Genomic DNA, 71,507 nt, shown 5'->3' on the forward strand with positions numbered 1-71,507 from the left:
GATTATTCTTAAAACACTGATCTCCCTTCTTCCATAAATATCTAATTCTCCTAATGACAGTTAGTAGTGGTATCTCTAGGTTTATTAAAATGTTGTCAAGCTGCCATGACTATATTCATCATTTCAATGCATTCCACTGCTTTCTTTCTTATAGGTTATCGTATTATTTAAGGAGTTATTAACGTCAACCTAAAAAACTCCCTGGTGCATCCCAGCAAATGGCAAACCCCCCTGGGTACACGAAGAGTGTTCATAGACGATCATATGCTAACAATGATAGTTTATCTAACTCATTAATTTTCAAATCTACTAATTCAGTTTTACTTTTCAACCAAATTCCTTTGATTTGAAAAGCAAAAAAAAAAGGGGTTTCATTTCCCTTTTACTTGCAACCAGAGCCTGAAGGATATTTAGTAGTTCTACTTCTACCATCAAGATCAGAAAGTTGCATGTTACCAAGATTAAAAGGAAAACTTTTAAATGAATTACAACAATAATACATCTAATTAGTCTCATATAGTGTCTGCATGAAAAACTGACTTCTCAGATGTTACGTACAAGTATCAAGAAACTACATAGATTTACTGATAAGACTGTACTACGCTTCCTAAAAACTCCTGGTATACACATATATGCTCTATCTCCTCAAAGTTTAGGAAGAGTAATTTGTAGGATTCCATCCCTGCACTCATAACAGCCACCATTTTCAGATAATTCATTACATAAATGAAAGCAAGTTTGTAAAATCTGGTTTCAGAAATCAATATGAATAATATCAGGGGGGAAATTGAAGTTTCAAATGTTCAGTATCTTGGATATATGAGGTAAATTCCAAAGCTTATATGCAAAAATTCAGGTTTGACAGTTTGAGCAAATTGATAATCACTTCATGGAAGCACAATCAGTCAAAGAACTTGGATCAAAAGTCACCTACTTGTTCACTTGGTCTGCCATATTTGCTGAAACTAATGGAAGAGATAAGTACTAAGTACTACCATAGCAGTTTAAAAACCAGGGGGGGGGGATCAGCGTAATAGAATAATCAACAACATGGAAAGGAAACGCATCAAGAAAAAGCATACAAAATTTATAAGAAGGAAAAGAAAAAGTATGGAACCATTGACTTACAGAAACACAGCTGAGACACCATCCTTGTTCACATTGTTTGGAAGCGGCCAAACTACCCGGTATGGCCCTTGTGAAATCCCCCTAATATGATTTGCCATGACCAAATCATCAGAACCACATGCAAATTGCCATTGTTGTGTTGAGTGTTGACCCATCACAACCAAGCTGTCAGAAAATAAGCATGGATAACAGTTAACCTCTATAACTAACAATGATGGAAGATATTTAATTTATTAGTTACTATTTACTACTTCATTAGGGAAAAAAACTCCTAACTTTATGATTTTCCAGCACAAAATAAGTTTAAATATCTATCTTCTTTAATAAAATAAATTCCCTTTATATATCTGTTTAGGTTAACATTCTCACAATATACATCTATATAAGGAAATGTTGTTATTTTAATAGAAACAAATGCAATTACTAACATCTTAAATAATTATTACTTGGAAGTATACCCAATGAAGACAAGTATATAATTATTAGTGTCATAAAAGGCTAAATTTACCTTACTGAAAATTCATTGTAAGAAGACCAAATATTTCAGGTTACTTAGAAGTTCAAACTCAAGGTTCAACATATGAAGCTAAGAGATCAACTAGACTAAACCTAGATTCAGTCCAGACCATGCATTGCCAAAATAGAGTAAACAGGAGACACCTCACTTAACTGGAACATATGCCTGGTATTAGAAAATTAGTATCACCCAAGATTTTAAAGGTTGCCTGATCTTGGTAAATAATTAGGTAGTAAACAGGCTAGGTTTACAAGTAAATCTTAGATTATATCTTACTTCTGGTTATCAACCTCCACTCTTATGTCGTTAATCTTAATGCCAGGAAGTTCTATTGTGACAACATGATTATGCCCAGCCTCTGAAACATGCATCTGCGGAATCCATTCAGTACCTGCATTTCATATTACACCAAAAGGAAAACAGGGTATATCATTAAATACCTCAAACTCAGTTCCATGCTTCCCCTCACCCTCCCCCCCACCCCCTCTCCCCCCTCCACCCAAAAAAAAAATTGAAAAATTATATTCTACCTTAACTAGATCTAATTCATCCCGTCATTCAAATGCAGTCTCAAATAAATTGTAAGAACTGCTAGTTACTGTAACAATCTTAACAGCACATTTGTCTTAAGAGCTTAATTCCTGATTTGACACGAATGGTATGCCAATCTAAAATGAAAGGAGAAAATAAAAAAATAAAAATGAATTTGGAAACCACAACATTATTGTTCATGTGTACAGAATCCCATACCCTTGGGTCTTGTAGCCTGCCTTATCTCCTTAAAGAAAACCTGCTTTTGTCCACTCAATCCTGCACTTGGGCAGGCAAATAGAGGAGTCTCAGTTGCAGATAGTTTGCAGTCTTGCTTCATGGGTTTGTGCTCTACAATATTTGTTAAGTTACTTTCCTTCCTAGCTGGTCTAGAGAATGTTGGTGCTTCAGATAAATAAGAAAAGTTCTGATTTACAGAACCAGGACAACTGAGACATGCACCACACTTAACCAAGCTACCCTGTCAAATATATAAATCAGAGCTATTAGTTCCCAGAATGATAAATAAAAATCAAATGCATTTGACAAAAAAAAAACATTTTGTCCACCTGTGGCGCTGAAACTGGTCTCATGAAACAAGCTTGAGATATGAACCCTTGTCGTGCGAAAAGCATTCTATTATCACATCTTCGGATCACAGAATTTATACTGCTAGAGCAGTTCTGATGCAAGAAAGAAGAATACATCAAAACTCGGTAATGCATGAGAAATACAAGAAAATTGAGCCCACATGCTTTAAAAGATAAGGTAACACTAAATACAAGAACACTGAATCAAATAGATAAGCTGCTAATCTAGTAATTCAAGACATATATCCGAGCTAGGTAAAAAATGAGCATAAAACTTCATTCAACAAAACTCTTTTTTTTTAATGAAAAGACAATTTCAATGATATCAAAAAGTATAATTTCTGCTTTTTCCCTTTTGTATGAGTTTTTAACCAACCAAGTTTATGGTAATATGGGTAGTAAGAATTCAATTCTAGACAGAATCATACAGTACAGTGAGGCAAAATGAAGAACTTAACCATCCCAGGAAACAAAAAACCTCCAGATGTTTCATTATAGCCCAACCTGATAGTTAATGAGTACATTCAACTTGTTTACTTAATAATTTGATACTTAAACTGATTTTGACCAATTTGACCTAACACAATTTATCAGCTGCACTACCAAGAAGTTTGAAACAAATAATATTTTGACATTCCAAAATTAGGAAGTTGGGTTTCTCATGTCAATTGTTTCTGTAAGATAAGTGGTTTAAGGAATTCAGAAGATTCAAAAGGGAAATAATCCATGAACTCAACTTCATATATGCTAGTTTTAGGTTCAAAAGGGCAAGAAACAAACCCATTAGTATGAGAAAGAAAACAGAATAGTCTAAAGCGAGAGCCGTACCGTGGGGAAGACATGGTTGGGTGATGAATTCTCGTTGCTGGCAAAGTGACCCATGATGAGGTTCACCCTCCTAACCACCGGATTCTCCATTTCTAACCAAACCCACAAAACCTTGCTTGATTTGGAAGGGCCGACGATAAATTTAGAGGACCTGCTCAAAAGAATTTTAAGTGAAAAGTGATGAATGTGAAGGTGATAAGAACACACAGATTACAGAAACTGGTGCCCAAAACTAGAGGAGTAAATAAATAGGTAGACGATCCCTCCAAATTATTTTGTGAGGATATTTTCAAGTTTTGATCATCTTTATAGGGGAGCGGGGAATCACCACTCCCCGGTACTAATGCCACGTGGCTGCTTAGATACGCTATGTTTAATTTCAAACTCATGTGCCTACAAAAAAAAAAATCTGAGACTACTACACAACACACATGGAATGAAAGGTTGGTGCCTTATTAAGTAGGGTGAAGGAGGCTCTAAGAGGTCATGGGTTTGACTCGTCTGGCTCTTAGCTTAGTTGAAGTGAATGTTAATTTGCATTTGTATATGATTAGGGGTATCTGTATTTAGGGAGAATGTTCTCTATGCCACAGCGCAGCCTACGCCTAAGCGCATGGACAGCCTGTGCCGGGGGTAGGGTGGTCATTGTGCCCACCCCCATGTGTCTGGGCGTAGGCTACGCTGCGGCACAGAAAAAAGTGCCCCCTGTATTTATTTCTGGATATCTGAATTTGAATGAAAGTTAAATAATTAATGATCTAGAAGGTTTTTGAAGATTTAACAGGTTTAACAGGTTCTCAAGGATGACGAAATGAAAATCATGAGACTAAGACAATTGAGAGACATGAATTGAGAGTGAATCGTATTTATCAGGGGGAGAAAAGTTTGAGTTATACAAGTCTAGGATGTATACGAATAATGAAAAATCTGAATTCGATTCGTTCGGACTGTTTACATCTCAAAATCCCATGAAACATGTTACATAAATAAACAAAAAATAAAAGTAACTATAGTTAAAATCCCAAAGTAATTGTGGTTAAAGGTGTCTTTAGCTGCGTAGGAGTTCTATAGAATATGGGTAGTTGAATGGGTTAATTCACTTGTTATGTCATCTCCTCTGAGGCCTTGTACTTAACTTTTTGTGATATGGTACAATCTCTTTCTGATTAAGGTTTTTTTCCCCTTAAGTATGGTTTAAGTAATTAGTAACCATATGGTCGATCTGTATTGGTATTGGCAAAGGCTGATATCAATAATTGATTGATTCCATAGCGGTATAATAGTACGGACTAGGGGTAAACCTGTTCAAAAAATTCACTACAAGTATGGTTTGGGTATCCTAGACTGTATGAGGATGAAGAGGTTTTGAGCCAAGGGCTAGGCTCTATGCACTAGCCTCAAGCCAGTGGAAAATTATCTACTCCAATTCTCTGTCCGGCCCAGTTCCCTCAGTGCCTGTAATAAAAGGGGGTGGATCCCACTTGAGCAGAGTATTCGGGCAAGGGTAAGATGGTTATTGCGTGCCGCCCTCCTTTTATTACAAGCGCTGGGGGAACTGGCTCGGACAGGGAATTGGCGGGGATAAAGATCCTAAGCCAGCTACACTATCAGCTGTCCTCGTGATGTTTTCAAACTTAAAAAAATTGTAGTTATTATTCCATATAATTATATAATTCCTTCGGGTTTTAAAAGAAAAAATAAAATTTACACCGATCATTATTAAATGGGAAAAAGATTGTCACGTTGTCACATTTTCCTTCTCATATGAATTTTTTATTATTTTTTTCACTTGTTTTGAAAATATGTGTTCCATATGGATGCTACCTTTTTCTCAAGATACACATTGATGCAATGTGTAGATTCCTACCTACAACACTTTGGTGAGCCCTCCCTTATTACATATAGTAAGAAATTTAAGTATTTTATACAATCTTATTGAGTAATGATATATAAAAAAAATTCTTTTTAAATTTAAAAAATATTTAACTCCTTTTCACTTCAATTTCCTTTGCAATCCAACGGAGCCGGACATGTTTAATATAAAACTAGTTCTATACTTAAGAATGTAGATTGATTTAAGCAGTCTTTGGTATACATTTTTGAACAATAAAAAACAATTATTTTTATCATTCGAAAATACAAAATCAATTTGAAATGCATACCAAACACTACCTTAAATTTTGTCATTTCTGATAGTGTTTCTGAGCTGGCGGGGTGGTAGGATAGTGTTTCTAAGCTGTTGATTCACACCTCTTCACATCATATTTTATTTATTTATTTTTCATTCTCTCCCAAAATAATTAAACAAAAAAAAGTGTGAGCGCGCCTGGGGCTATGCCGACCTCTACTCACTTATACACTTTTCCCTTGTCTTTTTTTTCTCTTTTATATAATCTAATGTCAAATCAAAAAAGAATAAAGAAAAAGATATTTATAATACCGCCAATGTGTGGGTGATCTTCCACATTGCACCAATAGCAACACGAAAATTGTATCATACACATAGGACTCATGAAAAAAAAAATTCTCTGCAATGCGATCATCTTGCACTGCCTTGCAGTTTGGGCACAAGAACTCAACACATGGAAGATGTGACATCCAACAGTGCTGAACTCGAAGAAGGAAAAAAAAAAAACTGGGTCAATCGAGCTCATACCGTTGGGTGAAGCATATTCCACAAATTGAGCTCTCAGACGCAAACTGCAAGGCTCCACAAGATACCCAAACTGTAGAGGATTTTAATCCAAGACTCATGATCAACAGAAACAGAACATAAAAGAGAAACACAAAAACAAGAAAATACTCATGCGAGAGGGCAATGGTACACAGGCAGCAGGAAAAACTTTTTCCCATATGTCATTAACAAGAATGGTAGTATGAAAACTAGAGTTTGTTACATAATTTGTACTCCTAGGGTGAAATGGGATAAATTGTGACTTTTTGAACAAAATCCCTAAAAACCTAAGAAAGCAAACAGCACTGCGTAAGCACATAGCAAACCTCAATTTTTCAGCCTTTTAAGCATAATCTTATAACTACGACTGGCCATAGCACTGAAATTCAGATAGAGAAGAGGATTATGGGCCTTTGGGGAGACGAAGAACAGAGACTGGATCCCTAAAATCCTGAGCCACTGCAACAACATGCTTGGATTCCAACCAGCAGTTGCCAAAACAAAACAAAACAAAACAAAAGAGGAGATTTCATGAGAGGCCAACAAGCAGAGTTACCAAGGCTCATCTAGAGACAAAATACAAGTCGATCGGAGCAAGGTGGTCTTCTGGGAGAGAACCGGTGCATCAGTGTTTTAACAAAACTAGGACAAGAGAAGAATTTGAAAGTGCAGTGCAAGCCTCAAATCTAGGGATTAAACTTCAAAATATCATGGGTAAGAAATGTGCTCTGCACGAGCGTAAGTGCTTCTAAGAACAAACTGAATGACCTCTCTAGGTCAGATTCAACGATAACTCGACCAAAGCCTGCCCCAAGCACCAACATGCCAAGACGAATTGCTCTGGCATCGAGAAAACCACCGATCCCATGTGAGGTTGGCTCGGTTATCACGAATACCCCAATTCCAACTGAGTACATAGTCACCACCCCGATTGCAGTTTTGCATTGTTGGGATGAAGCAGCTGCATCCATATTTTTGTTGAACCAACCTTGTGGAAAATGTTCTTGTTGTAATCATAGAAGGCAGAGACATCCCTGTGAATGAGGCCGCCTTCATTGAAGGTATGACCCAGATCTTGACATGCTGGCCCTGGTTGATCGTCTCAATGAGAAACCTGCTTAACCAAATTAATATGACCGATTGGGACCCAAGATTTAACAGGTGGTGAGTTCCGTTGCTTCTTCATACATCACACCCATTTGGACTAGCCACTTCAGCCCTCCACATGGCCAAATGAAGTGTGATACAGGTGACACAGAGAATTTAAACTTACGATTGCCCAGTTCTAGTGTAAGCTTATAGGTATTTCTGGGATCTTTTTCTTCTTTTTCCCTTTCCTGGGAGAAAAGTCATAAAGCCATTCGTTAGTTTAAAATGTATACCTTCTTCAAGGCGCAGCAAACAGAAGGATAAAAACTGCCTTAAGTTAAAACTAAAAACCACTCCACAACTTCGTCACCCCAACCCCCATCCCCCGGAAAGAAAAAAAAAAGAGACAGAGAGAGAAGAATAAACGCACAAAAATAGACGAAAAACACAATCACCCAATCAAGCATATGCCATTTTTTCACTCTAATTGAAAATGCTCTACAATTGTTAAATAATAATAAAGTTCAAAAAATTCCAGCCATGATTATGCCACAATCAAAGTATTGCCACCGTTGGATATCTCCATGCCTCTCCACTGTTGGGTGATTCTGATATTAAAGGCTCTGCAAAACAATCACAGTTCTAGCAACAAAGCAGTTCACGTTATTTCCAAGTTTTGCCAAACCATTAACTTGAGCCAGTGATAGTATGGATGTTAGAACAACTAAAAGGTTATCTGGAACACATTGACAATATTCACATATATGCTACATCACAAGCATGACTATATACACTTGCCTGCACAGCGCGAGGGCAAAAAGATCAAAATTCAATACCACTGTTCAACTGAACCGAGAAGGAAGGGTTTCCAATAGTTCCAAGAGGGGTTTCAACTCTAAGAACTATTCCGGAACTCCCGACATTGCCATTCCACTTAGACTTACCAACCTGTATTTATCCAGAAGAGAACATATCAGAAACCTCAAATAGAATATGAACTTCAACTAAAAATTACAGCCAGAGACTGAATAAATATCAAACTCTCAGCAAATGTTCTTAACAAGTACACCCTGACAAGCATTTGTAGAAATACAAATGGATGGATTTGTTAGAATAATACCATGTAGCTTAGATCTATTTCAGGGTTTCAAACAGAAAGGAAAGAGAATCTTTACCTGAATACCTTCTATTAACCAGTTTTTTGGAAATTCTCTTTCTGATAATTGCACACCATTATAAGTGCATTTACAATGAATTTGAATTAGGCAGGCATGTCTGTCCTCTACAATCATCACTGGCCTTGTAAGCACCTATTGTTTCTTTCGTCTTATATTTTTCTAGTTTCAGAGCTCTATGGCTTGATTTATATGTTAAATTGTTCTTCCTCTCTCAAAAAATTCATTGTTTATCAACAAAATGTATAGATGTCAAGTTTAATAGAGTTATGGGAGAGGGATAGGCACACCGCCCATGTGCGGTAAGCTAGTGGGTGGCACCAATGGGGGCGCAGGACAGTGCATCATACAGGAGGGCAGGGGGTCATTTTAAAGGGGGAAGCGAGAGAGAGAGCAGGCGATTGCTTGCGGCATGCAGACGGGGTGTGCCCAGCCTTTTCCCAAGAATTATATATAAGTATTTTATTAACAGTTTTTTTCAAATTAAGGGGTTAACCTTAGGAAATTCAGAAATCAACATCTTTCTCCTTCCTATTAAACCTCCTGGTCCACTGCAGCGAAGGACAGAATAAATTCAAAGGATTTCACAAAATAAAAGGTTCCCATCCCCCTCTATTTTAAATCCTATTTCATTCTTCTTTTATCTCCTTCCTCCCCTTTCTTTCTAGCCCTATTTCAATTTTTAATTTTCACATTCTTCTCCCTAGTGATTTCTTTCACGATAAATAAGAATTTACTGTTGACACTTCAACTACAAAGGATACATGCCACAACGGGTGTACAACAACAGAACAACAAGAAGAGCTAAGACCACAGTGTACATCTCACTAAGGGTTCCTGAACATATCTAGGACATGTGACCCCCTTCCCCCCCCCCCCCTCTCAAAAAAAAAGAAAGAAAAACACACACACACTTAGCCAACTCATCAGCCATCATCTCCTTCATGGCACTCGAATTCCACCTGATCGAACAGTTCAGCCTGGACGCCAACTGCCAAATGAATTGCATAAGGTGCAAGAACCTCCATGGCTCTTCTGAATAGTTGAATACCCAAGCAATTACATTTGCATAATCAACTTTCCCTACACTCCCTTGTATCCAACTACATATGATTGAGTTTGTGACCCTGTCTTCAAGGCTAATAATTCAGCAAGACTAGGCTCCGCCAAATCCAAACCAAAATACACACCCTCCACTGAGTGGACTCTCTTTGATTTTATTTAGGCACCTCTCAAGCCAGCAAAATGAGCAAAAGGGTTCTACCCAAAAAAAATGAGCAAAAGGGAAAACTACAATCTTATATGAAAGCTACTCTCAAGTCATCAAGTAGCCTGGAAACTCCCTCTTTAATCATTATATTTTCCATCCAAATCCAAACCAAAATACACACCCTCCACTGAGTGGACTCTCTTTGATTTTATTTAGGCACCTCTCAAGCCAGCAAAATGAGCAAAAGGGTTCTACCCAAAAAAAATGAGCAAAAGGGAAAACTACAATCTTATATGAAAGCTACTCTCAAGTCATCAAGTAGCCTGGAAACTCCCTCTTTAATCGTTATATTTTCCATCCAATTTCTCCCCCACCCCCCCCCCCCCCAAAAAAAATCCCTGTGAAATGGAAAACTAAAATTTTTTCTGTCTAATGTCTAGATGAGTACACCATCTAACAAATTTCAAACTATACAATTTTATTTTCCTACAGAAAATCACATCTTTAATTCATTTTACTTTCTGTAGTTTTGCTGTGTTTCCTGACTTAACAGACAAACCAGAGGAGCCTCAATGCCCTCCTTACCAGCCAAACCCACCTAGACATTTGGACAAGACTGGTATTACTATGAAACAGAAACAATTTGAGTTTCATAATTACAAAATAAATGGCATACCCAGTGTACGAGGCTCTCGCCACTCCAGGGTATGGGGAGGATCATAATGTACGCAGTGTTTACCCCCACTTCACGTAGAGGCTGTCAACCGACTCGAACCCGGAGCAACCTTACCGTTGCACTGATGCTGCCTTCAGTTTCATAATTACAAGTGGCTCAAAAATTACATCTACACAGTTTACCTGTCCTAAGAAGAAAATATACAGTAGTAGAGAAGGATCATATAATTCAAGCATGAAGAATGTCACTGACAAATTCTAAAAGCACACTAATATTATAAGTAGCCCAATTATTATAACTTGCACCATTCAACACAAAATTTACATAATGCAGCATAAGCGAAAAGCAAAATGGCAAAGTTTCTTAAAAGAAGGCGATAACCTACAGATATTGAAGCAAAAGCAGATGGGTGAGTTGTACAAGCACAACCAAATATCAGACTCAGTTTCTCCTTCACAGAATGAATGAGTTCTGCTCGCAAACCGGGATTGCTTCCACCAAATGTGGGGCATATGCTGACAAAATAAAATTGAAAATTAGAACATAATGTACACAAGAGCTCAAAGAAGTACACACAGCTAATGAATGTATTATTAGTTTAACAGAAAAGTAGATTAAGAAAGATTACAAGCTAAACAGCTTTCTCAATACAAACAGTAGCAACTTCAGCATGCAAAACACTGATAAAAGCAGTAAGAAAGACAAATGTATGAAATACGTTAGTTTGCTCATCCTGTCAAAAGTCCATAGGTAATTTGATAGAGCTTGTCCCCGAAACAAGTTTCCATTTTCGGCTACAGAAAAGATTCAAATTTATGCAACTCGGTTTCTGACATGGATCATGGATACCAGTTTATTTCAATTGAGTGACAAAAGGTAGCAAGAACAATAATTTCTCCTTCTCAATAACCACATCCACAAAGTAACTATAGCCCCAACTCTAAGCAGACTGCCTATCTTCCATATTTGAGAGCCAGAGAACAAGAACTAAAGACGTTCACATTTAAAAAGAATTAATAACTCCCAAACTAATGTAGAATTGGAACTCATTGACCAACATGGCAACATGTAAATTCGTGCCTTTTAACTTTGACTCCAATAACAAAAATTAATCAACATCACCAAGCAAAGCGGAACACAAATCAATAGGAAACTTGCATGGGGTAGCATTTCCCTACGGGCACACTTTTGTCATTAAACCAGCAGTGTAGCACGAGTGCTTGACCAATATGTTCCATCTGTCAATCCCACAAGCTTTCCTTAGATGTCCCGATTTTCTTAAAATGGTTAGTGGGTTCTAGGGCCAGTTATCTTCACTAAAAGAAACCATGCTATCACTTCCCCAATCCACTCGCATAAAATTGGCTGAGAGCTCAGAGTTAAAGTTTAAACATGACTTGAATTCCATGTAATCATAGTACTACATCAGATCCGTGCAACAACAACAACAACAACAACTCAGCCTTATCCCAACTAAATGAGGTCGGCTACATGGATCCTTGCCCTCCAATCAGCTCTATTCGAGGTCATACTTGATACAAGGCCTAAGCTATGCAAGTCTTTTCTCCCCACTTCGCCTAAGGTCATATTAGGTCTGCTCCTGGCTCTTTTAGTTCCTTCAATCTGAATTAAATCACTCATCCATACTGGAGCATCCAAAGGCCTCTGTTGAACATGGCCATGCCACCTCAAACAACTTTCTCGTAGCTTATCATGTATCGGAGTTACTCTCAACCAGCTCTAATATGATCATTCCTTACTTTATCCTTCCTAGTTTTGCCATTCATCCATCTCAACATCCTCATCTCCGCTACATTGAGTTTATCCATATGATGTTTCTTAACTGCCCAACATTCCGCACCATACACCACAGCCAATCATATGACAGTCTTATAAAATTTTCCTTCTGAGTTTTAAAGGAATAAGCCGATCACACAAAACTCCAGACTCACCTCTCCACTTCATCCATCCTATTTTAATTCTCTGTGAAACATTGTCCTCTATATCACCACTGCATCTGATCCGTGCAAACTGCAAAGAAATTATATTTTTCCTGCACTTTTCCACAAGGGCAGTTGATAGCTCACTTCCTGATTTAAACATAACAAGAATTTCATATAAAATTCATTTTTGGTGAGTCATGACTATTCATTATTTTGAACGTATTTCAGGATTTTCACTTCATGCCAGTCACCAAAATGAAGGAAATACTCAATGACCGACATTTTGTTCTCATTCAACTTATGCTATGCAGAAAACACATAACTGGGCAGCAAGCAAAATGAAAATTTGGTAACCTGGAAGAATTGCATTACAAGTAGCAAACAGTATTACCTCCAAGCTATGCAACACTCATCATCCATCAATGTCATTTAAAACCACGAAAAGATCGAAAGTTGATACATTACATTATAATATGTTTTATTTGCCATCATAACTAAGAGAAAAAAAAAAGGAATTCATAATGTAAGACGTTAACACAATTAGAAATATCTATCCCGCATCTAACATAAAGAAAAGAAAGTGGAAGAGTCTATGTCGAGGCTAAGAAGGTATAATCTATACATAGGATAAGTTCCCAAAGAGAAGAATGTCCAGCCTACCTGAACTGGATGGTTGGTCGCACCATGAGACCGGATCTCTGCCAGGCTAAGGCTTGTGCAAGACCCAGAGAAAATGATTTGTCAGGCCATTGAACAATTGGTGTAATGCGGGTTCCCCACTTATTCTGCAAGACATTTAAGCATTAGTAATGCTTTTCTAGAGCAAACAGCTTAGACAACATAACACAAGGTTAATGAAAGTAATTTGTGGCAAAAACAACTCACTTTGCAAGAGAAGCTAAATTTCATTTCCCCAGGGTATTGACCTTGAGCTTGAAGCAAACCACCAAAAACAGGTAGGAAAGCACTAGTAGTTAGCCCCTCACCAGCAACGTAAGTAAGTTGCCCATTTGGAAACTGCACATCCATGAAGGACTGAAATAAAAACAAGATTAGAAGGATATATCCAAGTTCCAAGACAAGAGTTCCACGATATGCTCAAAATAAGAGTTAATGCAGGTTTCTGCTTCAACTCTCCCCCCCACCCCCACTTGCTCACAGAGAAAACATACGTCAAAGCAAATAATCAACAACATCCAAAACCAATACTCCATTAAAAACAGTCTAGGAGCAACTCAAGTGTAGAAGAAGAAATAGGTAGAGGCTCAAGTATAATTATCAACTGTGCCATGTTAAATTGATGAGAGAGACACTTAAACGTGAGCAAGGCTTGGATGATATTTATGAACGAAGCACCTTGAGATAAACATTTTCTGTCACCAAAAGAAAAAGTGCAGCTTCATCAGATAGGAGTGTGATTACACATTACTCTTAGCAAGACTCCCCCTAATGCAGATCCGGGGTTAGGAAAACCTGGGTCGGGTCGCTTATAGGCCCACCGGAATATCAGAAAACCCAAATAGAAGGATTGATGGCAAAACCCATAAATAAATTGAAGTTTATAATAAAGGGTGGCAATACTGTAGAAAAATGGTAATCAACCTAACAAGGGAAACAAACTAAGAAGTGGGATAATTCGTATAGAGGGAAAAGGGTATACTTGGCTAAGGATAAGATAAGGATATGAAGGATTGATGGATTAAGGGAAGTGTATTATGGGAAACTACAGGGAAAAGGGTCGAAAGAAAGATTACGATAATAAAGGAGGGTTTGAGAGGTCATCTCCTACCTCTGGAAAATAGAACAGCGGCAAAGGGGAAATTTGGTTTTATGGTAAAATTTCCTCATGAGACCTCTTGAGTTCAAATCGCCACAGCGACCTCTCCCTACATATCACGCCAACAAAGAACTGCAAGTGTGCAACTACACTAGCAGTAAGCAAGAACCAGATCTGATTTCTGGTTAGAACTGTCAATATAGAGTAAAGATCGACTTGAGACTCTGTAGGGAGAATCATTTCTGCGGCAGGGATGTTTCCTTACAATCTTAAACTGTTCTGACGAGAGGCAGTAGAGATCGATGCCAACACCTGGGCTGCAAATCACGTTAGGCAGAACAGGGCATCTGTAGTGAAGGGAATAATAGAAAATAAAAGGAAAGAAGAAGAAGAAGAAAATATCAGAGGGAAGAGAACATTCAGAGGAGGGACAAGAAGATGGTCACACAACCATTGCTACGCCTTTGTACCTCACCGGTAACAATAAACAAAACTCAAAAATTTAATTCATCCGATTTGAAACTGCAGGTTACAACCTTGTATTTAAAGAAATAAATAAAGACTCCTAACTAAAACTGATAACTGAAATAAAATCCTATCTAAAACTCTATCAAAAGCAATAAAAGGAAATTATTAATAACTCAGGCTCCTAATCGATCCAGTTTCAGATAAACCCAACTATTAAAACAAAAATATCCTACTAAACCCACAACTTAATTGGACCCTGTTCATCTTCATTTAGGTCCCCCCTACAGGTTCAGCCCGGCCCATGGAACAGCTCCTGCATCACCCCCTTCCCCCTCTCCTAGCCTCTAAACTTTCCTTATGTTTACAGATATCAGCATGTTGCAAACCACAATAATGAAACATATGCATAAAAACAAGCAACTGTGCTTCAAATATTAACACTTATCTATGGAGATTACTTGGAAATTTGAAGAAGAAATTGTATTTCCTTTCATAACTATGAAGGCAGTTTGGGTTTTGTTATGCTCATTCCTAAGGTGGATGGAAGTTGGAAGAATTTCACTCTCAACTTAGTGAGCAACAACTACAATAGCCAGTCTAAAGCTTTTGCTTTTCCAGACTTTCCATCTGTGGAAGTACTTTATTACTTTTCCAGACCGCGATACAGTTCAGAAGAACAAGAAGGCCAGCAGCAAACCAAGCCATTGGACTGGACCAAGAATGGACCAATATGTCTAATTTTGAGGGTCCGATGGGTTATACAGGCCATGGGCTTAGTATCTTTGGGTTCAATGTTGTGACGGGCCAAGTTTATAAGCTCAAATATGAGGAAATTAAGTCCCATACGGGATTAGTGTTAGTTTCTATTTTGTTAAGTTCTAGAAGAGTTTTTATTTTGTGGAAACTTTGGTTGTAAGGGATTCCTCATTCCACATATAGGGGGTTTCCTATTTTGCTTATTTTCATGAAATTATAAATAAAGAGGAGGAGATCATACCCATCCCCAATGATTTGAACAATTTGTTAAGCCTATGCTTGCTGATTTCTGTAAGAGATAGAACATGGTTTTGTGCAATTCAGAGCAGGTCAACTGTGGGATGCAGTAGGGAAAACTAGGTGGGATGCCACAGTTTGGTATCAGTCCAGCCCGGTGCTCTTATCGGACTGTTACCTCATATATTTTTTTTTTTAAATTTGAAAATGAAGGCCTTCAACAATTTTCTCAGGTTTTCGGGTTCAGTTTGGTTTCTGGTTTTGGTCGGCCCGATTTGGTTTCTGTTTCTACAGGTATCCTAGAACCCCAAACCAAAACCAAACCAATAAGGATTCAGTTCAGCTCGGACTGAACCGGATCGGGCTGGAAATTGGCACCCCTAGTATTTTGGTTTAAATTGATACCCACAGAGAAAGGTCTTAAATGAAAATTTGATATAGAGAAAAACATACAAGAATTTCACCAAGGTCCTTCTTGAAACATGCTTGGGATGTTTGCTTTTGGGGTCAAATAGAGAAAGAAGATGAGGAATGACAACTATTGGCTTGTTGTTCATTCAAAAAATAGCTATCCTACATGATTAATTGAAGACTCAAGGAGTTGAGGGCAAAAAATCCTGTATCTCCATTTCACTCCCTTCTTTAATTGACGCTTTAGCACGATGTTGCCTAGAGGAATGGAGGGTGGGATATTTTAAGGCTTCAAGGTTGGAACAGATGGACAATGTATCAGACCTCGGGTTCACAGATGATATTCCCATGTTCTGTAAGGTATCACTTCAACAGTTGACATCATTTAAACATGTTTTTTGTTGCTCTGAAGCAAACTTTGCTCTCCATATCAAACTTTCAGAAAGCATAATTTCTGGGGTGAAAAATATACGTGATTTTGAGGCCTTTGCAGATTGCCATCATTGCCAAATAGGGTCCTTGCCATTGACTTATTGGGACTTCTTCCAGGCCCAAACTTTTAGGGGCCCTCAATATGGGACCCAATAGTGGAGCTATTCAAGAAATGAATAGTGGGCTGGAGGAGTAATTCCAGCTTCAACTAAAGTGAAGATATCCCCTATTGAATCCCATTCTTTCAAATTCACCCCCTACCTATCTTTATTTGTCCTTCGAACTTCATTAGCACATTAAGGTAAAGTACAGAGGCAATTACTGCAGAAAGTACGGGAGCATTTCCGCAACATTATTTAGTGGCTTGGACAAGGCTCCTAAGCCTATAACCTTTAGATTTCTTGATTCATGTGGTTCAATGGTAGTGTCTGGATGATCACTTTTAAGGATTTTCAGCTTAAAGGCATTTGAAGACTCGGATCAATTCCAACCTCTTTTATGGTTCCAACTCTGGTGGTAATCACCAAACTTTAACTTCAATGGTTGCACACTTGGTAATCTAGGCACATCTAGGATTTGAAAATGCTCTAAAGATTGAGATCATGGTTGCTTGTGCTCACTCAGGCCCAATCAGGGAAGGAGACACCGCACACAGGTTAGACTCATGTTTCTTGTCATTGAACTTGGACATGCCAAAGGAAGAGGCTTTGGACATCTTCTAGTTCAAGAAGGTGCATCTAGTATAATTTGTGGATGCAGAGGAATTATTAAGGGCCATGGGAATTTAACATCTTTATTCAGTAGCTAGCATGATGATCATTTCATTGTGTGTGGAACCAAGATCATCCAATGAGATGGTGGATACCTAGCCAGAGAGGGAAGTGAAGCCTAGAATCTAGTATGGATCTCTATTCCTCTGTAGTAGCTATAAATGAGCTAGAAATATAAATAATAGAGAATTTAGAATATGTGAGTGAATAAATGAAACTAAAAAACCAGAAACTAGTCTAATCCAAAATAAAAGTACACATGATTTTAGAAATTAGAATTCTTGTTTATTATGATACCTTAATACAGATACAGAACTTACACAAGCCAATGGGTTGAGGCAGATCATTGACATCAATAGCCACCTTCTATGCTTCGACCAGACAGCTGGACAGAGAGAATGCATTCCGTTCTGACAATAAATCAAAAAAACATAGAAATATGAATCAACCAAAGGCATGAAAAATCAGAGAAACTGTGTGCACACAAAATAAAAATAAATAAAACCCTGAAGAAACACATGGCCTATCAAAAACATAAAGCTACTACTCTTAACAAAGAATCCTTCTACTTGCTTTTGCAACCCCCAAAAAAAATATAAGTACATACATATTCCCAGTCCCTGACACAATATGCTTAAATATTTTCTGCTTCATTTAAATCTTTGTAAGTGTACCTACAGTCGTCAAATGCAAAAGAAGCAAAATCCACTCATATTCTTGGTAAATATTTAAAAAGCCTCATATTTCTCCCTTTCTAGATTCCCCAAATAACTGCATGCAAATCACCTTTAGTCAAGTGGCTTCTTGGAGAAGGAAAAGAGCTAGAAAATAAGCAATTTGTTAGGTTTCCAAATTTAGGACTTAAAGAAAAAAAATATTAAATTAACTCAGAATGGCTACAAGGTTTACCTGAATGAGAGTGGCTTATTGGACTCAAGGAAGAGGATGTTAATAAAAGACTAAACTGTCTGCAGTCCTAATAAAGACCAAGGAGAGATTGAAAAGGAGGCGCGTTTCTGTTCTACATATCCCAACCCTAGTATTGGGTTCAATTTGATTGCTGAGCATGAATGTTACACTGACGCCTTGACAACTATGAGTTGGCACACACTTTCAAGCTTTTCAAGTACTTGTTTCAGTTGAAAATTGCAAAATTGACAGGTGGGATGGAAATGGGGTCCTCTATTACAGGGACCCACCCCTGCTCAATGATGTGGAAGGATTCACTCAACGTGAACAGCGGTTACATATATCATGACCTCTAACTTTATTGTTTTAAAAAAAAAAGAATCAAGAATCAAAAAAAGAATAGTACCATTAACTCAACATAATTCTACAGTAACTTATGGGTAAATTCAATAATGATGTAGATAAATTAGAAGCTAAAAGAAACACGATAATTGAACTGATAAACTGGAGACGACTGAGAAGAAATTTTGAAATTGAAGATTCCAATCAAGAATACAGAAGTAGGGGGCAAAATAGAGAGAGAGAGAGAGAAGGAGAGGAATAGAAGATGCTACCTAGCATAGGCTATGGCTTCAAATGGGCGGCAGTTCACCAATTCAAACTTTATTTTCCTCCACAAAGACCAAAACAAATCCAATTGTGCAATTACATTAAATATATAAAGATCTCCTTTTGAGATGTATGGGATCATCATATCATATTGTGAGAAGTACTGAATCAGTAATATGGGGAACAAAAACCTAGAAAAAATACAGTCAATAGACTAGGATTCTTCATCTAGGACACTAGATAACTTTTCTTTTGGTTGAATAAGAAAATATATTACAAGAGAGGAAAGAAAACTAGAAAATCCCAAGAACGGCAGGGGAAAAGGAAAGAAACAATACAAAGCAAAGCCCGGCCCTCAGCTAGGAGGGGCACGAGGCAGGTACAAAGAAAAGGGAAGGCCCCAGGAATCAACAATGAGCCTGTTTCTTAGGGAGTCAATGCACCGGGAGGGGACCATAGATAACTTGATTCTAATGTCAAAAGTGATGGAGTGCCAAATCTGCTGGAAGGATCTGGCATTGGATGTCCACCTTCTGAGGTTGCGCTTCATCCAAATACAGTGCCAAAGGGTAGCTCACCCACTGCGTCACAACTGGAACTGCCGGAAAAGATTATATCCACCAAATTCCATTCTCCATCAAAGGGCAGGCCAACATTTGGCGAGAAGCCCTTTCCAAACTGAGGCGACAGGGAAAGCGAAAAAGAGGTGGCCAACATTTTCAGAGGAGTTCCAACAAAGGCAACAAATGGGAGAAGACGGAATCTCTCTTTGAATAAGGAAAGGCTGCGTTGGAAGGGAACGGGTATGGGCAGGCCAGATAGTGAAGCTGTGGCAGGGAATGTGACCCTTTTTGCACCAAAGAATCACGGGGGTCCGAGCACGGATCAGGTCCCAAGCAGACTTGGAGCAATAACCTCCTTTGGCCAACTCTAAATAACTTTTCTTTAGCCTGTGGTCGGAATTTTTCAATAACCTTCCATCTTTCCACCTCTGCCTTTCAAAGGCAATTCTTTCCTGCTTTTGAACAACAATTAGTCCTATTTTCATATTGGACTAGAATACCTCCAATCTCTTGCCTTCCTCTGCATGTTCGCTGTCCGCTTCTATATCAAAATCCATCACCGCCAAGCCATCCCCTTCAGCCTTTATTCTGACCACAAAATATTTCCTTCAATAGGAAGGGCTGAACCTGGTGCAAATCCCGCTTTTGTGGGATCTGAGAGACATGGATTTGGTTTGTTTCTAACATTCAGCATTTTTGCACCAAGTGACTGACATTGGAACCTGAATCCTCAAGCTAGCAGCAAGATCTTTTACCATAACACCAAGTAATGGCCGCTCAAAGTATTTACTTCACTGTCCATTCTTTAATATTAACAGCATAACCTCTAAAGTCCACAACTAACAAGTAACCAAAACATACCATCTCAAAAAACTTCCCCAAATCCACTGTGACCAGGGCTCCAAAGTCTAGGACAATCACTTGAAAGATCACAGTATACTAAAAGTTGGAGAGGACCATACATGTTCAGCCACCAATTACCCTATCCCCTCAAGCTCTATCTCTTCCTACCAAAATGCTCCATCGATCCAACTGCTACGTCCTACCTTTGTAATCTTTTATACTCAACCTAAAAAAAAGGCTATTGCATAATATTCATCAGGAATTAGAAAGCATACAGTTCTGATTCGGTTTACCTTCACATCCCTAATATCCCATCAAGCCTCTAATCATTATTTCTCTCGACTGAGCCCCTCAACTCATCCACCACCCAAGAATAGAACACTTCTCTCATGATTTCACTCTCACCTCGGCATCAGCTGCTTCTATTTTTGCATCCATCATCAAGCATCAGGATAGATAACCATCACCTGTCCAAACTGCTCCTTTTGTCCAATAATCTCTCAGTTCCCCTATGGCCCTACCTACATCTTCCATCCAGAAATCTATACAAGACTACAATCAGAATCCCTTGTTCTGAACAAAACATAGTCTATTGCCACGATTTAGCCTGATTTGCTGATTTTAACCATCTAATTTATGCACTAGTTTTCAGAGCGTTTTAAAACTAGAATGGTCAATGGGGAAAAAAAAAGTTGATTGGGATCATCTGACCTAATATTTAATTAATTCATCAGGTTGAGGCCACTAACAGTAGTCCGATTTGAAGTGGTACCCACCCCCAATAAAAGGTGGGAACCTTATTGCCTGTGACTCTACTTGTGTTCCACATGCTCCACACATCTATTGCTCCGAGAAAGATCATGCCTCATGATAGCATTACCACTAGATGACAAAGTGGTGTCATGGACAAATCAAAACAACGCGTTAAAGGGGAAATTTCTATCACTTCTCTATACTTGCCCTATATTCACTCAAACTCCGCTACCCCAAACTTTTATAATTCCCCAAGAAAAGCAAACTTCCACCTCTCTTTCTCCCCTGGTAATTCAAAACCCATAAATTACCCTGATCCCCTCCCCACCCGCACCCTCCTCTGGCAGCCCACCTCTGCCCCGCCACCAACTCCACGACCCCGCCTTGTCCTCCCCCATCCTTTGCATCTCTCTACTCCCAACCCCCCCAAAGCCACCCTGTCCTCTAAAATCTCCCCTTGCCGCCTCCTCGTCCCTACCCTTCCCCCTACCCCTGCATCTCTCTCCTTTCCCTACCCCAACCCCGGCCCCTTTAAACTCCCCGCACCCCCTCTTTCCTGCCACCCCAATCCCTACAACTCGCCACCCCCTTCTGTAATTGCCCACTCCACCCTCCCACCGTAACATAATTAGGGCGAAGCGATGGGTGAGTTCTCATTAGAAACCCTAGACTCAAGAAAGCAAAGTTGTTGACGTGTTAGCATCGAGGCCATCCCAGTATTGAAAGCTGTTGCATTGCCATCGTCCATGGTGGAACAGGTAGCAGCGGAGAGTTGCGCCGTACCATTGAGAATATCGTTGAAGTTGTGGTGAAATTTAGTAGTATGGTGATGTTCTAGTGTTAGTGGTGACATTTATAATTTGAGGTAGTGTTTAGGCTAAATTTTATGAGTCATGGTGTTGTTTAGAAAGTGTGGTGGTGTTTAAGTGATAGTGTAAGGGTATTAGTGTCCTTGTAATAAATTAGGAATATTATTAATACTCATGGTTAGTAAGATAAGCCAAACTTCTCTTCTTCTTTTTCCTTCTCTTCCTATTCATAGATTCTGGTTGTATTATCTGATCTCATAACAAATACCACTACAGGGCAAACTCAATGTCAGGTTGAATCATCTCTTGAGCATGGTTCAAAATCTCGCGATATTTCGCCGAAATATCGCTTAATTTCGTATATCTCGAGCTTACCGAGATGCGAAATCAGGTCAAAATGAAAAAATACCATATTTCGTCGATATCTCGATATCTCGTGAGATATCGACGAAATATGGTATTTTGGCTTAAAGTGTCACGTGAAGGGGGGCTTTAATACAATATTTCGCAGATTTCGGTCCATATTTCGACCGAGAGCTGCATTTGCTAAGGAATTTCAGTCTTTTGCCTATTCTTCCACTCTTCCAAGCTCTCATCCAACACGCTAGCCATTGTTCAAGCACATTGTTGACGGATTTTCGCCGGTAAACTCATCGGAGGGTCATCTAAGCTCATCATCCAAGCTTTTTTCCACTATTTAAGGTAAATTCTATTCCTCTAAAACTATTTTTTTGAAAAGACTATGTACAAATTTTGTTGGATGGTGATGATATTAATATATGTTAGACACCGGAGGCCGATCTATAGCCTCACGGTGTTGAAATTTTTTTTCCATATGTATTTTTTTTTTTTAATTTTCTGGTTTTAAAAATTCATTTTCCTACAATTAAAATAGGAAATAATTAGGGGTAATATGACTTAGATGGTAATGAATTAAATATATGTTAGACACCAATGGCCGATCTACGGCTTCACGGTGTCGGATTTATTTTTCTGCTCTTAAATAATTATTTTAATTTTCGCACATACCACTCCATTGGCATCGGATTATGGTGCATCACAACCTTACGGTGGATATGGATATGGATCATCATCATATGGGCAATTTAGTGGGGTAGGGGACTATGACTACCAGTCCCAGGGACATACTGGATCATCTTTTGTAGATAACATCTTTGCATACCCTAGCGGACCTAGCTACCAACCTCACCAGCCATACATGCAGCCAATGCCATCGCCTCTTGCGCCGGCGCCAACATCATATCACAAGTGGATCATTTTATTCACGGACTGGATCGATTGGTAACCCTAGTTTATATCCTAGGATAGGTTACCTACAGTATGTTGATGATTCCATTTACGTGACACTTGTGGATGACTACACTCGTTTCTTCTCCGATTCTATACCGTGGTCCACATATGTCCTTCAAACAGAGCAATGGACGTCGACTCAATGAGGCATGAGTGGGATTGATCCAAGGAGGCACAACAACTACTATTAGCGTTTAGCACTTGCAATTTGTAACTTAAGTTGTGATTTCATTGATCTATGAACTAGTGAGTTGTGACTTGCGAGTTGCGAGTCTTGTGACTTACTAACTTTGACACTTAGTGCATTGCCTTTAAGGCTTTAAGCGAGTTATTGAATATTATGGAGTTTATGAGAATCATGGCACTCATCAATGTGTATTGGCTTTAACTTGATATGTGATGAAGTTAAATACTATTATTAAATATTAACTGCCTAATCTATGTGTATTTAACTATTTATACATTAGGGTCGGCAACCGTATGTCAATCAAGGGTGCAAGCCCAAAACACCAATTTTATGGTTTAAATGTGTTTATTAAGCTTAAATAAGGCTGTCCATGAAGTTTCAGGCCTAGATATGGCCAAATACCCCCCGAGATGGACCCCCGAAATATTGCAGAAAAAATGCAATATTTCGGTCATATTTCGCGATATCTCGGATATTTCGGTAGGCCCGAGATACCGATATATCGCGAGATATAGTACTATGCTCTTGAGCAAATAACAACCTCCTCTTCCCCTTGTTGTCACTTGTCTTTGTCTCAATGTTCATTCTACTTCCCCAACCTTTCCTACCTTCTGTCGGTAGATGGAAGCTGACTATAGTCATAGTCTCATAGGTCCACTAGAAGAGGCCATCAGCCTATAGGATTTGCAATGGCCAATGCAACCTTTGTGTCGTAATAAGATTTTCCTTCCCTGACCCCCACCCACTTTTAAAAACCTAAAATTAGTTTTATAATAGAGATTAAAAAAAATATTTTAAAAATGCTGATAAAAATTTTCCCAGTGGTAAATATTAGATATGGTTTTCAAAACAAAACTCAATGAGTGCATGATACAGATCAACAATAGCAAGTGCATAAATATGATAACAAAAGCAAATTTATTTTATCAGTTTAATGTTTCCATATGCTTAAGCATCTAGGAATGCTTCCATTGTGAACATGTTCATTGCTGCAAATAATTCCAATGATAGGAGAATAGTCTTACCTTGCGATCATACCCATACCAAAGCAAGTGCTGCTTTGATAAGTGAACTGGCAGAAGAAGTGTTGTATCACGAACAAACAGGACTGGTCCAAGTTGAATAAGGAAGAGAGGTGAATTCTCATTCCCAGAACTGGAACCTCCATGTGATGCTTCTGCTCTCCACAGGTCACCCCTTGCAACTAAAGAACTTTCAACATCATGGGTTCTACTGTCATATGTCGATGTAACATTAATACTTGCCTGCATCAGCACATGCATCACTTTTGACAACTCTTTCCAATTTCCACAGCAATAAAGATTTAAAGCAATCTATTACTCGTACTGAAAGAATGGGCAAAGAATTGCAAACTTATATAGTACTTAGATGATTGTATTCAATTTATTTGGGGGTGGGGGGAGGGATAGGAAAGCTTATCATAGAAACAATTTAAACCAAGAGTTAATAATAAAAATTCCAAAGATGGAACAAACTTGAGAAAAGCAAGCATCAAGGTTCGGACACCATTAAGATCCTACCGAGACCAACAGACAGTAACAAAATGGTATAAAGAGGATATCTTTATGAGGAGGAAAATTGAAGGAATTTGAAAGTTGAAATAAAATCGAAGGACAAAGATTGTTATTTTGAAGATAGAGAGAGGACCAAATGATCGCAAACATCCATAAAAAGGGGATGAAACGGCCTTAAAAGATTTTTACCTGTGGTTTTCCAAAGCGTCCAGAAGATTTTAGATTAAAGACAAAACTTTCGTCATCGAGTGATTCATCCGACACACCGTTGTTCTCTGCAAATCCATAATCCCTGAACTGCTCTGCAAGTGATTCAATCTCCTCCTTTTGCCTATCCAGAACAACTTCTCTTCTTTGGCTACCCAAATCTGCCCTGACAGATACTGCCTCATTCTCATCTTGCCGAAATGGCACGGGCAACCTTCGAAAAAACTGATGCACGACTCCATTCAAGGAAGCCCCAAACTCGGCCCCAGCTTGGCCTAATCTATTTCCAATATCAAAGATCGCCGAAACCCCACTGATAGCAGAGTTATCAGCGACTAGTCCAAAATCCCTCTTCCCAAAACTCTGAGAGGGGAATTCAACGTCAAAGAGCTTCGGTTTGTGCGAACTTGGCCACGAGAATGAGGGAGTATTTATGTGAGATTGAAGCAACCCCGAGAAGCCCTGAGCGAGCCGATCCGCCAAATCATGGCCATGACGCTGCATCTCCTCCCATGCTTCAAACGACCTCTCCACCGACATTTGGTAAAGATTAGAGTCTCTCTGAGGCTAAATCCGGCTTACAGTACAAAAAATCCAGATAACATGCATAAACATTATTCACGGAACTTTGGCTTCACAAATGATAATCAATAAGGAAAAAGCAGAAGTTAGGGTCCTAAATCCGGGCAAAAGTAGTTGCAGAACATGATCAGGCGACGAATGGAGTGGGATTGAAGTATTTAAACTGAAGTCAGATATGGAGAGGTAGAGATAATCAAGTGATCGGTATGAAATTAGGGCTTCGAAGAATAAAGCGCAACGACAATCGAAGAGAGAACAGTGAAGGCAGCGTTATTTTCACCTCTGAACCTAATTTGCTTGGACTTCGAGATGAAGTAGATAAGGCCGATTGTCAATCCACGACCATCTCAGAAGCGAGGAAATGAACGGTGGGCTCCCTCGTCAACACGCAGCGCCGGAGTGTGCGTAGCACTAACGAGTTACGAATGTATGTGTGTGTGTGTGAGACATTGTGAGACATTATTGCCTGAATCTAATTATCTAATAGAAGTTGTTGTTTAGTTAAAAATGCGGGCCCTGTAAGCAGCTTCTCGTTTACGCACTTTCAACCTCCCCGAGTCTTTACCAAAAAAAAAAAAAAACCCTCCCCGAGTACGAGTCGAAGAGAATATTTCTCTGGATCAAAAATGGCACAAACCCTTTTTTCCCCCTTGCCTGATTTCTCACATCTCTCTCTCCCTGCCTAGAGATTTTCTTTGGTGAATAAAGAGATTCCCTGGTCTCTCTCTCTCGTATCACTCTTGTGTTCTTTTTTTTTTTTGTTAAGACTCCTGGGTTTTAATTAAATGGATAGAGAACGCCAACCTGTCGCATAGTGTACATAGCCCCTGCGTCCTGACACAGGAACACGCAAAATGATCGCCACATCCCTTGGAATCCCAAAAATGATTAGGGTGCAGTAGTCATTTTGCATGCCCTTGTGTGACTGTGTCAAAATGCAGGGGCGATATGTCTGGCGCGACCGAGTGGCGTTCTTTCTACTTAATCAGTATCAGTCTGAATTGGTCATGTTTTCTTTTAAAAAAAGGACTTGGTTTTTTATATTTTTACCCTTATCCCACTCCCTCTTTCATTCTCAAGCACAATCTCTCTCCCCCTGCCCCTCTCTCCTCTCTCTCTCTCTCTCTCATCCCCATGATTCAGTGATCCAACAGGGTATTTTTATGGTCGGGGTTTAAAAACCTGGAATGGGAAACCAGATCTGGCCAGCCAGACCAGTGATGTATATAAAGTCGAATTGGACAATTTTACCCTCAGATTTTAATACTGATTAAAAATAGTCTTGCTTTCCTTGTCAATGTTTCTTCCTTGATGGCCTATGTAAAGTACAGAAAATGAAGGTTGCAAGGAAAATAAAAGGAAATGAATTAAAATTAAATCAATAGAAATGGGAAATTTAGACGTACCTCCCTTGAGGTATCAAGTATTTATGAAAACATCCATGAGTTTTACATATTTACACATATCACCCGTACTTTCTAAAATATTTAATAAATAAACCTAGTCAGTTAACCCGAAACTAAAAACATTAAAATATATCATATGTTGACAAAATTGTCTTTCCTGCTGAACTAAACCTCTTTCTTCTATTACTTGGTCTATGGAGAAAGAACAAACTGAGGAGAAGCTCTAAAGCAATCAAAAATCTCCTTCTTCGTAGTCGTCGATTGCTCAGTCGATCTAATTGCAACCAGTGTCGCCCCCTTAAGGACAACCCCATTGGGTAGCTCCAAGTGGGGAGCATGCCAGAGCCTCATATTGAATGTAGGCACCAGAATTCGTCTCGAAGAAATAGAAGCAAACAAGAGCTTCACCCTCAGCTCCTTCAATTGTTCTTTGTTCATACACAGCACACCTTGCCCATAAGCATTTATGAGAATCAAGCTATCAAGGGTGTGATGCTCTGCAATTATCAGCTAAAGCAAGTAATGTATGGCATAAGCTGCAATCAGAGAACTAATGGTCCAAACGACTCTCAATTTCAGCCTTCTGTTAGCATAAAACAATTCAGGTATGTTCCCATTGTCATCTCCATCACCGTCGACATAAGAAACATCGCCACCACCAGCACCAACAATAGTCTCCAATTTGGCAGTATCAGGGGAGAGAATAGATGAGGCATCAAGAATCACACAGTTACCAAGGGTGGATCCAAAACCAGCCTTCCATTTGAGCAAACCACCCGAATCAATCTCTAGTTCTCTGCTTGAGAGCTCAATTCGAAGCCGTCTGATCTCATTGAAATTCTTCAGAACCACCCATTGAAGCTGGAGCAAAGACTTGATCTTCCTTCCAAACCATCAGTGGAAGATTATAGAAGAGTCTGGCACCAAGCACAAAAGGGATTCTTCTCCCAAGAATGGTCCGCTTGATGTTCATCGTTCTAATGTTGTGACTTATGGTAACATCGAACTAAAGGATCGTCTGATTGGTCATCAGAAGACAAAGGCCCATCGACAGTGGTGGTTTAACCAAAGGAATAAAGGTGTCATAAATCCTTCCTCTTCTTCAAGATCCGATTTTCTGTCTCCGCAATCTTTGCTTCAATTAGATCAATCTTCTTGTTTTTTTTGTTTTCTCGGCCTAGCAAAGATGATGAAGAATGCCTTTTATGTGATAGGATGCCACAATTCTTATCCGCGGAAGCAGCTGTGGAACTACCGTCGTTGTCGGATATGACACAATTGACTCAAATCACAACATTGTCGACCTGAGGAACCAAGCCATGGAACCTACGAGAAACGACTAAATAACGGCCCAAGGCTTTAACATTTCTGATCTTATTGAAGATTGTGAGTAGACGAGAGTTCAGTAACCTGTCGGAATGATCGATCTCTGTGTTTGATTCTGAATCCATCGTCGCTAGCTCACGGTCTTGTTCCATCGGTGGATTGCTAGCTTCTTGAGCACAAGCTTACCGCGAGGTCATTGTCGACGGGGAAGATGAGCTCTAGGTGTTTTGTCTGGAGATGTTCTTGCGCAGAGATGATGCACCTTCAAACCCTAAAGAGTGGATTGTGTTCTTGCACATAGATCATGTCATTCAACTTTATCAAGGGTCTATTGGTCATAAAATGGTTATAAAATTCTTATCGTTCGCAACGAGCGGGAACAACTAACGGACTGGTTTACTTATTAAATATTTTGAAAAATAGAGGTGACTTGTGTAACTATTCAAAACTCATTAGTGTTTTTGTAAATACTTGATATCTCAGAGGAGATATGTTTAAATTTTTCATAAAATATAAAATTTTATTATCTCTCACATGATGATATTAATTCTAAAATATATCAAGTTTTATTACTAAATTTTGGGAATAATACCAATGTCGATCAAGTGGCTCTGTACCAATGTTGGGGCCAATGAGGGGACCCATAGGAACATCGATTGGAGGAATTTTTCATTTTGTAGTAGGATAGTCATTTCAAGTGGATTGTGTTTGAGCATAGGGGCCATAGAAACCAAACATTATTATTTTTCACTTAAATTTAAATTCAATTTACAAACAAATTTATTCAATTAATTAAAAAATAAAATAGATTGTATGAAAAAATAATATAAAATTATGATTTTAAAGATTTATTTTCTCTCTTCAAAGTAATTTTACTTCCTCTACTTCCAATCAATGAGAGAAAGAATGTGGGAGCATTTGGCATATTTGGAGTCAATTAACAAGCCTTTGTGACAAGAAGATTTTCCCAAAATTAAGTGACAATGATATTTCCACCTCCCCTCGTCTCAGTTGCAAATCTAAACCACCCATTCGGAGTTGGAATCCATAGTTGTGGAATGAAATTCAAGCTTTAATCAAACTCTTGGGGTTACAAAAATCTCTAGTTTTTTTTTTGAAAGGTATTACAGCAAATGCTTGGCTTGTACAAGATGTACACAAGCCACTTGCTGTCTTGCTCATAGGACACGTGGCACTTTTTTGTTTCATCTTAATTTCTTAAAAAGACAAACTAATAGGCCCAGGTGTCGCTATGAAAGTCAATCAACTCATTCTCCACTTGCTCTTCAATTGTCTCAACTCTCAAACACTACGAAATATGAAATATCTTCTTCACCATCTTAAAAAATATAAATAAGAAAATTTTCTGTCTGAGAGTGTAGCTTCCGCACCAGCACCCATGTGTCATTCTTTCTTGTCCTTGTAAAAGAATCATCCTATGTTCTATGGATTGGACCAATGGGGGGCTGTTGATTGGCTCTCACGAAAATATAGGAACCATGCTCCTGGACACGGAACACTTTCCCAATATATAATATAATAAGTTACTCTCCGTGGGCCTCTAGAATCTCTTTTGGGTGTAACAAAAACCAAGAGAGAAATTCTTGGCCTGTCCCATCTTATTCGTCCATTGTATTAGGATTCTGAATGAGTGTTGGAGTTAATGATAACATATAGCATATCACCATTTCATCATGGTTAAAGCAAAACTTAATTCATAAAAATATGAATCAATCGTAGTTTTCATAACCGTATCAAAAGGTGAAATAGACATTGCACGTTTATTGGTAGGTGAGGATTTGACTAAGGAGGAAAATAATACTCAAATGCCACATTTTTAAATATGTAAATTTATGTCTACCACCCTTGGGGTTTCAAACAATTATGTCTACTATCCTTCGAATTTCAAAAATTACTTCCGTACCCCTAAATAGTAATTCTGCTAGTGTTTTAAGGAAATGATAATTTTGCCCCTTTTTAATTGTTGCACTTGGTAGAGAGTTATGGATTATGGAGATGGTCTAACCATGATGGTTTACCAGAGAAGAAAAGAAGAAGAAGATCAGAAGAGGAGGACAGAGTTCGTCGGGGTTTCAGGGAAGTGCACTGGCGAGTACGGGTTCAAGGAGCAAAGGTGTTTCAGTGAAGTGCGCTGCCAATACCCTTTGGGGTTTCAAGAAGATGTTTCAGGAAAGGTGTTCAAGTGAGGGATTGAAGAAGAATCATGGTTTGTCTTGAATTAGGTGAGATGTTCAAGGAAGGATAAGATAGTCGTAGAGGGAGCAACAACGGAAGCGGTCTCCGAGGGCTACTCCGACAATAGCAGGGGACTCCGACAACGAGAGGAAGGAGTGAGAGAGGAGAGAGAAATTAACCTGCAAGTTAGGGAAACAAATGGGAGTAAATATATAAAAGCACCTTCATTAAGGGTACTATGAGCATTTAGTTAATATTTTTGTGATGACATCATCACTTAATTGTTTTCATCTAACGGTAAGGATATGTTTGTAAGAATCTTTCAAAAACAGGGGAAGTTTATGAAATCCTAGAGATGGTAGACAACTAGACGTAATTGTTTGAAATCCCAGAGGGGGTAGACGTAAATTTCCCTTTTAAATATAATAATAAAAGGAAAAGAACACTGTTCGATCCCATGGCTCTTGATCCTTGGCACAAGAACAAACAAAAATACCATCCAATCCCTCTTGAATAAAAAATCTCATCCGACGGTCATGCATGGCCAGTGCACGATCATGCACACATTTGTCAGATGTAGTTGAAGAGGGTGCACCATAGACCTCATCCTTCATCCCACAACTTTGTGCATGGTTGTACATCAAGCATGATCGTCCACAACACCTTTCATGTAGTTTATTCCATTTTTTGTTTAAGGGAGAATGTTCTTTGTGCCACAGCGCAGGCTGCGCCCAAGCACATGGGCCTGCCACTTAGGGGGATAGGGTGGTCATTGCGCCCACCCCCATGTGCCTGGGCGCAGCTTGCGCTGCGACACAGAGAACAGCGCTCCTTTGTTTAAACTTTAAACCCAACAAGTTGTGTTTTTTTGGTTGAACCCAACAAGTTGTTGACTCCAAAGAAACTATAGTTTTGAGTACATTGGCATTCTTCGACGCTCAATGGCCCCCTCCCTCTCACCTGTGTGATACAGGCTATGTCAATTTCTCTGGGGTAGCCCAACTTCAATTTTTAAGGCCTTGGGTGAATCAATGGTCAAGATTTAGGCGTGTGGCAATGGGGCCATTAGGGAATGTGGAACCCCACCCCGTTCCTTGATCACTGTTTGGATAAAATAACATCTTTACATGGGCTGGTAAAAAACAAATGGGTTGGGCTCAGTCAACAGTCTTCATTTTATCCAAATTAGCAAATCAGATGTGGGCTTGGGCTGGGCATATAGCCGGAGATACGCTTTCCCTACCTGCCACCTGTATTTAGGGCCCAACCCAATTTCTAATACCAATTTGGCAATTTCCATAAATCAACTACAAGCTAAGGGGGAATGCTAAGATAAGCCCATAATCTACAACTAAGGGGGGAGGGGAGAGGAGTGCCTTTTTGGCACAATATGCAATCCAGGAGAGTTGATAGGGACGACGGGTAGGCCTACTTCCTTGCTTTCCGTTGAGGTGGGCTCCGTTCTACCCATTGGTTGACTCCTTTGTTGACCATGCCACCTGAAGCAGCAGCCTGTTGGTAAGCTTCGTCCAGTATTAGGCTAACGTCCTTGACCTCCTAGGGGGCATGCACTCAACTTGCAATGCCTCCAACCAACCAAGCTAGCGGTTGTTTCCGGAAATAGAATGATTCACAAGGTTCCCTATAAGCTAAATCCCTTTTTGTCTTATTATTTCCGTCTCATCATCTTTCATTCTTCTTTTTTCTGATTTTTCAATAAATTTATTCTGGGACTAACCCAACCTTTAGGGCGACATCGTTTGGAACCCGTTTAAAACCGTTTAGAGGTAAATAGACCCATAGCCCGTTTAAGGTCCGATTATAGCAACCTGGTTATAGTTTGAGACCGACTCGATTAGCCAAATGTTTAGTTCCGACCGGTTGAACCCTCCCCCCCCGCCCCTTTTAGTAATTGCCCCTATTTTCAATCGATAAACCGATAGTACTAGCCCCATTCGCGTGGAGCCAGGCATGGCAGAGATTCCACCCAACAGTGGGGTCCATGGGCGGCTAAATCCGTCAACCGTTTAGATGGAATCACAGGAAGAATGGTCTCCCATTCAAAAAGCTTTCGCGAGTCCACACTCCACACGGGACACGGATACAGTTCCCAGCACGAAAGGTAGAATCATTAATCCTATTTCTCTCTCCCTCTCCATGGGTATTCTCTTTTAATAACTTCGCCTTTTAACACACTCAATTAATCGAGCCAGGTCCTCCCAGTTCCTTAAATAAATGGGATAGCTAGCTGTTTAAGTAAGTTGGAAGGTTAACGTTTCTGTTCTCTATTATCTCTTTCCTATATCATCTGCCCTCATCAATTTGTTGTTTTTATTTCCTCGACCTGTTTCCGTTCCAATCCATCTATCTATCCAAAATTAATGTCGATTCTCGACTCCTGAACATCTTTACTGAAGCTAATCGGCAGCCTCATTAATGGAGCGGGATAAGCTGTACCCGGAAATTCCTACCGAAGAATACGTCTCTTTGGAGTCTAGGGTTTCTCTTCTTGCAATCGGAGGAGAACATAATAACCAGAAACCCTTTTTCGATTCGGTAATCAAACTCTTCTCCACGGATTCTTGTTATTCCCCCTGAATATCTTTGTTTTTTTTCTGTGTTTCTGTTTGCTTTTGTTTAAAAAACGAGTGATTCAGGACGAATTGTATAGCAAATACGCTCCGTTTGTTGGAAATGGATTGGGTGTTGTTTAGCTGGAAAAGGATCGAAGTTTTATACGTTTGATTTAACTGTGGCTAATTTGAACAAATTTATAGTTTCTCTACGAAGAATCTGGGTTTTTTTTTGGTTCATTATGTACTAATCAATTCCCTGCATGTTTTTTGGGTGGTAGAGGGAGGGGGCCGTTTTTCGGTGACGGGGTTTGATTATATGCTGAGTTCTTTTCTCTTTATTTGTGGACTAAAAGTTAGATGTTTATTAATTTTGTTTTGGATTGTTTCTATTGAATTGTGGTTTGGGAAATGATGACAATGGAAGTTTGTGGGATTTTTACTTGGAATTATACTGACTGGTGGAATTTTGCTTGGACTTTGGTGTTTAGGTATCTGGGGAAACTGAGAAATCCTGCGAGAACATAATTTCTACTGGGACTATTGGCTCTTCGAACCATCACAAGAGTCAGCCCTTAGATTGTGATGCTCAGATACCTAGGGAAAGTGGAGAGAAGAATCATGGGCAGAGTGATTCTAATGCTAGCCAAAAGAAACAAGGCAGATATTTCTATTATGACTCACCACTTTCTGAAGAAACTGGGATATGGATACCTGTTTCTGTTCCTCCCATGTTTGAAAGTGAGCATGAAGAATGGGCCAAAGGCTTTGGGTCCAATGGGGGTTACTTTCCGGAAGGAGATATGGACTGGAATCAATTCATCGGAGAAGACAAAGAGCTGACCATGTGGGATGTGGTGGTTGAGATGCTGCTTGCAGCCCGTGGGAAAGTAACTGCTCTTGCCTCCAGTGATATCCATGGGTGTAGGATTTCCTGGATGTCGAGCCATCTCCTTGAACAAGCTTGGGAAGAGATGGCTCAAACTCTCACGGAAGCAAACTTTGGTAATGCAAAGGAAATTCTTGAAATGGAGCCACCTAAATGGTTGTTTGACAGTGCTGCTTCTGCTTGCATGCTGTGTAGTGTTCGATTCCATCCCATCATGTGTTCTAGGCATCACTGCCGGTTTTGTGGTGGGATATTTTGTAATGACTGCTCAAAAGGAAGGAGCTTGATGCCAGTAAAGTTCCGCATGGGCGATCCACAAAGGGTTTGCGATGTCTGCTGCGTGCGGCTTGAGTCTGTTCAGCCTTACTTAATGGATCAAGTAAGTCGTGCTTCACAATTGCCCACACAGGACCTTACTGACCTCAGTACATTGAGATCATGGGTAAACTTTCCATGGGGACAGTCAATGGAATATGAGATTTACAAGGCCACGAACACAATTCGGGGTTATAACAAGGTATGAGCTGAGGCCTGCTAATATTTTGTCTAGATGAATGGTTGTTCTTCCTAATAAAACCTTTTAATTCAATTATTCAAATGCGTGTGTGTACCATCTTTTGGTTCCTAGTCCCTAGATGCTCTCTGTTTTTTGCTGGGAGTTTCTAATTTTTCAAGTCTAAAGATTCATCCAACGGGGTAATTAAGGAAGAATGTAATAGCCTACTATGTTCATAACGAATTCCTTCAAAGTTTGGTGCTTAATGTGTGAAACTTAAAGTGCGAACTTGATGGAAAACTTCTGAATTGGTTGAGATGAATAAGGATGGTTTGAAGGGCTTCCCTATGTCAAAACTTGCTGCTTTTTTGAAGAAAATTCTTAACTTTATCTTGGTGTTTGGATTCACTCAGAAAGATCGTTTTAGAAGAAAGAACTTACTGTCCCCTTTCAATGTTTGTTTTTGAGACTTTCTGGATGTCTAGAAAAAGCCATTGCTTGAAAATTTAGCTTTATTTGTACCAGAAGATCCATAATTGATGCCTCAGATCTTTCTGATGTCTGAAATTTGAATGGACCCAAAACAGTTGTGTTGGATGCCCCTTCCCCTCTCCTTTCTTATGTCATTGTATAATGCCAAGGGAAATTCTTTGCTAGTTACTACCAAAATAGAAAGATTTTTTAGTGAACTGCTAGCTATATTGGAAATGGTATCTTTTGAGTTTTTTCGTGGAATTCAATTAATGTTATCTGAAGTGGAGACATGTCTTTTTTAGTTTCCTGAAATTTTAAGAAGGCTAACAAATGGTGGAGTATTATTCTGCAGGTGGGTGTACTCAAACCTGAAAGGTCAATTCCAGATTCGATTTTGAGCCAAGCAAAAGGCCTTGCAATACTTACTGTTGTGAAAGTTGGCATGATGGTTACCTATAACGTTGGAACGGGGCTTGTAGTTGCTCGTAGAGAAGATGGGTCATGGTCTCCACCCTCTGCAATTTCCTCATTTGGTGTTGGATGGGGAGCTCAGGTATGGTAGTTCTTTATCTTACATTCATTGTACACCTAACCACAGTTGGTCAATGAGTTTCTTTCTTGCTTGTCGTGTGATGGATGAAGTTATGTTTCGGTGACTAGGTGATTAGGTTTTCAGAAATTGATGTAATGTTGATATTGAGTTTCTAGCAGGAGCAAGAAGTAATGGTAGAAAGATAGAGAGGAAAAGAAGCAAACCTAGAGTCACTTAGAAGTTGAAAATATTGAACTTCACACCTTAAAAGTTGAGTAAGCAATTGGATTTTGTCATAGAAGGGAAGGTGATGCAAACCCGAGAGGGTAAGCAAGCCAAGATCGAATTTGGAAGAGAATAGGTAGGTATGACAATAGATAGCTAGGTTGTAGAGCTGGAGTCCCACCAGTCTACCAGCCGTAGGAATCCCACCTAGGACAATCCCCAGGACTCCCACCTGGGTTGCTGAGTCTCACAGCTCTTGTTTTTCACAAGAGGATTTTTGCTTTCAAAATTCTGGTTTTTTTGTTTAGAGCAGCGAGGACTTGCATTAATATAGAGATGGGAATCTTAAGTACAATACAAAAACATTAAAGAGACCCTTAGAATTCCAAAACCCTTTTGGATTCCCCATACATAGATAACAAATCCTAAACATAGATATCTGCCCCCAAAACATAGAAAACAAAACACAAACATTGAACCCCACCCCCAATACATAGGAAACATAAACCAAGAAAATTAACTTACTCTTGGAATTCTAAAAGACACTAAGAATACCAAAAGTCGTCTCCAGCAACTGTTCCAAAATAATGGACCCAAGTGGACCCAAAAAGAACTATATAAAGTAAACTCAACAGGGTCAGGTTGGGACAGCAAGGACATGCCTGTGGCTTGGGCTGGTGCTGGCCTTTGGACCAGCATTTGGCCCAGGTTCTGGAAAAGAACCTTGTGAGCCAATTTCTCCCTGCATCAGAAGGAGAAAGAAAAAAAATACTAAGTTTAGATGGATTTAATTTTAAATGGAGGATTGGAAGTCCAGTTCTTTCCATGCAAGATGTGAACTCAGAAATATAGAACATGAATTGTTAACTTTTCAAACTAGAGAGCTGTTACTGAAAACACCTGAAATGAACCTGGCTTGATACTCTACATAAACAGGAAAATTAAGGACTTTCAATAAAAAAACAGACAACATGGCAAAGAAAATTCTCCCAAGAGAAAAAACTGAATTTCGTTTAATAAAATAAGTCCAAGTGCAGTCTTTCGTACTCCGTCTCTTTTTCATGGACTCAAAGGCTTAACTTCTGAGTAGTCTACTGTTCCTATTATGACATAAAGAGAAATTATATTTACATTCCTATATGGCAACTAGAACTCTTACAACATTTCCTAAAGTTATCCGAGTTCAGACTTGATAACAGCTGTAAAATTCAATTTGTCATAAACAGAATAGTCACTGGGTTGTTTAGGCTCAGCATTCAGTGGTTCCAAGCAATTGGTAATATTCAAAAAAGACACTTATACATGACGGGGATTTAGTGTTTTTTTATTTTTCCTTTTCTCTTTCTTTCCCTCCCTATTCTTTTTGATATTGCGAAGTGGTGAGCAATGCTGTTCCAGCAACATCTGATGCATGGTTGCTGGGTCAAGAAATCAAACGACTTGGATGCTTGAAGGTTTTCTTTAAGGCTCCGTCTGGTTGCAAGTTAGGGGTTGTAATCATTACCAATAATGATTGTGTAGCAAACCCAGAAACTTTCAAAAACTTGCAATTAAATTTCGGTTTATTTTTCAACTAAATGCCTTGAATTTGAATAGGAAAATAAGGATTGCATTTGAAAATTTATATTATCATGTTTGGTAAGACTTCAAGTTACACAATCATGGTTACAAAAGTTTCCATTTTTCTTTGAAAAAAACTGTTCTTTTTGGGGGGGGGGTGAGTAGCCACCTGTTTTTCCTGTCCCAGATGGTGTCCCAACTACAATATAATCAGGGGGGCAGCCAGGACAACCATAGGCACCCCAAGCTTCTAGGATGCCCCTTTGAAATATTGGACACAGAATTGGTGTTGTTTTTGTCACTATGTTCCTGATTTTCAAATAAGAATCCAGTATAGGTGAGTTTATTGTTAAAATACCTAGGTGACCCTGGGAAATGGCTGGGTTGGTAGCCTAGGTGGTTAAAAATGAGTTTAAAGTTTCATAAAATTGCTGGAGTGTCATTTCATAAAAACGTTATCTAGTGGTATTCATCCAAAAGATAGGATAAATGGAACCTAGTGACACATGGACCTGGCAGAGTTTGCCATATGGTAAGTTGTCACAAAGGAAAAATCAGCAAATCCTCGTGATGTTTGATATCCTCTGTTTTTAATTTACCTCCTCCTTAGTATATGAATCTTTGCACCGTCTTATGTGCTTATGGGGTAATCACGTTTGTAATGCACTCGTGTTGCAACTGTTGCTGTTGCTTATTGTGCTTTGTTTTTTATTGCAGGTTGGAGGGGAGTTGACTGACTTTATAATTGTATTGAGGACAAAAGAAGCTGTAAAGACATTTGGTAGCACTGTGCATCTCTCAGTTGGAGCAGGTTTAAGTGCAGCGGTTGGCATTGTTGGACGTAATGCTGAAGCTGATTTACGTGCTGGTGATGGTGGTTATGCTGCTTGTTATACCTATAGTTGTAGTAAAGGTACCTTAAAGATTTACTTGATTCTGTTCGTCACTTTTTTATAAGTATTTTTAAATCCACCTTGATTTAATGATTCCGTTAATAATTCTCTGTTCCTGTTAAATTGTATTATCGGGGGTCTATGACACTTGGTGCAATACGTCAAATTTAGAATGGACTGTATGTTATTAGGGAGGCTAAAATTATTTTTGTTGTGTGCTTCTCCTCGCATGGTGGGATTCACACCAAGGATTTAAAATTTGGAATTAGAGATGGGTTCGAGCTGCATAGATCGTTATCCTGATGGGCTGACCTGGTCATGCAGTGCTAACCCCGAATTAATGGAGGCCAATGGGAGATGGCTAGCAACGGGATTGCTGGAAAAAGGACAGAACCAGATTTAGGAGAAAACTTGTCAATGCAGTTAAAACAGATCGGATAGGCCAAATATTAAGGTCGATTGGTCTATTAGGTAAGTAGATTAACTCATCAAAGTTTAACAGAAATCTGGCGGTTGGATTTTAAGATACTGAAGTATCCTATTGTAGGTAGAAAGCTTAAAACCTAGAGAAAATAGCACAGATTCAATGAAGATATTAATTAGAGATTCAGGCTGGTAATTGAAAACATAAATCGGATCTAGAAATTTTAGATTTGAGGAATTTGAATAGAATTAGGGTTCGAGAACGTGTCCGTGTATGGTTGGGAAATCCTGCCTTGCCCACAACCTTGCCTGGTGAATACCTCTCCCATAGATTCTTGATATAAAGTAGGTTGCCTCAGCAACTTCTACATATGTAACCATAGGAGAGGTGGTTTCCAATAACATTTCTTACTTCGCTATTGACAGATTCATAAATTATAGGAGTTATAAAGATAGGTTGAAGCCAATATTCTTTGTACTGATCATCTGCATTGGTTTTGTCACACAACTATGAAGGGATAGTAACTGCACCTCATGTTCCAATATGTCGAAAGTTACAAATACACTAGCTTTTTGATTGTGATATAGAAATCTGCACTCCTTTGCATGCATTGATCCAATTGCATCCCCCTTTGGTTTGTGTTATTCCTGGTAATTGTTCTTTGCAAAAGTTTTCCGAGTTTCCAACCCCCATGGGAAGAAGCATCTATTTTGGTTCATTTTCTCTGTAAATTTTTTGCTTCCACTGGGTCCATCATTTAATGAAAGTATGGTTTCCCTCACAGGTGCGTTTGTTGGTTGTTCGCTTGAAGGGAGCATGGTAACCACACGCACACTGGAGAATTCACGATTCTATGGTAGTTCGTCCATCAATGCATCAGACATTCTTCTTGGGTCATTGCCAAGGCCCCCTGCAGCTGCCATTCTCTATCATGCACTTGCCGATCTATATCGTAAGTTTGAGGGATGACTCGGTTGATTTGGCAAAATCACCAGGAAAAATATTCCCTGGCTAGGATTCACTTGATGATTTTATGTGCAGCTCAAAAGAATTCAGAATTCACGATGTCAATTCTTTGTTTCAATGTAAAGTAATTAGATTGTGAAGGTGGTTGTACAGCATGAAATTTCATTGAAGGGAAAAAAGAAAAAGTCCACTTACATTTGGAATGGCTGCAATTGTGTTTATAACTGGGGCAGAGAATTCACTAGCCAGTATTAATTGTACATATATGCTGTTACCAACTGATTTTATGGAGGAAATAAAGTTGTGATAATAATATGGGTTCAACAAAAACATTGGTTCCTTTAATTATTTTCATGATTACCAAAACCTTTTGTGGTAGTTATATTTTGGGCAATGACCATGGATAAAGTAAGACGGATCTATGAAGACAGCCCAGCTCAGCTGATTCGCTGAGCCCATTACCCGAATGAAAAGGAGATTTAATAATTAAGGCATGAACCTTAGAGGTGACAGTTTCAGATTAAACGAAGCTGGCCAATTTGTGAAAAGGTGGTCTTTCTATAGGTGCCATGCCTAGTAGGCTAGTAGTGAAGTATAACCCTAACTATTTGCAACTTGCAGTATTTAGATTAATCCATGTGGTAGAGGACTCATATACAATCAGAAATGCAATGGAGAATAACCGCTGGGATCGGCAGAGAGCATGGTTCTAAGTATCGGTATCGTATTGTCCATATCGGGTGATACGTATCAGTTTTGCTAGTCAATGATACCGATATTGTATCGATAGTATGGTACAGACAAGGGGTAAAATGGTTAGAAAACTAAATTTTAAGGAATTTCAAGAGTAATTTTATTCTATACAATCGATTCAGGTCGATACTGTATTGGTATTGTATCGATTTTGCATGTTGTTGATACCCGTTCCGATACCGTGCACTAAAACCATGGCAGAGAGCTTCACCAAACAGGGGGGGGGAATGCAAATGGGAAGGCTCAGAAATAGACAATTTACATGTGCCCCCCTGATCACGGACAATGAACTCAATACCTCTTGTTCTACAAAAAAAAAAAAAAGAAGTCAATACTTTGTCATTTTGTCATGGTTGAGAGCAGCATCACAGTTTGCCTTAACGAATCCAGTTGGAAGGGCCTTCCAAGAACCATAAACGTCAGAAGGCTGATGGGGCTGGGCTGTGTAAGGACCTGACTGAGGCTTTGTTGTGGCATTGATGGCAGTCTGAGCGATCTCCATAGGGGACAATTGTTTCCTATTGAAGATTGAATCGTTTCTGGCTTTAATCCAAAGGTAAATTTTTGAGTCTTCATTTTGAGGAGCAATGTAAGAGAGAGAGAGAGAGAGAGAGAGACAAAGCTGCCAAACCACAGGGCTCTCGCGAAGGAGCAATCCAGGAGAATGTGATCTGGGGTTTCTGAGGGGGAGCCGCATCTATGACACATTGGATCAATGGGAACATTGTGGCGGTAGAGAGCCTCACACGAGGCCAAACCATTGGTGCAAGCGCACCACAAGAGATTCCTTATCTTAGGCTGAGTGTGGGAGTTCCATATCCTCTTCCGAACAATATCTGGGATGTGCTGCCATTGAGAGTGATTGAATGCCTATGGCCTTGCTGTGATTGCTGTTGTAGATTGCTTAGATAGAAGGTGGTAGGCAGACCTTACTGTAAAGCAACCATTTTTGGATTAGCCCCAAATCTCAACCCCAAGTTCGAAGATCAGGTTGAGGGATCAATAAGTTTTGAGACACTTTCAAGAGGTCAAGATTGAAGTCTCTGCTGTGTCGCACGATGCGTACAGCAGCGCTCCAACCAATTTTTTCCCCATATATTGACTTATTCATCATTCCCCATCTTCCATATAAGACCAGCTATCACAAGCCTAAGAGGGCTGGTGACCACACTCACCTCCAAAAAGTTGGTATAGGGAAAATAAATAAATTTGATAAACCTTGTCTACATTAAGTCTGGTTGATTAACCGCCAAGCGACTTTAGATAGGAGGCACTGTTATGGAGGGTGGAATCCCTAAATCCCAAACACCCTTTTTCCACTGAGCAATTAAGAAAGTCTCTCCCAAAAAATCCAATGGATTTTCAAACCATGATCAGCTTGACCCCAAAAGAAATTTGATGCCGTCTTTTGAAGGTGATTATGTTGAGATTTTGGAAGCTTGAAATCCATGGGACCTAGCAAAATTCGTCAAGGAGAAGGCCATCGATTTGAACAACACTTCTTTGCCTACATGCGATAAGAGTCTATGCTTCCAACTCTGAATGCAATGGGAGACTTTATCACTTATGGAGCTGAAAATTTGAGCCTTCGAAAAACCAAATTTTGTTGAAGGCCTAGATACTTTGAGGGATCATCTCCATACAGAATTTTGGAAAACCATCGCTTACTTTGAAGGGTATTGTGGTTGAAAGTAGTGTTGGATTCTGCCCAGGTTTATCTGTTAGTCACTGGCATGACAATAAAGCTCCACACAAGCTTTAAGATTACAGACCTCTTACAACTTCAATTCTGAGAAGAGTTAGCAATTATCTGGAAAAGGTAGGTAAGATATTGGGGGTGAGGGAGGGACCTATTCCATACATTTACACCTTTAACAAGATGGTACTCCTCAACTTGGGAAGATAACCAAATTGAGAGCCTGAGAGCACATGATGAAGATGGCCACTGAGAGAGGGTCTCTGACCCACATACATATCGGACATATCGGTGGCCAAATTCTATCCCAAAATAAGTAAGGAAAGTCGTTCAAACTCAAATTAAAAGTTTTATTAGAATTATGAAAATATAATCAGATGGAAATGAATATAAAATACAAGATGACATCTTTTGTAATCTTAGTTACTTCATCTACTCATTTTAGGTTGAAATTATGCTAATGAAATGTTTGCGTGATCGTCACTCATAAGAATGTATCCATGTACTACACGAGGCAAATAGTGAAACATGATATTTCACTAGACAAGTGACATCTAGATTTTCACTAAATTCAAACATCAAGACTTGTAATAACTAGGATTAAAATCTTCTGCAATACCGGCGGGGCGATAGTGCACATCCGACGATACAACAGAGGCCATGTGTCCCACTTGGCCTCTGCTATGCCGTCAGATGTGCACTACCGCTCCACCGATACTGCAGAGGATCCTGGTCCAACTAACTACCAAGAGGGAGTCAGTTGTATTGTGTTGAGGGTGCATGTCAATATATATTATACATGAAACAGCATATGACAAGATTTAAATCTGAAATTTAAGGCCTTGCCCTAACTATTCTATCTTCACTGGAGAAATAGACCCGTTTTTTCTTCTTTTTTTTTTGAAAACAACTGGAGAAATAGGTGTGCAATCTAAAGAAAGCCCTGTAGATTATGCATGAACCCAGATACCATACATCATTCACAAAAGACAAACGAATCCAAATTCAAAGATTGGGATCAACTCTGGCATCTTTGTTTACGGTATAGTAAAAAAGTCAAAAGCGGCCACCTACTTCTACATATACCCTATGATTTTATTGAACGGTTATAGAATCGTCAGAAACTAAAGTTGAGCTCCAAACTGAAAGTACTGGACCTGGAGAGAGGAGAGAGAGAGGTGTTCATAGTGTTTTTTTTTTTTTTTTTTTTGGGGGGGGGGGGGGGGTAAAAAGAGAGGTGTTCATATTTCATAGTTGAAATTAGTAGCAGAGAATAGAATCAGTACCACAGATCCCACTGTGCACAAGAACCGATGTACAACAAAGGAGTCTCGTGAGTCGTGACAGTTTAACAGCAGGTGTTCGTACTACTGAGAGTTAAAAGAGCAGTAAAGGGCCTGATCGAGTCTGAGAGACCCAGTCCTTTCCCTCCCTTTTAATTGCCCATTAGAATTCAGAGGAGCTGGTTGCTTGGTTGGGTACTTCAAACGCGTACCCAAACGCTATTAAGGGCATCTTTTTAATTTTTTTCAAGTTAAGAGAACGAAGGTACTATACGTTTTTGGGACTAGGCATGATGGGGCTTTCTTTTGTAAGGTTGTTCCATCACCTCAATAGTACGGCTGTCTCCCAAGCAGCAGGGGGTGGGGGTGGGGGTGGAGGACTGGGGGTGGCTCACAGTCTTACTGGCTCTCTAACCTGTACAGTATAATCCTCCCCCTACCCCCAAATGCATCCAAGAGATTTGAGATTTGAAAGAGCTAATCAATTTAGTAAACAGTGCCTATAGCTTCCATTGTGAGATGGTCTTGCCTACTATGAACTCCAAAGCCCAACCCAAGAGAGAGAGAGAGAGAAAAACACAGGTGCACCTTAAGTTCTTATTAAGAAAATGGATAAAGTTTCCTGCATTGGGGCGCACCCGACACATGGGGGGTGGGCAAAATGATCGCTCCCCTCCCTAAATGACCCAAACCCTGCTCTTGTCTCGCCCTGTGTCTGGACGTAGTCTGTGCCCAAATGTGCTTTTGGGTAGAGAATGTCATCTCGAAAGATAAAACAACAATGAACTGAATTTCCCTCCGCCCATGATGATTAGGATCCCATACACCATGGGGTGGGAGAGGATGAGAAAAGATGTCAAAAAGACATTTTGGAGACATACTAAAACCTTAGGAGGGGTTTATGAACCCTAAGATGGTTGGTGAACCGTCCTATGTGGATAGGTCCAAAAGGAATTGTTAGATATCTCTTATGTTGACAAGATGTTTGATATTTTTTTTGATTTCTGAATTGACCACTTGTTAAAGTAGACTATGGATAGGGATTTTCCTCTCATTTTCTAATTCTTCTTTCTGTTTTAAATATCTCCAAACAGAGTTTCCAAAGCAAGAAGCCATTGGCACGTGAAGTTTAACAACGAGCATATATAGTGATTTTAAGAATCTAAAGTTTCTCCAAAAGTATTATCTAAGCTCATAGATTTTGATTCTCTACTCACCTGAATAAATTATAACAAGAAATGAATCAGGAATTATTTTAACGCAAGACCTCATGGCATAGGAGAGGCAAACAATGCAGCCTCACATTCTATTTCCCCCAAATTTCTTCGGTTTGGAGATCGTTGTTGGATGAGAAAACTATTCCATAAAGTGAATGGAATCAAAGAGTGGATTCTACCAATACCTTGGTAATCCAAGGACTTTTCAAAACAAATGCAAAGATTGCAATGCCAAGAAGAGAAAGATAGAAGTATATTGACATTGATTCAAAAAAGAAAAAATAAAAAGATAACAAAAGAAAATGGTAGATCAACATTCCATTCCTGGTCTGCTGATGTTGATAACATGGTGCTAATGACCTGCGGATATTGAACATGATGTCCAGTGTTTCAAACCTACTAATGTTGATAACATGATGCCCCTGGCCTACAGATGTTGGTAGATCACATGGTTGCCTTGGCCTATTGATACTATAACATGATGTCTTCGCTTCTGGCCTACAGATGTCAACATGATGTCAAGTAGCCTGCTGATATGTAGAACATGATGCCTCTTCCAAATGTTGATCCCCCCTCTAAGTAAAAGATGAAAATCTTATATATAGACTAAACTTGTAGAATCTTGAGTTGTGGGTAGTTATAGCAACTTCCATTTCTCATTTGAATTTGAATTTTAACTCTTTAGGTGGTTACATAACTGTTCATAACCTCCTACACGGCTACACCACCTTCCCACTTTGTTTTTTTTTTCAAATTCAAAGGAACCTATTTCATGGCATACTAGGTAGTTTCACAACTATCCACTTCTTTGAGAGTTGGTTGTAACCACCTTGCTGACCGTTCGTCAGTCGCTGACCGTTTATCAGTCATTGACCATTTTTTGACCGACTGACTGTTTTCAGTCATTGACCGTTTCTCACTGACTGGCCATTTTCGGTCATTGACCCTTTTTTGTGATCGTTTTTTATCATTGACTATTTTTTACTATTTTCGGTCATTGATCGTTTTTTGTCTGACTGTTTTCAGTCATTTACTAACAAGTTAGTCTTGACAAAAGTAGATTTCGATCTATTTGTCTATTGATCGAAATAGACCGAAAATCAGATTTCAGTCTATTTGTCTATTGACCGAAATAGACCAAAAATAAGGTGTTAACACATTCATAATTTTCCCAATCCGTTTTTGTTTTGTTTTGTTTGTTTTTTGGTTGTGATAACAAGCATTTATTAATAATACCCAAATGTTAACTATAGCTCTTAGCCTCTCGAGCCAAAATAAGATCAAGTGAGTCTATATAGTAAACTAAGGCAATGTTTGTTATGTACTTTTGAAATGCATTTAGGTGGATTTCGCATTCTCAAGCAATAAAAACAACTATTTTTATTATCCAAAAATGCAAAAGTAACCTAAAATGCATACAAACACAGTATAACTTACTAAATCCTTAGAATCTTATCCAACCGCTAAATAGTGATGAAATCTCTTCACACGGACTGAAGAGAAACTCTATTCTTACATATTTTACCAAAAGGATGGTGTTCATCTGTCAAATTATTTTGTGAATTGGTTTTCCTTGGTACAATGGCTGAATTGCATCTTCATTCTCTCACCTAAATTGGTCCCTCGCCACTCCTTCCTACATTAAAATACAAATACAAACTAGAGAAATTAATACAGGTAGCAACCTTTTCGGGCATGTTAAAGGTTCCTCCCAATGAAGTCTAAAGAGCCCCTCACGCGAGAGGCTAGCTTTTTAGCTGTTATTGTCAGGGGTAATTAATGCAAGATACAATGAGTCTTAAGAGATCATTCCAGCCAAAACCTGAGAGCCAACTCTTACTTTAAACAGGTTAGATTCCTTAAGCAAACAGACTCTTCCTCTGAAATCCCAGGTTTTGGGCTTGTGGTCCAGGCGTCCATCTGCTGCTCAGAAGCTAATGAATGGTCCCCTTGAACCAAAAAAGAGAAAAGCCAACCCACTGTACACATTAGCTTTGCAAGCATGCCACCAAGTAACAAGGCAAGCTTTGTTAAGGGTCGTTTTTTTAACTTCCGATGGGCAGAACGGTCTAGTAGCAGGGAGACTGTTACTGAGAATTCGGTCCATATTTATTAGACAGAGAAAAAGACTCAATACTTTAATGGCCACTAATGCAACAGAAACAATAATGAAAGTGTAAAATGGAGCACAGTGGATCCTACTTTTGTTAAATTTTAGGGGTTTCCTTTCTTCCTTCTTTGGATTCCAAAGGCTCTACTGTGATGAGAGTCCCCACTCTCCCACTGACATTTTAAAAAGGAATCACCACTCACAGTCACACCTTCAGCTAAGATTTTTACATCAAATGGCAATTCCCTTTAGAGGTTAAGATAGTGGGTCGGGTCCACTCCACCGATTTGTCGCCTACAAATGACTTTTTACTGTTTGTGTCTCTTCCCCCCCTAATTAAAAAAGATGGCTTTTAACCCACTAATCATAATGAGGGAATCCTATTGCACAAGAAATAAAAGGGAAAAAGATAGGATAAAAGATCAGGCAAGGGAACAATATAAATATATATCACAGAAGAAAACTAATATAATACTAACATCGAGAAAGACAAGGGATCGTCACACCTTCCAAATGTAAGTGGAGTTGGCCGTTGAGGTTTAAGGGATCCTTCTTGCACAACCACCAAATATCCTTTCTCAATGGCAAACCCAAAATTACAGACACCAATCAATATCTGTATTCTAAACTTTGAATCAAATAGGAAAAAGAAAATAGGGTGAAAAAAATAACAACGAAAAAGGAGAACCAAGGATGAAAACCCCCACCAGGCCACCACCATAAACTATATAATTTAAAATTTTGGATTAAAAATAAAAAGCAAACAGCCACTTCTACCCTCTTATGTATCCTTCCTCAATCTTCCAACCTCTGCTAATCCCTTCCCCACCTCAAATAGTAGATGGATCACATCATTTTCCTTTTTAAGTCTTTCTACTCTTCTTTTTTTCTGAAACCAAATTCTGATTCAGTAATCCATGAATAAACAAGTAACCTGTTCCATTTTCACAAAGAACCAGAAGCTTATAAAGCGAGAGAAGATGGACACTTCATATATCTCTTTCTTTCTCACGCCCCCATTTACCTGAAACACAATCAATAAAATTTGCATGAGAAACGTAAGCAAATAAAGATCAACACAAAACCATTCCATTCAACCAAACATTAGGTTGTACCTCACCTGGTCCTTGAGCTACCAAGAGTGAGCTCCAGGTCGTCTGATCCACATTCTTCATGGATCCTTTCTCCTTCCCAAGGCTTCACTAGTCCTGTTGCGTTGCTTCCAAATGCAAATTCATCTGAGAACCCATCAGACATAGGAACATCAGCAGTCTGGTCTGAGCCCCCAGCAACAACCGGTGAGCATGTCCCACTTTGCCCAGGCGTCCACATGCGAGAGCCCCCACCAGCCAAGGCTTCATCCTTGAAGCCAAATGGGTTTGATGAGACAAGACTAAATGTAGGAGATGATGGTCCACCTTGAGGGAGCCGTATACCCGCAAGCCATGCAGAATCAGGGATGATCTGGCGCCCAGGACTTGGTGGGGTAGAAGATGGTAGGAAGGAGTAGTGATGTCCACCCCAGGCTGGGCCAGCTGCTGGGTCATCCCAATCAGTCTTTAGTCGTGGTGTGCGGGCAGTTGGAGAGCTAAGTGGAGGGGTGACGGGGGCACTTATGGAGCCACAATGGATGAAGAGATGGTGGGGAAGCTTGGAGGAAGAGGCTGAAGATGATGCAGAAGACAGGTTTTTAAGCCATGGGATGAGGGAATTGCCATCAGCAGTGGTATTGGCATTGGCCGCATAAGAGGACGAAGCTGGGCTAGTAGGGAAGGAAGAAGGGCTTGGGTTATACGATGCACATGGACTGGGATGGTACGAAGAACACGGGCTTGCTGATGCAGACCCTCCAACCACGTCCATGCGCTCAAGAGGCTTACATCCCTGTCAAATAATGGAAAATAGGATATATATTCAAATAAAACAGCGAAAAGTCAAAAACCCAGATATGCTTCAAGTGGGTTACAAGTAACAACAGTGTCGACTACTTTGATTACATATCCCTTTTAGGATTTTACGAGATTTTCATTTCAGGTGGATTTCCAGCACAGAACGTCTCAACTTTATCAAGCCAATGAGCCATCGTTTCAATTTGGCTAAAAAATCAACGAAACCAATATTTCAAGTACGCATTCACATTGTCTTCAATTGTAAAACCAAGATCCTGCAGGCATTAATGGTTCACATTATCGAACATGAAGACATGTACCCCCCCATGTGGTCCACTATTTTCTTATCTTTGACATAGACTATTCATTTGATAGTACCAGACATCTTTTGAGTGGGACATGCCACAAAAATCAGGTTTATTAAAACAATTGCAGCTGCATAAACCAAGTCTTATCACTGAATCAGAAGAAAATGTCCTCAAGCCTGTCTATTTTGGTTCTAAACTCCCACCGAAAGGATAACCATTAACAAGTTCTCCACTGCCGAAAGTAAAGTAGATGGTAAAACTAAAACTGGAATGAAGACATTTCGGTACACACAAGATCTTAATCACAGAAGGGTTAGGGGGATCACATGTCAAGCCAGAGAGGTATCTAAGAAATCCTGCAGGATATAAAAATAGATCAGAAGAAGGAACCATAACCAGGCCAGAGATTGTAGGATAAGTAACTCCAGATCAAGGGTAATTCAAGGAATGGGTATATAATGGGCATCTTCCAAGCCATTAGATCAACTCGACAAGATAAGCAGACACGGACACCACTTAACAGCTAAGCTAAAAGAAAAAAAATACTAAGACTCAGATTAAAGCGGGACGTACTGTCGACGACTGTTCCCCGGCGTGACACGTATCCCCCGACCGGTGGTACGGGTAGGGGCCACAAACACAGAAGACTGGCTTGGATGAGAAAAAATTCGAGATCTCTTTTCCCTAATGAAATATTCTAACATAAACTCTCTGTTCTCAACAACTCAAACCCCCAAAACTACACTCGCTTTCGTGGGAAAATATAAAATTAACCGGGAATCTCGCATGTATGCACGATTAAAGTACTCTCATTAATCGGCCACCGGAACCCTATATGCCCGGACATTAAAGTGACCAGAATAACCTAAAAAGACGTACACAGTTGCTGACGTTTCAATGCGAAGTTTCAAAGAACACGAGAAAAGCCAAGATTTGATTCCAGAATTGCCCTTAGACACTGATGAGAACTGCAAGTGATCGGAAGTCGGAATCTCCCAAAGAAGAACGCGGCAGAAGTCCAGAACCAAACAAAAGAGCCTACATTGAATCTAGGAGAGGAGGAGGAGAGGTTCCCAAAATGGCAAAAACTACCCCTAATGAATCACGTATTTCTAGAATCTGGTAAGAATTTTGGGAAATCTTTCCTGACGATTCACAGGGGTACTGTCGTCTTTCTCAGTCTGCAGGCTGGTTTCAGTCGTTCAGACTTTTTTTTTTTTTTTTTTTTCTGGGGATAGATAGTCGTTCAGACTTCAGACCCCCGGTCGTCGTCCGTGTAAGTAGAATCAGAGAATCTTTACGTTTCACGGGTCAAAGAAAAATACAAATTTGGAACAGATCCATCTAACGTGCGCCAGTAGGGAAAAGCAGTTCAGGAATCTAAGACGACAGATCCACAAAAGAAGGAAATAACAAAACAAAAGAACCAGAAAAAATACGAGCGAAAAAGGGAAGAAAGCAGAAAGGACGGTCATTGTTTTGCAGGCCGACCAGGCCGGCGGGACCGGAGCATAGGACGAAGAAACCTATAGTTAACTCCGGCGCACGTTAGCAGATTCTGCAAAAAAAAAAAAAAAAAAAACTAGTAGGTGTCGATAGATTCACCATGCTTCCTACCGATGGTCATACGGTTTGGTATCAAATTTCAAACTAAAAATCAACAAAACCCGAAGACGAAAGTTTTCCTTCGCACAAAAGTCAAAAAAGGTGGGAGAAAATCGAAGGCAGATCCGGTGAGTGATCTGTCTCTGACGATTAACGGAGCAAGCTCTCTTGAAATATCAGAGCACAATGTTAACTTGCGCCGGCTGAACCAAAAATCATAAACCAGTAGAGACCCGAGAAAAAAAAAAGAAAAAAAGATTTACAGAAGGCAAAGCCACTACATACCTTTCTGTAGGTGGTGCCATCTTCTTCCACAGTCCAACCGGCTTCGTTGCAGAGAGCTTTCAAGACCTCATTGTTGTCACAGTGCTTAGGAAGCTTGTAGTTCCCATACAGTCGCAGACCGGCATAGATTTTCGCCGCGATAGCTCGCCTTCTCCTCTCCCTTCTCTTGTTATTCTCCCTCTCCTTCCATGTCGGAAGTCTCGTTCCGGACGTCATGGCTATACAATCAAATCAATTCTTCCCAAGACCACCAAGAATCAACTGAAACACCTCGAGAAAAGCAGATCAAACGCCAAATCCAGCAATTCTACACTGAATAACAAGGCACAAAGCAAAGATCCAAGGCACTCGCTAGAACTGTAATATTACCGCTAAGAAGAGCAGATCCATGTCTATTTAGCAGATCTCTCGCCTAATTCAAACAGTAAGAATGGACGGAAATCCAGATCAAAATCGCGGGAGTCCAAACACAAAACCGCTCGAGAAACAGGAAAGATGGTTTTTATTAGAACCAGAAATCCGAAAAAGTTCGCCGAAGCCACGTATCAAATAAATGAGGGGTTGGGGGAGAAGCTGGTGAGCTAAATACGACACATGTTCCCAATGGCCCCTCTATATCTGTGGAAATTACTCTATTTGCCATTATTTGTGCTTTACTTCTTACAACTTTATCTGTTTATTCCCTAAGTCCGACTAGTGGAATTATGGAGTAACTGGGAAGCTTGCATTGCGTGAGAAGCTGAGGTTACAATAGGAAATAAGGAGAACGTGCGGCGTCGTTAATGTGATTTAATGGTGTTTAAGTGATTAATTCTCCAAATAAGGCAAATTAATAGTTTTCATTATTTGCGAGCTCTGTTTCAGAGTCTCGACTTTCAACTCTCGCTGAGTCGCTGAGGCAGTGCGCATTGTCTAGTAGGCTCGGCTCAGCTCGGCTCGATTCAAATTTCAGAGTTTACACCGTGGTGAGGGTATAAAGGACATTACAAGTGTAACATACGATGATCCGTAACTAGGGTGTAGGTTTGGGGCATCTACGTACAGAAAGAGACAATCGGCGCAACTGACATGAAGGTACTAAGGGACAAAGACACACTCCCACCACCCTCTCTGCCATTTGGCTCGTTCGTGTCAGAGCCTCCGTTTCGTACAGGGAAAGGGTTGGTGGGTGAGCAATGACTTGACTGAGGATGGCTGAAGAAACGACGGTGGGGGGTCCATCTTTTGTATACGTGTCAAGACTCAAGAGGTTAAGCATGTGTACGAAAGGATAGGTCGGAAATCGGAACACGGTGCACCCTTCTGCTCTGCGGCGTGAGGCCGCGCTGTCAGTGTGTGGGCGGGGCACGATTATGCGGCCTACGGTCTCTTCACCCACTTAACCCCTTTCACGTGATACTAAAATCCCAAACAAACCCTCTCTCTCTCATCGAGAGAGGGAGTCGGTTGCGTGGAGATATGGAGATGGAGATGGAAAGGGATAGGAAGGCACGAGTGGGACCTACGAGCCACGACACCTAAGATTTCACCATCGCACGTGCAACAGCTCCCCGGACGTGAGAGTGTAAGACCGGTCAGCGCTTAACTGGATTGGATCGCACCATCTCGTGTCCGCGGCTGCACCTTTTCTTTATTTCTTCCCTATCTTTACGGGGTTACCCGGTTACCGGTTTCTTTTGGTGGTGGGTCCCCGAAGAGGGTATTTTGGGTATTTAAAGTGGCAAAGATTGCGGGCAGAAAGCCAGAAACAGAGAGAGAGTGAGAGCAGAAAGGGTGGGGTGGACCTGGGAGATGATGGAGGGGGACCACAGCCTATGACCTAATGATCTAAGCGGTGTGGGGTCACATGCAAAGCAACCCGATATGCCTGCCACCCACGAGGCATATCAAATGTGTTTTTGGGAAGAATCACTATACAATTACCATAATGTCCTTTTCAGGTTTAGCTTTTCTTGAGAACATCTTCGTAATTCTGTAGGCTATAACTGGACATTGGGGGGAAATTTACAGAGGATGTAGAGTAATGACGTGTCAATTTCTTTTTTTTGCAGAATTTAGTATTAACTTTAGTTCTCTAACCAATAAAATGTCAGAGAAAATTATTTTTAATTTTTAATTGTGAAGGGAAAGGAGAGGGGGGGGGGGGGGAAGGAGAGATATGGGCATGAGATATAGAGATATTGTTGTTTGTATCACGGGGCCCGTCAAAACGGGACCATTAGAAGAGAGTAGTGCAAAGAAGGAAGCTGTGGTCCAGAGGATCCAAACCGTCAGAACTCATTAATTAAAAAAATAAATAAAAATCTTAGAAAAATATAAGAAATATAAAATGGGGAGTGATCCATCATCCATCACGTTTCGTTCGAATGGCTCTCATGCATGAATTATGAGTTTATTAAGGAAAGACACGGTTTCTCAGTGGTTATGTGCATCAAGTGCATGAACTAGCACCATATTGTGTGCGTGTGTGTGAGAGCAAGAGATTAATAAACTGGTTTTATTAATCTCTAGACTGTGGAATTAGCTTTACTCAGGTTTTGAATTCATTTTCATAGTTTCTGTTCTCCCTGGTCATGTGGGTCATGTATATAAATCGTGAATTACTATTCTCTCTTTCACCTCACTATGTGGGTCCTTTGCATATGAATCATGAGGCACCCCTCTTGTACGCCCATCAGTTAGGTGTAGGAGATGCTATTACATATGGGCAATGCATATATCCTTTACCCTAATTTTATTTAAGGAGAAAGTTCTTTATCTGGGAATGTGGCCAATACTAACATTCCCATGAGTCTATCTTTCTCCTACTCATTTAAAAAGGCATCTCTATCCCCTTGTTTGGAGTAGAAGAGAAGACACATGATTTATCAAAAAATAGATAAACAATCCAGACAAAAAACTACCTCCCTATATTTTATTAGACGAATAGAGGAAGTCTAGGACTTCATTTGGTTACAAATGGAGTGAAGAGAAGTGAAGTGAAACGATAAATTAAAACATAAACAAAAATAGTTTGAAAAAATTAATTTAAAGAAGATAAGTTATTTGAACCTAAACTTCCCACGGTGATCTCACCAAAATAATAAAATAAAATCTTGCCACTGTTTTTGACTTCTCATATCCAAAATAATATAGATTAGTCTTTAACATGAGGATATCGTTTGTGGAGAATATGAGGCATTCATTGTTTTTTATGAACCCTATATACCCAAGAAGTGGTTAAGGTCTAACAATAATTAGTTAAAATGGGAACAGTAATATTTTTCGTATGGCATGTTTAAAACAACTCAAAATTTGCACGCGACAGTCAAAATTGTAACCAAACATTTCTGGGTACAAAACCAAACATTTCAAAAATGGCAAGAAAAGGAAAAAAGATAATACAAAGTTTTTAACATTTAGATTTGAAAAATATTAGATAAAAATAACTTGTCTTATTAATTAAATATTAATATTCGATGTGTGGACCATAAATTTATATAATATTAAGTTATTTAAAAAAATAAAAAAATAAAGTACTATTTTTTAAATTTAAAAAATGGCAAATTCATTTTAAACGCATTTAAAACTTTTGCTGTATTTTAGATTTTTTTCATTATCAATGAGATCAATTTGAAAAAAGGGGGAAAAAAAAATCGTTCATTACGCATTTTAATTATGGGTCCAACACCATCACCCCATGTTGTTGTCTTTGAAACCGTGCTATCAATTTTTTTTTTCAAGAAAAAATAAAAAATAAAAAATCACATCCAAACCAATGCCTGTGTGCACTTTCATTGACTATACTGTTGTTGTAAGGACTATACGACGTGTTAGCGTTCTCTTGCCTTTTTTTATTTTAACATATTATTCTATTGATTATAAAGTAATGATAAAAATAATTTTTCATAATCTTTAAGGGCCCCTAACTCCCATATTGTACAAGACTCCCATATTGTACAAGTGGATCACTAAGTCATCTACCTCATTAACCATTAACCATTAACCATTCCATTGGACACACACTCTTTCCATCTTCAACTTTGGATGGTTATAAACCACCAAACATATGATATTAACTTTTACCCCAAAAAAATTAAAAAAAATCTCTACTATCATAAAATTTTTATTTTTTATTTTTGGGTGTGGTCGCAGTCAAACTGATCCTATATTCCTTTAAATCTCATGATTATGATTTAAAACCTTTGGGTAAATGCTCTAATCTAGCTAGCTTCATGATTCAAGAAAATGTATGCTTACTGGGTTACCAACTACTTGATAGGACAAGCTGATGAAATCAGTCGCATTCAGGGTTTGATACTAATAATGTTTTTGGAACAATAATTGGGCTTATATCCATCCCATCTTTTTTTTTTTTTGGTTATTGGGAGCTTTACATAGATAGTTGATAGAAGGTGGGGGGGGAGGGGTGGGGGGGAGGGGGGATCAAACCAGGGAGGGAGGGGATAAGATACCAGCCAAGAGACTCGAACTCGAGACCTCTTGGTGAGCATGGGCATAAAGCGTACCACGGCTCACCAACTTTAGATAGGATCATAGGAATCCCATCTTTATGCTCCTCAAGACCGCAAATTCTTTACAATTGAATTGTATCACAACAATTTGTTTGGTATCACTTCTGATTTATAAACTATTCGATCACTATTTGCCACTTGGCTTTACAAGTCCATGTGATAGAAGACCCCACATACATCTCAATGACCAAATTTTAATCCAAAGTAAGTAAGGAAAGTTTCTCAAACTTTGATTCTAAGGTTTAGTAAAATTACCAAGGGTAAATTACACGTCACTCCCTAGTTTTCAAACGAAACTCTGGTTTTTAAAAAAACTCAAATTACCTCCTGGTTTAGACCCCAATATGACAAATTAATCCCTACCGTTAGTTTTATGTTGTTAAGTGATGATGTCAGCCAGTTAAATAAATTTAAATCCCTAAACTACCCTTGACATCCAAACATAGATTTTGAAGGGTAGTATTGTAAATTTAATTCTAATGTATTAGTACAAGAGTAAAATAGTTCTTTCACCCCAATAACTAACAATAGACTAACACCGTTATTATAGAGAGGGTGATTTGAGTTTTTCAAAAATCAGGGGATGATCTGAGTTTCGTTTGAAAACCAGGGGATGATGTGTAATTTACCTAATTACCAAAATGTCATCATTTGTAATTTTAACTACTTCTTATATTCAATTTAGGCTAAAATTGTACCAATGAGATGTTTGATTGGTCATCTATCACATGGACTAACCCATGTAAAGTGTTATACTTCATTAGGCATAGTGACTGAGAAGAAAACTCAATTTAAATTTATTTCTATTTGATGGCATTTTGATAATTTTATTAAAACTTTGAATCAGAGTTTGAACAACTATCTTTACTTGCTTTGGACTAAGATTTGACTATTAAGATGTATGTGGGATCCTCTACCATATAAACTAATCTATGTACTATCAAATGGCAAATAGTGAAGCATTATACATCATTAGAAAAGTGATGCCTAGAAAGACCTTTTTTTTTCTAAATTAGTTTCGAAACCAACCCATTAAAAAGAATTGACAACCATAACTGAGGCAAGTGCACCCAAAAAACTAATGCTTACTATTCCAACCATTATAACTGTCACTACAACTGTATCCTTCCACACTTCCCTCATCCCCAAACACCCCCCTTACCAGAATCGTTATCCCCTCTAATTCCTCACAAGGGGGTAAAAATGACCACCTTACCCCCTGCTCGAAAGCACTGCCCAAGGTGGGGTTCACTCCCCCCTATTAGAGGAATTGGAAGTGCCCGCAAATTGGAGTTGATAATTATTCCCCTTACCACCACCGAGAGATGCCAAGTATATTCCTATAGAGATAAAAATGGACAATCCATGTCACCCAGTACGGTCTGTAATACTGAATTAAGAATTGAAACCCATATCTGTAACTGGTATTATGGAGTAAATCAAAGAGTATCAAAGTGTCACGAGAATTGCAGGAGAATCCTTCTTATCTCAATTTTCTTTTTTCTTTTTTTGATAATACAAAGTGGAGGGGACTTGGGGAGGACATTAGAGGGCATATAATGATGGTAATGATGATGATAATAGCGCCGCTTGCCCCTCTAATTTTTTTTTCAAAGTCAAAAGAAGAGAGTCCCACTCTTCCACATGAGGCCAAACAAAACATCTTTATTCTATTATGGATTTCCACACTTAATACATATCCATTACTTTTATTAATCTCATTTTTCTGCCAAGGTTTATTATCTTAATTTTTATTTAAAAAGATTATTAATTCTAATGTCGTTGGTGGGATTAGAACAAATTAATCCCACGTGGGATGCCATCCACTTGTCGAAGATTCGAAGGAGTAAATGGAGTCAGAAATGGATGACTATAACCAGTCTTTAGAGAGATTACCCATGATAATGCTTCAATTAGATCATCTTATTGGTTTATTAATGGTGATTTTGTAGGATTAATGGTCACATGTTGAACTATCTCTGATTACAATTGGATTAGAATAAGACCTTCACTCGCTCTCATTTCCTACTTTTCCCCTACCCAATTAATCGCAAAAAACCAATCACCACTTAGATCAGTTAACAACGCGGAATCAATGGATTGATATAGTCGATTGTTTATATAGAAGACTCTCTAGGTTAATTACTTAATTTAAACCCACATTCTTGATCATAGAACCCACATTGATCTGTATTCTTTCCCTTATAGTTGTAGGTTTATCTAGAATTTCTGACTTTATTATGATGCATAAACAACCTCATTTGGTCTAAAACTAGACAACTAAGTAGGGAGAGAAGTTACCTAATTTTGGCTAAAAATTAGGCCCACATGACCTATCAGGTGTGAGCTTATTATAGAGGACTAAATCAAGAGGAATACAGGGTTGAGGGGGGTGATGGAGAAGATATTAAACCCAGGACTTCAAAGTCTAACATTTCGCAATCAATCACTGTAGGACCAGTAACACAGTAATGGGTGAATATAAAGAGAAGGTTCTACAGAAATAAACAAAAGGAGGAAGAGAAAGAAAAAAGTACATTTGGTAAGGTAAGACATCTTCATTATTTTGAATGAGACTAAAGTCTTGGGAGGATAGCTTTGAATATATGTCTTTATGTGACAAAAGGAGTAGTAGAGCTTTTGGCTTTACTCTTGGGAGATACTTTCAATATTGAAGACACAGAGAGAGAGAGAGAGAGAGAGAGAGAGAGAGAGAGCTGCTCTGGGTAAAGCACATGGAAAAGAACCAATTAATATCATATGGTGGGTATAGAAATAGAAAAGACTCACCCATAAGAGTATGTCGTTCACGTGCCGAGGACTTTCAAGAATTATCACTGCTTTTACTTTAAAGTCCATCGTAGATGTTGCCTAGAATAATTCAAGAATTTCACAAAGGCTATTTTGACCGTATAAATGGGTTAGAATTTTTTTTTCTTTTTTTCTTTTTGTTTTGTTTTGGATGCTAAGGAAGAAACCCTTAAACCCGCTTGGGTTTATGGTTCAGGTCCAAGGGAAAACTCCGGTTACACGAAGCCTCCCTCACCCCATGTAACGTTTCATTCGTCGGGACTCGAACCTGCAGGGACCCTGTGACCAAAATGGGTTAGAAGTTCTATAATAGTGAAAGTACTTTGGAGCAAGCACAAAATGACAGAACAGTTCAATCTTTTTTCTTTTTTTGCTATAGATCATAACAGTTCAATCTTTATCCACTACATCAAGTGGTATTTGAGTAGTGATCCCACGTATGAGTGTGTTCTCTAGTCTCTAATGCGTCTTCCCCTAACTATAATCAATTTTACAGGAGAGATTCCCAGTAAAAAAGGAAAAATTAAATAGAATTCTCTCTTCCCGAGCAATCATTTCTCTTTACAAAATAGAAACAGGAGAAAGGAGTTTACCAAAAAACAAAAGAACAGGAAAAAGGAGGAGTGGGTAGAGATCATACACAAGACTTTTTTTTTTCTGAATAAAAACCTGATAATTATATTGATAATATTCTGTTAAGATGTTTTCATCACCAAGATGATAGAAATTCATGTCAAGTACTGCTTGTACTTGTCAGCCCAAGTAGAAGACAACCTTACAGAGTTAAAATTCCTGAAATAAAATCTAGTTTCCAGAAAAATATTTAAAAGTAACCAAGGCCATTCAGCAACCAATCCATTGAAAAGGTAGTCAGCAACAACTATTCCTCACATCCAGTATCTTTAGATAGGATCATAGGAATCCAAAGACGAAGAGTGAAATAAGAAAATATCACTACTGTGTAAACAACGAGTTTGAGAATAAGCATTACAATCTCCAATATCTCATCTGTGAGCATCGTTCCATGGATGTTCTGCATGGAAGATGGATTTTGATGGTGTAGCGTTATCTAAGGATCAAGCATGAAACATCAGTAGTCAAAGGATGGAAACACAAAAGTAGATGAAAAAGTTAATGATTCATTATCATGTTTTATGACCAAATTGCTCTCTCTATATATCATGTTCAAGCAGCTACTGTTCATAAAACATGCAGGAAAAACTGGTTGAGATTCATGCAATATTCCCAATATGTCACGAGTTAAAGTACAAGCCTAATCTTGTTGGCAGTCACAAAATTTATGTGAGGACACTAGGACAGCGCACTTCAACAAATTAAGAACATCGAAACAATTGTGAACAGTTTGTTCCCCAACAAGTTCCACCAGCAGAAGGGAAATGCCAATAGTACACCAGTTAACATTTAATTGAACCATTAGTAATGATGGAACCATTCTTGCAACAATTGATTTACAAGTATGATGAGACAATGCCATAAGATAAAATAGTACGAATCTCAAGGTACAATGAAGCCACATGCACCTGAAACACGACGTCTGGGAGTCCTTGGATCCTACATGCTGCTATTCAGTGAGACTGGTCACTTCCTTTAGCAACTTACTGATCGATGCCTTCATATCATCTGGTACTACCAGCTGAGGGGAGACGGAACCCAAGTCATACAAAGTGAGAATCCTCATTGCATCAGCTAAATTCAAATTATTAATTTTCCACACTCTTTGGTTTGCAAATCTGCATGAACTTTTCAATTTGCACGTCCGACATACCTGAGTGAACATGTGAGAAATAAACAGATAAAACCTTAGAACTGTAGTCAGTGTTAAAAGAATAGACATAAAGGAATGATTTTATCGTGAAAGATGGCTTACAGTATCTTCCTGAATGCTAAAAAAGGCACGTAATCTTTTGGCTGCAAAAACATTGCTCTTTTCTATGGAAGGACAACCAAACTGGGCAACCCTTTTCAAGTCGCTACCAGACAACCATCTGCAGACAAACTTCCAAATATTAGCAAAAAAACAAAGAACCCACCAAAAGCTGGCCAATTAACAACAGAACATTGAAAATGAAGGACTGGGTATAAATAACTAGCTAAATGAAGCAAAATATTTTTCCAAACACACTGTGCTCAGTAACAAATTAAAATCATTTTACCATAGCAAAAATATTATGTTGAAACACACTTTGCTCTGTGACCAATTAAACTCATTTTTGCATGGGACTTCTGCTTAGACATAAAATATGCAACTGCATCACGAGATGGGGTCCTGCAAATTTTTGGGTTTTATTGCCATTGCCACCCCCCCCCCCCCCCGGAACTAAGTATCTTGGTCATGCAAGAATGGCAAAGAGGTCATGTGGAAGCAGAGTTGTTTCCTTTTGCAATATCAAATACTACTAAGAACTTTGAAGGTGTGGATGTGTACCAGTTTTTCTGATCTTTTGAAGACGAAATGGATGGTCACATACTCACATCACAGCTATCAATCGATTCAGAATTTAGGGGGATCAAAAACCTTTTCAAAATGGAGTAATTGGGAGGAATTTTGATAGTTGGGGAAAGGGTGGGATGATATGAAGTGTATATAGGATCATTGCCTCAAGGAACCAAAACATGAAGGATGGGTAGTGTTCTTGTAAATACTGTCTTGTTGTTATAGTAATAAAACCTACTATCTAACATTTATAAAAAAGAATAGATTAATTGAGCATTCCAATAGGATGCATGATAAGAAAAGTCAAAGCATCAAATTGATTGCTTTATCTACGCTAAACCTTGTAAGGACAAAAGGAACATCAGAATTGTCACTAATAATAAAGGTTTTCAGAAGACAAGTTGATCTGCACTTCATTGTACTTCATTGCCCACATGAAAATTTTGTTCATCTTCTTTATGATCATAATAGTCAGTCATATCAAATTTCAAGAATTCAACAACTGGACCATTCTTGATTAGTGTGTGTCACTTTAGGTTCATGTCTTGAAGTCCCAAAATATCCTGCATTCCTGATCCAATGAACATTTTCCCTCGGCATATAAGTTTTCACACTTTTCATCTGATGACCTGGCATGTAGCTGTTCTCATGTTTGCTCCTCTTAAGTCTTAACTAATAAATTCAATCAATCCATGGAAAATAATCTCAAATTCGGTTGAAGGGTTTTTTTCCCCCCTCATTTAAATTTTTGGCCGAGTGTTTCATCTCAATCCTCTGCCATTTCTTACTACCTATCTCCATGATGAATCCTTACATCCTCTTTATCCTCCACTTAAAACAAGAAAAAGAGATCATGATATATCATAAACCCAAGCCTTCCTCATCCCTTCTCAATATCAGAAACCATCATCTCCACATATCCAAGATTTTATTCCCTGTGCATTATAAATTCAGGAAACATATGCAGTATCATGAAACTACCTACGGCTCCCTGATTGCCCCCATGTTACCAACCTGACAGATCCCTCTTTGTTTATCATCCGAATTCTAAATTTTTTTCCATATTTTCCATTGTCATTTTAATGTGTTCTTATTCTGTTCCTCCTCCTTCCAAGTGTTTGAGACAACCAAACTCAGAGATGTGGGCCCACATGCTCAAGGTTGGGATGCTTAAAAGGCGATACTCAAAGCGCATTCTCTACATGCTCAACACAATTTAGGGGTATCAATTCAGTTCCAAAACTGGTAAACAGGACTGGGACCGACCAATTAAAACCGGGACTGTACCGACCATTTAATAAGTGATTCGGTTTCGATCTTGGCTTTTGAAAAACTACAGATAATTGGTCAGTCTGGTTCTGGAACGGTTCAACTGACGAGCCCAACCGAAAAATTGGCAAAACCCAATTTGAGACCAAAACTTTAAAAAAAAAAAAATTTAAAACCAACAGAACCTGAAACTAAATCAAACTTCTTTCTAGTTTTCAGAAGACTATTTACCTATTGATACATTATTGATAATCAGGTTTGGCATTTTGATTTTAAAATTTGTAGAACCAAATATGATCTAATGGGTTTTCAACTGGACCAAAAACAAGGATTTAAGTATCGGTATCAGATATCATATCAGAGGGACAATTTTAAGAAACGTATCGTATCATATCAGAGAGACACAAGATACGATAAAGATAGTACGAAAATGGTCAAGAAATGCATGGATGTACTTATGATACATATAAAATACAGTTTGAAGCATTAAGCACCTTATTATGCAAGATGTAAATATATGTCATCTTGATGCAAGGATTTGAGTCACTTTTACTTAATCTAGTGATGCATAACCAAAAACAAAAGAGAGAGAGAAAGACCTGCAACTTTACCACTTTTCACCCAAATCTGTCTTGATCCGTGATTTGAGCAATGTTAAGTCCCCAAAACTTGTTGAAATGGTGAAAAATAGGGTCGTTTTTTTGTTATGTTAGATGATTTCCTCCAACTCATATCGAAGAGAAAAATAAGTTTTCATGGCCTTCGGTTGCTCTTAGTTTCGTATCTCACTCACGGTTTCAGTTTTGTAGGTTTAAAGGAGGCATTTCAAGTGTATCTTACTTACTTGTATCGGACTGGATCGGTGGTCCCGTATCGGACTGTATCAGTCCCATATCTGTCGATACAAACTTTTTTGAAAAATAAGTATTGTATTGGTACCCACAGATACTGATACGATACGATACCTATCGATACTTAAAACCCTGACCAAAACCGATTAAACCAATATAACCAAAACCGGAGGGGGGGGGGGAAGGTATTGAACCTACAGATTATTAACTGGTTCTGGTGCTAAGACCTAGGTCTGACTGTATAATTGGTCGGTTCTGGTCTCATGGCACTGGACCTATTAGAACCGCAAACCAACCGAAGCCGCACCCCTAACACAATTAAAGAACAGTAAGAGTAAACCAGTTTAATTAGAAAGTGGATATGTAAACCGGATGTGAAAGGAATCTATGGTTGACTGTTTAGTCTCAGAATAATAATTAAGATAAAAATCGAACAAGATGGTTTTTACAGGTCCCAACCTAGGGAGGTATTGACTAATTGGGATAATACACTGGAATCGCTCAAGCAAAAGAAATGCTCATAATAGTAGAAGCTGAATTTTAAAGTATCTACTTCCCGATCCTTGGGGGTTTTTTTTGGGAGGGGGATTAGTAACCAACTTTTATTAAGAGAAACACACACACACACACAAGGCTAATAGTGCAACACCATCACCAATCAGCTAAGGCCGGGAAAACCCACAAAGGGACTCTACAATGGGATGGGGCCCCAGTACAAAGACTTCCTAGTAACCCCCATCTTGGCCAACTCATCAGCTATACACTTTGCATATCGTGTCCTCCAAACAAAAAAGAAATTTCCTCAAGAACATAACGATCTAGCTTTCCTATAAACAAGGCTGGGAGATTAGTTGGCTTGTTGACATCATTTTCCCTCTTTTTATGCTTCTCTATTGAATGTCAATCTGGTACTTTACTGTACTACATTGTTAAGAAAAAATGGATTATAAGAGAATCCACAAAAACAACTAATCATTGTATGAATGTCAAAACAAACAAACAAATAAGAAAAAAAATAAAAATCTAATAAACAAAATCAAGCATAATCAAATCCAGAATTATCAACGTAGGCCCCCCAGTCAGGTAATTCTCTTCATTCTCTCCAATATAAAATAAAAACCAACTTATGTAGTCGCTTCCTTAGGATTAGAAGTACTATTCCTCTTTACAATCAAGGCAATTATGGTTCACTTTGTTCTCTTATTCACAATTCCTTGACATTCAATAGAAAGAAATCCATTACTAAACTACCAGGAACAAGATCAGAATTTCTTTTCATTTCAAGAATCACCAATTTTACTTCTTCAGAGCCCATCTCCAAAAAGTCTGTCCCGTTTCATGCTATCCATATTTTAGTATTGATTTTGAGGGAGGCATGTAGGTTAGCCAAGGCTCTAAACAGAGTTGAATGGTGAAACAGAAATGACGTAGCTGAAACCATTTGGTTGGGAAAAGGCTTAATTGAGTTTGAGTATAAGTCAGCAAAGAAGTTCACCAAAACCAAGTCAATCCTGTTCAAGCCGTTCATCTTGCCTTCACCAACCACCAGTTTGGCTATTTTCCTTCTCTTTCTAGCCTCCACCAGAAGGTGATAGAAGTTGGCGTTCATAACTCCCTCTTTGATCCATCTATCCATTAATTTCTGCCTCCTACCGTTGATCCACTCAAAATCTGTGCCTTGCCTCCCTCTCGTTCTTCCCTCTTGTTCTCCTGAGATCTCTTTCCTCTTCCATATTATTAAATCTGTCAGCTCTTGATCGATTCTGGATTTCCTCTCCGCCAATATCTGGAACACCTCCGTATTCCACATATCAATTCTTGCCTTAAGCCAGTCAGAGTTTATTCATAAATTCAAAACCTTCACATCCCAGTAAATACCAACCCCACCACATACACACCCCAAATTTTATTTTTTTTTAAAAGCTTTACCATGGTAGTTCTATCACCCTGACATCTCCTCCCTCCATTCCATGAAAAATGAACGAGAGTCACAAATCTCCCAATCGCATGGGCAATTGGACCTCTGACTCCTCTTTATGATTTGGAAAATGATTAAAAAAAAATTGTCCTTAGGAGGATGTCTCACAAAAATTGAAAAATGTCCCCTCCCCCCCTCCCTCCCTCATAAAAAAAATGGTGGGGAAGAGAAATTTGTCCAGTCTAAAAGCCAAAGATATTTCTCCCTAAATTATGTAAAATTGTCATTTTAGCAAGGAAGGTTAATGTAGTCCTAGGTAGGAATAATCCCACTAGGAGCCAGGGTAATGGGGTCACACACAAGGGCTGGCCAATTGGGTTAGGGTTTACTAATTTAGGGCAAAACTATGGTTAGGGTTGGACAATGACAATGGGGTTTATGGGGTTTTAATGTGCAGGTCTAAGGTGCTTTTATGGCATATAAATAATAGGATTTGGGAAGGTTTTAAAATTCTGCAATTCTGGACAGAATTGTGTTGCAGGTTTTGGTTTTTAATGGAGTGAAGGAATGGAGGGGATAGAGTGGGAGTTATGAGCTGGGTTTTGGATCAAATGTAAGGAGAAGTGTGGGGGATGTATGCTGGAAGTTTGGTTTGAAACTGATGGACAGATTTGAAGTTATGAAGGAGTCCTAGTTAAGGTAGGAGCTGCAGGTTTAATGGAGGTTAGGGTTTGATGGATGGAGGGGGTGTGGATTAGGTCTAATGAAGGGGAATGGCTGGACAGATTAGAAGAAGAAGGTTTGAAATTAAATTGCAGATTCAAACTTACTGGATTGCAAAGACAATGGCAGCAACTTGATAACTTGAAGAAACCTCCCGATCTTCACAATGCAAGGAGTCGCAGGAGTCCACCCACCCTATCCACCTTGAGATCCACAATGATATACACTCACAAAGAGCAGCAGCAATGGCAGCAAGCATAAAGCTAATTTTTATTAATCAAATTCGTATTCAATGCTGGCCTCCCTTACAAACTTATATAGAAGACTCAAAAATAGACTTAGACACTAAAAAAGAAAGGCCTAACCCTATCCCTAACCTATTAGGTAACTTACACCGACTAGGAAACTAGAATACTAAAGGAAATAGACTCAAAACATGGCTGGACTTATAGAGTCCTAATCGAGCCCAACTTACATCACATGACCACTTAAGTTGTCACATGATCACTTAACCAAGTCACATGATCACTTAAATTGAACCAATTGGATGCAACCAATTTGAACCGGTTCAATTAAAAAACATACAAATAAACTAAGTATTGGGCTAATCCCGTATACAACCTATCTACCCCTAGTTTAGGCTCATTAAAGTGGCCTATTACATAGAAAACCCTTGGGATCAAAAGCCCAACATATATATATATATATCCCAACCCTAGACTTATTCCTAATAAAAGAAGCCCAATTTGGTGATAAATCTGCATCAAAGGTCCCTCAATTCACAGTAACTTAGGGAACCTGTTAAAAACCATTTCTAACTTAGGGAAACACACACATACACACAAGGCCAATAGTGCAACACCATCACCAATCAGCTAAGGCCGGGAAAACCCACAAAGGGACTCTACAATGGGATGGGGACCCCAGTACAAAGACTTCCTAGTAACCCCCATCTTGGCCAACTCATCAGCTATACACTTTGCATATTGTGTCCTCCAAACAAATTGAAATTTCCTCGAGAACATAACAATCTAGCTTTCCTATAAACAAGGCTGGGAGATTAGTGGGCTTGTTGACATCATTTTCCCTCTTTTTATGCTTCTCTATTGAATGTCAATCTGGTACTTTACTGTACTACACTATTATGAAAAAATGGATTACAAGAGAATCCACAAAAACAACTAATCATTGTATGAATGTCAAAACAAACAAACAAATAAGAAAAAAAAAACACAATCTAATAAACAAAATCAAGCATAATCAAATCCAGAATTATCAACGTAGCCCCCCCAGTCAGATAATTCTCTTTATTCTCTCCAATATAAAATAAAACCAACTTATGTAGTCGTTTCCTTAGGATTAGAAGTACTATTCCTCTTTACAATTAAGGCAATTATGGTTCACTTTGTTCTCTTATTCACAATTCCTTGACATTCAATAGAAAGAATGCCATTACTAAACTACCAGGAACAAGATCAGAATTTCTTTTCATTTCAAGAATCACCAATTTTACTTCTTCAGAGCCCATCTCCAAAAAGTCTTTCCCGTTTCATGCTATCCACATTTTAGTATTGATTTTGAGGGAGGCATGTAGGTTAGCCAAGGCTCTAAACAGAGTTGAATGGTGAAACAGAAATGATGTAGCTGAAATCATTTGGTTGGGAAAAGGCTTAATTGAGTTTGAGTATATATGTCAGCAAAGAAGTTCACCAAAACCAAGTCAATCCTGTTCAAGCCGTTCATCTTGTCTTCACCAACCACCAGTTTGGCTATATTCCTTCTCTTTCTAGCCTCTACCAGAAGGTGATAGAAGTTGGCGTTCATAACTCCCTCTTTGATCCATCTATCCATTAATTTCTGCCTCCTGCCATTGATCCACTCAAAATCTGTGCCTTGCCTCCCTCTCGTTCTTCCCTCTTGTTCTCCTGAGATCTCTTTCCTCTTCCATATTATTAAATCTGTCAGCTCTTGATCAATTCTGGATTTCCTCTCGTCCAATATCTGGAACACCTCCGTATTCCGTATATCAATTCTTGCCTTAAGCCAGTCTGAGTTTATTCATAAATTCAAAACCTTCACATCCCAGTAAATACCAACCCCACCACATACACACCCTAAATTTTTATTTTTTTTTAAGCTTTACCATGGCAGTTCTATCACCCTGACATCTCCTCCCTCCATTCCAGGAAAAATGAACGAGAGTCACAAATCTCCCAATCCCATGGGCAATTGGACCTCTGACTCCTCTTTATGATTTGGAAAATGATTAAAAAAAAAAAATAGTCCTTAGGAGGATGACTCACAAAAGTTGAAAAATGTCCCCTCTCCCTCACAAAAAAAAATGGTGGGGAAGAGAAATTTGTCCAGTCTAAAAGCCAAAGATGTTTCTCCCTAAATTATGTAAAATTGTCATTTTAGCAAGGAAGGTCCCTCAAATCACAGTAACTTAGGGAACCTGTTAAAAACCATTTCTATCTCTTTTATTGCGTAAATATTTTTTTAAAATTAAAATTAAATTATCAGCACACTATAGGATGTGCCAGTAGACCTGAATGTTTCATAATTCCATCCATAGACCTCCCATCTCCTTCTAAGGGGTTTTTAAGCCCATGCTTAATGATGTGAACATCCATTTGGAACAATCTCTATTATTAAATCTAATTGAGGCCGTATTGCTCCCAATGAAATCCTAAACAAATTCCGGAGAATTTTCCAATACAATTCTTCCCCACAGAAGCACCAATAGATGGAAGGATTACCCACTCCTCTACCCTAGAAGAGCCAAAATTCCATGCCATTAATATCCAAGAATTCAATTGATTATCACACGAGGGAAATCTCTGATCTCACTTTCATGAGAGATTCCTCTACAAACCTTTTTCTGCTACCACAATGATAATGCCTCATTTCTCTTCCTACAAATTTCCTTTTATTGTTTCCTGCAACTAGAATTGATTTCTGCAGCCCCCCTGTAACACTGTTCTTCTCATTGATTCTTTAGGTCAGAATATTATTTCCTACATTCAGGTTCAAATCCGTTGGCTTGCTTTAGCTCCTGCATATAGACAGCAAAACTGTCCATACGACTGTTTGTTTCCAATAGTTCTTGTTGAATTTCAATCTTGTTTATCTATTCTGAGTTGTACAATCACTGAGAAGAGAAGATGGGAAGAGAGTTGGATGATAGATGGTGTGTATACCATACCAGCCTTCATGTTTTTATATTTAGAAAACCAAATAAGAGTTACAAAGGAAATAGGACTCTAACACCTCTTACCTAGCTAAGCCTAGAACCTAATTACAATAGGAAACTGAAATATAACTATAATAGGAAAGACAAACAATATAACAATTAAATCCCAAATTACTTAGCTAAGACTACCCTCCCACATATGTATCTTTAACAGGCACCATTGAATGTCCAGCCCTTTTTGGGCCCATAAATGAACTCATGGATGACCCACAATTTTCAGTTCCAACAAGACTCCCCCCCCTCTTTTGTCTTCTATCTTCTGCTCTAGATTGTGGAAGCTTTAAATTGAGTTACAGCCTACTACTAATAGGCTTAATAGCAGAGTTGACATCAGCATCTATGGTGGTCTCCACTAGGTTACTGTCATTTGGGGTCACATTTGAGGTAGCTGAACTTGAGTTTCACTCACATGATCTGCTAGAGATGAGATCTACCAAACTACTTATATCATAGAACCTAAATCAGGACCTATGTAACCAAAACAGGTGCCAGATTTAAGTCAGGTTCCACAAAGAATGTTCATGATAATAGGTTAAAATAATTAAAGAGAGAATTCCGACATCTGTAACTGCATCTGTGCAACATAAATTGGCACATATTCACAACTGCATTGTTGACATAATTTATTTTTTTTCAGGTACTATGTGCTCAAACCCCTTAGTGAATGCAAACTCCTTATCTTTGTGAGAGCCATAGAAGCATTCTTATCAATGTAGCTTAGATTGTAAAACATTCAATTGCATTATTAACATAGTTAAATTTTTATCAGGTATGATGTGCACAAACCCTAAACAAATGTCAATTCCTTACCTTTAAGAGAGCCATTACATTTTCCCCCATCTTTCTATTCACTGTCGCATCCATGTTAGCTCAATGCACGATTGCACTCAATTACATAATAAATAACAAGCAACTTGACACATATTTGGCCAAATCAAGAGAAGTGTGCATTTAGAAGAGTCTACTGAAACCAAAAGCTAAATGAGGCATGGCCTCCTATGACATCAACTAAAAGCTACATGAGACACGCATCAAAAAGAGTTAACCAATAGACTTCTCATAGTAGCCCATGTACCCGAAAATCCACAGATATAATGGTAGCGGGAATTAGAAAAGTAGAGTCCTCATCACATGAGGTTTTCTTAAGGAAAGAATTATGTCAGTCACTAATATCAACCTCTATACCCAAATTCTATCAAACTTTAGTGACTCAGTGACTTTAGGCACCCTTTACATGAAAATGTTTGCTTATATAGAGGATGGAGCTTCTTGATGAAAATAGATTCTTAATCTGCAATAGCAGGAATATGCAGCCCTATTTTTTTTTTCTCCCACCCATACCCCTTTCATAAATAGGACATGCGGTCTTGAAGACAGCAACTACAACCCACTCCAATATAGCTCCTCATTTTCTAGCTTCCAATGTTCAAAAAACAATTCCTTGTGAGAGGGGATGCAGCTGACCTTATTAAGTGGATCAGACGAAGGAGGGCACATGAGCGGACTAAGCAAGGCATATCCGGTCTACGTTTTACTATGGATATCCTTCATGAGATTGTAACCTATAGTTTCTTATCTCCCCCCCCCCCCCCAAGTTGTGGGTTTCTATTCTGCATTTCTGTGGTGTTGAGTTTGCTCAATTGCTCCTAGCACCAACTAATTGTTGTTATTTTACAGCAATTATTTTGCTCGCTAATAGTTTTGCAATTTATCAAGAAAGGAAAAGGGGAACAATTCATCAACCAACAATAGTTTATGGCGATTGGGAACAAAAAATTTAACTTCAAACAAATTTGAGCAGGCATTAGATTCACTGAGTAACGTTGGACTACGATATAATCTATTGTAACAAATAGAAGAAAAAGAAGCTCCTTACGTTGCAATTTCATGATGGTCCTGGCCAAATCTTTCTGCTGCAGACTTCAAGAAATCTCGAGGATATTCTTCGGAGAAACAACTGATGTCCAACCTATTACGTTGCAAGAAATTTGCATTTCTCAAGTACCCTTCGTCATAGAAACGTTCCACAAGCGAAACCATTTCGGGTGAAAGTTCTGATAGTCGGGGCTTATCCTCTTTCGGCGTCCGTAACTTCAGAGACTTATTGGAAGGAGTGAACATAGAAGATAATGTATTCGTTTTGGATTGAGCCTTTGGTTGTCCTTCATCTGATTGGTCTTCTTTTTCCATGGACAAATTTTTGAGCTTTTCTATATTCACAACATTTTCTTGAAGCCTCCTCACATCTGCTTCCAATTTCCGTAATTTCTCATTAAGTTCTCCTACCTGCGATTCTTCTTCTTCTTCAGATTCGCTATCTTCGGGCTTTTCAATTAATCCAACGGCCTCTTTGAACAGAACATCAAGTGGCTTCTTCTCCTTCTTCTTATTCTTTTCAAGGCCATTTTCAGATGCGTCAGTCCATTCATCCTTCTCTGAATCACTGGACTCGGCTTCTGCTCCTTCTTCCGTTCGAGTAGAAGCCGACATAGTTCTTTGAGAAATTGACGAATTAGACAACAATTGATGAACCACACAACCACATTTCTGGGGATGGAAAAGGTTAGAGTGAGCAAATGGAGAAGCTTCCGTTGGATTTCTAGCTACGAATGACGTGTTTTGGTACCTGAGAAATGAATACGAGCGACACGAGCGAAGGGTTCTGAAGAAGGCCATCTTTTGGCACTTAGTAAGAACTTTTTTCTCTGGCGGTTTGGGACTTAAAGAAATGGTTTGAAGGATCGACTTCAGAACTTCAGATCGGATCGGGATGGACTGTAACCAATCCCATCCGAGTTACCGAAGCAACCGATACAAAAGGGTATTAGTCAGAAATCGGACTAGCCTTATCATAATTGGCTGCCACTTCTTGAGATATTTTAACCTGGCCGGATTAACACCCCTACTGGCTACAAATACTACAAAGGGTGTAAGTTTGGCCTTGATGGCCCGAGCCCGCCTGAGCTTGATCAAGGCTTGGGTTGAGATACCTTGGCCCTAGGAGTAGGTTAGGGTTGATAATTTTTTATCCTGAGTCTGACCCAGCCTGGCCCAACCTGACCGTATCTTTTTCTTCTTGTTCTTTGT

The 71,507-nt window shown here is 39.0% G+C and overlaps 5 protein-coding genes and 1 pseudogene across 8 annotated transcripts; 1 reads left to right on the forward strand and 5 right to left on the reverse strand.

Annotated features, from left to right (window-relative positions):
• Window positions 1–452: 452 nt before the first annotated feature.
• Window positions 453–3,894, reverse strand: LOC122649980. 2 transcript variants are annotated; one of them, XM_043843257.1, is made up of 7 exons: window positions 3,746–3,894; window positions 3,595–3,705; window positions 2,746–2,859; window positions 2,396–2,657; window positions 1,922–2,036; window positions 1,129–1,293; window positions 453–682 (listed from the first exon to the last, which is right to left on the reverse strand). In XM_043843257.1, the coding sequence occupies exons 2-7, from the start codon at window positions 3,682–3,684 to the stop codon at window positions 646–648; spliced, it is 783 nt and encodes a 260-aa protein (XP_043699192.1). In that variant the 5' UTR covers window positions 3,685–3,705; window positions 3,746–3,894; the 3' UTR covers window positions 453–645. The 2 variants fall into 2 exon arrangements, with proteins under 2 accessions (XP_043699192.1, XP_043699191.1); XM_043843256.1 differs by having other exon boundaries at window positions 3,595–3,894.
• Window positions 3,895–7,809: 3,915 nt separating this feature from the next.
• LOC122650165 lies at window positions 7,810–25,558 on the reverse strand. Its single transcript, XM_043843487.1, has 7 exons — window positions 24,921–25,558; window positions 24,222–24,461; window positions 17,533–17,622; window positions 13,247–13,396; window positions 13,022–13,146; window positions 10,804–10,933; window positions 7,810–8,305 (listed from the first exon to the last, which is right to left on the reverse strand). The coding sequence occupies exons 1-7, from the start codon at window positions 25,476–25,478 to the stop codon at window positions 8,180–8,182; spliced, it is 1,419 nt and encodes a 472-aa protein (XP_043699422.1). The 5' UTR covers window positions 25,479–25,558; the 3' UTR covers window positions 7,810–8,179.
• Window positions 25,559–27,118: 1,560 nt separating this feature from the next.
• Window positions 27,119–28,377, reverse strand: LOC122651008 (annotated as a pseudogene).
• Window positions 28,378–32,742: 4,365 nt separating this feature from the next.
• LOC122650164 lies at window positions 32,743–39,810 on the forward strand. The gene is made up of 5 exons (XM_043843486.1): window positions 32,743–33,004; window positions 33,513–34,427; window positions 35,233–35,433; window positions 37,915–38,110; window positions 39,299–39,810. Exons 1-5 carry the CDS (start codon window positions 32,885–32,887, stop codon window positions 39,481–39,483), a joined length of 1,617 nt encoding a protein of 538 aa, XP_043699421.1. The 5' UTR covers window positions 32,743–32,884; the 3' UTR covers window positions 39,484–39,810.
• A 7,282-nt stretch (window positions 39,811–47,092) lies between these two features.
• On the reverse strand, window positions 47,093–51,174 carry LOC122652185 (BES1/BZR1 homolog protein 4-like). Of its 3 annotated transcripts, none has more exons than XM_043845862.1 (3): window positions 50,627–51,174; window positions 47,660–48,423; window positions 47,093–47,563 (listed from the first exon to the last, which is right to left on the reverse strand). In XM_043845862.1, the coding sequence occupies exons 1-3, from the start codon at window positions 50,840–50,842 to the stop codon at window positions 47,560–47,562; spliced, it is 984 nt and encodes a 327-aa protein (XP_043701797.1). In that variant the 5' UTR covers window positions 50,843–51,174; the 3' UTR covers window positions 47,093–47,559. The 3 variants fall into 3 exon arrangements, with proteins under 3 accessions (XP_043701797.1, XP_043701799.1, XP_043701800.1); XM_043845864.1 differs by having other exon boundaries at window positions 47,093–47,560; window positions 47,658–48,423; XM_043845865.1 differs by lacking the exon at window positions 47,093–47,563 and having other exon boundaries at window positions 47,656–48,423.
• An 8,205-nt stretch (window positions 51,175–59,379) lies between these two features.
• On the reverse strand, window positions 59,380–71,119 carry LOC122649534. Its single transcript, XM_043842720.1, has 3 exons — window positions 70,297–71,119; window positions 59,840–59,957; window positions 59,380–59,737 (listed from the first exon to the last, which is right to left on the reverse strand). Exons 1-3 carry the CDS (start codon window positions 71,094–71,096, stop codon window positions 59,534–59,536), a joined length of 1,122 nt encoding a protein of 373 aa, XP_043698655.1. The 5' UTR covers window positions 71,097–71,119; the 3' UTR covers window positions 59,380–59,533.
• Window positions 71,120–71,507: the final 388 nt, after the last annotated feature.

Source organism: Telopea speciosissima, chromosome 2 (assembly GCF_018873765.1).
Source record: "Telopea speciosissima isolate NSW1024214 ecotype Mountain lineage chromosome 2, Tspe_v1, whole genome shotgun sequence".
Taxonomy (NCBI): domain Eukaryota; kingdom Viridiplantae; phylum Streptophyta; class Magnoliopsida; order Proteales; family Proteaceae; genus Telopea; species Telopea speciosissima.

Coding starts and splice junctions, on each gene's coding strand:
- LOC122649980 (XM_043843257.1), bottom strand. CDS start 3,684: ATGGAGAATCCGGTGGTTAGGAGGGTGAACCTCATCATGGGTCACTTT. Junction 1,294..1,921: donor GTGGAGGTTGATAACCAGAA/GTAAGATATAAT, acceptor ATTTTCTGACAG/CTTGGTTGTGATGGGTCAAC. Junction 683..1,128: donor GGTGTCTCAGCTGTGTTTCT/GTAAGTCAATGG, acceptor TTATGAGTGCAG/GGATGGAATCCTACAAATTA.
- LOC122650165 (XM_043843487.1), bottom strand. CDS start 25,478: ATGTCGGTGGAGAGGTCGTTTGAAGCATGGGAGGAGATGCAGCGTCAT. Junction 13,147..13,246: donor AATTTAGCTTCTCTTGCAAA/GTGAGTTGTTTT, acceptor AATGTCTTGCAG/AATAAGTGGGGAACCCGCAT. Junction 8,306..10,803: donor CTGCTTTTGCTTCAATATCT/GTAGGTTATCGC, acceptor GGATAAATACAG/GTTGGTAAGTCTAAGTGGAA.
- LOC122650164 (XM_043843486.1), top strand. CDS start 32,885: ATGGAGCGGGATAAGCTGTACCCGGAAATTCCTACCGAAGAATACGTC. Junction 35,434..37,914: donor GTGTTGGATGGGGAGCTCAG/GTATGGTAGTTC, acceptor TTTTTATTGCAG/GTTGGAGGGGAGTTGACTGA. Junction 38,111..39,298: donor TACCTATAGTTGTAGTAAAG/GTACCTTAAAGA, acceptor TTTCCCTCACAG/GTGCGTTTGTTGGTTGTTCG.
- LOC122652185 (XM_043845862.1), bottom strand. CDS start 50,842: ATGACGTCCGGAACGAGACTTCCGACATGGAAGGAGAGGGAGAATAAC. Junction 48,424..50,626: donor ATGGCACCACCTACAGAAAG/GTATGTAGTGGC, acceptor ATTATTTGACAG/GGATGTAAGCCTCTTGAGCG.
- LOC122649534 (XM_043842720.1), bottom strand. CDS start 71,096: ATGGCCTTCTTCAGAACCCTTCGCTCGTGTCGCTCGTATTCATTTCTC. Junction 59,958..70,296: donor GACCATCATGAAATTGCAAC/GTAAGGAGCTTC, acceptor GTTTGTCTGCAG/ATGGTTGTCTGGTAGCGACT. Junction 59,738..59,839: donor TTAGCATTCAGGAAGATACT/GTAAGCCATCTT, acceptor ATGTTCACTCAG/GTATGTCGGACGTGCAAATT.